A 72089-nucleotide genomic window follows, 5' to 3' on the forward strand; every position below is an offset into this window, starting at 1 on the left:
GGATGGCAAATAATTATTTTATTAGACCATTATTTTATTAAACATATTGAAGATAATGAGTTAGATAGAAGTGGACAAATTGTTGGGTGTGATGGGATTAAATTATAATAATGGCATTGTCTGGAATCCATTGTTTCCAGCTTTCACTTTCGGCTATTATCCGCCAAAGCCACATACATTATAGTAGATGAGTTTGCAAACAGGTTCAAACATTTACATGTTGGAGTGAGGTTAGAGAAAGAGATCTTAGTGCCTTTCGACAAGTCAAGAGACCATAGAGCAGCATTGGCCTTCAAAAAAAAAATACTTGGTCTCCAAAATGGAACTTCTTAAGGCCTGTTGGGACAAAGAGTGTCTATTGATAAAGAGGAATTCGTTTATTTATGTTTTCAAGTTGGTCCAGATTATCATCATGGTAATCATTACTTCCACAGTGTTTTTGAGGACTGAATTACACACTAGGAACGAGCAAGATGCTGCAATCTATGTCGGTGCACTTCTGTTCGGAATGATCATCAACATGTTCAATGGTTTCTCCGAGCTCTCCATGATGATCAGTAGGCTTCCAGTGTTTTACAAGCAAAGAGACCTTCTATTCAATCCTGTCAGGACCTTCACTCTACCAACGTTTCTACTCCGGGTTCCAATATCTATTCTAGAATCCACTGTTTGGATGGTCGTAACATATTACACTACGGGATTTGCACCTGAGGCCCGCAGGTTTTTCAAGACATTCCTGTTGTTGTTTTTAGAACAACAAATGATAGCCGGGCTCTTTAGACTTATTGCTGGAATATGCAGAACAATGATCATAGATAACACTGGTGGGGCTCTCACTCTTCTCCTTGTGTTCTTGATCGAAGGCTTCATCATTCCAATTATGAGTTTTTTCTTTTTAAAATCACAAGTTTAAATATCATTTAAAAATTTGAAATTTTATTTTTATATTTCAACAACTAATAAGTGAATTAAATTAAACTAAGCATGGATCGAGCAGCATTGATTAAAATTTTGGTCTCGGTCGCGTTTTCGGTCATGTCTCGTTTACCGCGATTGTGGCCATAGCGGGCGCTATTGCGTCCATAGCGGGTATATCGGAAAGCAGTGCTATCATTATTTCACAGGCACTATCGCGGTCGCGAATCGAAATTTAAAACCCTCCCGAGGAGAGTGTTGGGGGAAGGTGCACCCCTGAAAATTATATATTCTCATATAAGTATTTTCTTTCAATTTTCTATTAATAATTTAAACTTACACCTCCTAAATTTCTATAAATTTGTATCCTTAATTTTCTAATATAATTTACTAAAATTTTACATCCCTAGCATTAAATTTTAGGTTTATCTCTAAATTAAATGATTAAAAAAATATCTTATTTACTGGTTCATGCAAATTATAATATACAATTTAATATTATAAATTTATATTTTAATTTAATGAAGAGTAAAGTTACACCTGAAATACCTTACAGCTTACACAGTACACAAAATATTAGAAAAATATAAAGACAAAAACTGCATGTAATATATAATTTATATAAATTAAATCACTATTATAATAAATATTATGATATAGATCTAGACTTTTGTCATTCTTATTTTTTTTAAGGAATATAATATTAAATTTATTATCATGGTTTATTTTTAAAGGAATTTGAAAGGTTCTAGATATGTTTGTAGAGTTTGGGCATTTTCCAATGAAACAGACATTGGATTCGAGTTTATAAAGTTAAAAATGAGTGAATTACAAATTTTAGTGTTTAGCGACCGTCAACGATGGCAATCGGTAGCAGTGGAGGATCTAGAAATTTAGAAATAAGGGTCCAAAAATTAGTACTCTTTTTTCAATATAATGGGTATGTAAAATTTCTTAATTTTTTTCTTCTTCCATTAATATATTGAACTATATTTAATATCTAATCTAAAATAATGGGTATGTAAAATTTCTTAATTTTTTTCTTCTTCCATTAATATATTGAACTATATTTAATATCTAATCTAAAATAATGCGTATGCATTTGACCCCTTATGGGACCATATGCATTCGCCTCTGATCGGTGATGAGAACCGACAATTATCGACAACAGTGATGAGTGACAAATGGTGACAGAGACTTTGATTGAATTTAGAGATCAAATTGATACTTTATCTAAAGATCAAATATTAAATTAATATTTTATCTAAAGTTTAAGAGTGAAATTAATATTTTATTTAAAATTTAAGATTAAATTAATATTCTACCGAAAATTTAGAAATCAAATTAAAATTTAATCAATTTTATTAACATGGTACATCATCAAACTAACAAAAATAAATAAATAAATAAAGTCTAATAACCAAAATATAATGAATCAATAACATAAATAATCAAATCATTACTTTTTCAAAACCAATAACTAAAGTAAGATAGGTCAAAAACAATACGGATCGTTAGTACTTGTATATTTTTACCCCTTGGATACTATGTTAAAAAGATTTACCGAAATGGCATTATATTTGGAGTAAATTCCAATTAGCATACCTTTAGAAGAGGATTATCAGGAGCTAGTGCTTCGGCGACAAACTGCGGGCCCAGCGCAGAACCTCCAATCCCAACTGATAGTATCTGAGTAAAACGACCCTCAGGCGAAGGAGGAGGCTTAATCTATAATTAAGCTAATTGATTACAAATTAATCCGGATTAAACAATGATGACCAGTTAGTTTGTTGACGAGGGTTAAGTAGGGGTGTGCAAAAAATCCAATCCGATCCGTTGATCCGATCCGAAAATTCGGATATCCGATCCGTTTTTCAATTTTCAGATAGTTCGGATCGGGTATCTGGAATTTTTTTCGGATTTTCGGATCGGATACGGATCGGTCAAAATCCAATTTTGGATTATCCGAAAACCCGAAAAAATTGGACTATATTATTAGCCTAGAGCTGTTTGGGCTTGTTCTGCCATTTCCTTTTACTTCTCGCCCAAAATTTCGCTTATTGTTTCAAAGGAATTCAAACCCTAATTTCATTTATGTGTTTCTCGTCGTCCCATACCGCCCTTCCCCTGATTATTTCTCATTTTTTGTTGCTTCTTGCTACCAATTCATAAAGGTGCGTTTCCCGATCAAAATCTATTTACTTAAAATGCTTGTTTCCATCTTTTAAGAATTGTCGAGTGTTTGAATGAAATCGAGCTTTTCCTAATATGTTTATGCGCATCGTTTGATTAAACATGAAACATGCTTCACTTTTTTAATTATTGGGTCAGCAAACGTTTGAATTTTTAAAAAATTTCCATTTTAGGTAATTCTAGATTAGAGATATTTTAGTACTTACGAGCAGGATTTTATTCAGGTTTAGCGAAGTTTTTTGACTTTCGATTAGTAGCGAGTTGAAGATTTTAGAAAATGGAGAAGTTGATAGGATTTTAAAGCGTCAATTCATTCATTATTTATTTTGAAGGAGCTTATTGAATTTACAATTAAGGACTCCATGTTGTTAGTGATTGATTTTTGTTTCATCATTTATGTAAACTTATGGTTGGAGAATTTCATAAAGTTGAGTTAAAAGTTGTATGGATTCAACATATTTTTCACACAAGGCCAAAATTACTGAGAATGTGATATTCGATACTGTGATGGATAATTCTAAGCTATTTCAGTTCCCAGAAATTCATTCTTTAACTAAGAGCGCTTATTTTCTAGGATTTTATCGTAAATCGAAGTTTAATTTATGGTTGATTGTAAGGTAATTGTTAGCATCAGAAAAAAGTTTCATGTGGTTTGAATTGACACATTGAATCATCATTATTTTCTAACAGCACATGTGCTAATATACTGTCAGTGGAGGCTGCAACAAATCTTAATTTGGTTTCAGTTTAACTAATTGTGTTAGAAATCTTTTATATTAAATTTTGTAATTTATTTTATTGCTTGTTTACAGAATATGTCATCTTTTGATGATAATGGAGATTTTAATTCCGTATTTGTTGACTCGATGATGGATTCTGATGAGGAGGGAAGACAAAATTCAGCAGCAAAAAAAGCTTCTCTCGATAAAAATACCGGAAAGAGGAAGAGAAAGTCCAAGTGGTGGAGTCATTTTTCAGTTGATGAGGAGGATCCCACTTTTGCTTCCTGTAAGTATTGTCAGAAACTTATTGGTTGTAAAACCAAAAATGGCACTACACCTTTAGCAAATCACATTAGTAGGTGCAAAACATATCCTCCAAATTTGGATAAGAAACAAAAATTGATTGATTTTGAAAGTGAAACGTTGGTAAATGAAGATGGAAGTACTGAAATAGTTAGCGTTCCAAAATGCTGGAAATTTGATCATGATTTGTGTAGGAAGAAGCTTGCTAAAATGCTTATTGTGGATGAATTGCCTTTTGCTTTTGTCGAACGTGAAGGTTTCATTGAATTCTGCAAGGCTTTAAATCCTCTCTTTAAGCTTCCTTCTCGTACAACTGCCACTAGAGATTGTTATTTACTTTTTATTGAACAAAGAAATGAGTTGAAAAAGACTTTTAAGAACTTACATTCTAGGGTTTGTCTAACCACAGACACTTGGACATCGGGTCAAAATTTAAGCTATATGTGTTTGACAGCCCATTTTATTGATGATGAATGGAATTTGCATAAGAGTATAATTAATTTTTATCCAATTGCTGGTCATTTCGGACAACTTATTGGCAGAGCTGTTGAAATTTTTTTTTATTAAATGGGGTTTGAAAAACATTATGACTATAACTGTAGACAATGCTAGCTCAAATGATTTAGCAATTGAATACTTGAGAAGAAGACTTACCATTTGGGAGTCTAGTTTATTGGAGGGTCAATATTTACATATGATATGTGCGTCCTATATTTTGAATTTGATTATGAAAGAGGGTTTGAAAGAACTTGATTTTTCCATTATGAAAGTTCGAGCTCTTGTGAGATATGTTAGATCTTCTCCCGCTAGACTTCAAAAATTTAAAACTTGCATAGAAGAGGAGAAAGAGGATAGCAAAAGTCTTGTTACTTTAGATGTTGAAACTAGATGGAATTCAACTTTCCTAATGCTCGAATCTGCTATCAAGTTTAAAAAGGCATTTGCTAGTTTATACAAGAAAGAATCCTCTTGTTTCAAGGAGCTTAAAAAGGTTGGTGGTGGTCCCATTGAAGATGATTGGAAGAGGGTGAGTAGTTTTTTTACCTTTCTTGAGCATTTTTTATGATGCAACATTGAGGTTATCTGGTTCTCGTTATGTTACTTGTAACCATTATGCACACGAGATTTACGGGACTAGATTAATGATTTCCAACATAAGTGATGTTGATGAGGGTATTAAGAAAATGGCAGCCCAAATGATGTCTAAGTATGATAAGTATTATGGGAACATTGATAATATCAATATTATGATGTTTGTGGCTGTGATCCTTGACCCTAGGCACAAGTTGAATTATGTTAATTGGATTGTGCATTATTCTTATGATGAAACACAAGCCACTCTTTTGTTCCTCAAAATTAAGATGGTTTTGCAATCTTTATTTGACTCATATGCTTCTTCAATGCCTCCTTCAAAGACAAGTGATATGTCTTCCTCCACGTCTACTTCTTTATCTAATTTCACTCAAGGTGGGACTCAAAGTGGAGGTAAGATTGATCTTCAACAACTTATGGCTTCAACATTTCAAAGGGATACGGTTGTTTGTTAACTAGTGCCAATAAAAATGAGTTGGAGAAGTATTTAGAAGATGCTTGTGAGTCTCATGTTTCAAATTTTGATATCCTACAATGGTGGAAAGATCAACCAAAAAGATACCCGATTCTTAATAGGAGGGCTAAAGATGTACTTTCCATACCTATCTCGACTGTAGCTTCTGAGTCGGATTTTAGTACGGGAGTCATGTCCTTGATTCTTTTCGAACTTCATTGACTCCAAAAATGGTTGAAGCACTTGTTTGCACTCAAGATTGGTTACGCACCTTTCGGTCACCTATTATAATAGAAGAACGTTTAATTGAATTGGAAGAGTTGGAGGAAGGTAAGTTTATTTTTATGTTTGATTGCTTTTTTTATTCAATATTTAAAGTTTAAACATAAATTTATATTTTAATCTTTTTATTTTATTTCGTGTGATGTAGGCATGAAGGATCTAACTTTAGAGCAACCGGAGATCATAATTGACGAGACAATTAATACTTTGGATGATTTGTAAAATTTGTACTTTGAAACTTTGAAGTACTTAGCGATCCTACTATCTCTATTTTAATGTTATTAAGACTTGATACTCTTGTGTGGTATTTTATTTTGAATATCTTGTGTTGATTTGATTGTGTTGTTGAGATTTGATACTCTTGTGTGTTAATTTTAATATGAACATCTTGTGAAGATCGGTTCTATTGTTTTTATGTTCCAACTCTTTTTAATTTCATGGTTCACAAATATTATTATTTTAATATGCACCGAGTCCTCATTGTTCATGACCTTAGGTTGCTTCACAAATCAAAATATAATGCAGTCCTCAAATACATTTTAAGTGGAGCTGTTTAATATCATGGTTTACACAGAATGTTCCAACTCCTTTTTTTTCAAGTTGGTTGTAGTTGTCTTTTATTGTTGTCTTAAGAGTGAAGTGGAGCAATAATTTTATGCTTATGAAATGGGCTAGCCGATAGAAGTGAGCAGAAGGCATTCAAATATACTGGAATTACTTGCTTTAATCCAGGTTCATTCTCAGACGATAACACATATGTTGCATATAGGCCTTGCAACCAGGAAGTTGAGTTTTCAGCCTTGTGAATATCTAAAGTTTATGGCTTCCATATCCTTTAGCATGCTGGAACAAAGAAATGCCATTATTTTCAGTTGTCAATTGAGAAATTGTTATGATTAAATTATTAGTGTGATAGCATTTGTAAATTTGCTGTGTTGTAAAGTATCTCACCAGTTTTGCTTGAAGATTATGAATAACAATGGGATAATTTACGCGTTTAGTATCTAAATTATCAGTTTTAGTACTTAAACTTTTAATTTTATGTTAATTAATGCTTTTATTATATTGATATTTTTTAATTTTTTGTAAAAAAAAATTCGGATCCGGATATTCGGATATCCGAATTTTTCGGATCGGATACGGATCATTACTTTAGGTATCCGAAAATTTTGGATATCCGAAAATTCAGATCGGATACTATCCGATATCCGATAATGCACACCCCTAGAGTTAAGAGCGGAATCGGCAAAGCTAACCTTACCGCTGATGATGTCATCAGCAAAATTAGAAATGGCTGCTAGAGTGTTGTCGATCTGTACTTGCAGAAATGAACTCGGCTCGAGTTTAGCGTTCCTCAGCCAATAGTGGCCCACCATCCGCACTTCATCGGGATTGGCGATGGCGCCTTTCTCCAATCCATCCATGGCTTTAAAGTCGGCTTGTAATTGGGGCTCTATTTCAAAAACGAACTCATTCGATAAACCAATCCGACTGACATCGAGGTACAACCCGAGCTCCTTATGCTGGTACAACCAGTCAACGTATCTCTTCAACAGAGCTTTAGGATCTTTCTCGAGTCCACCTTGTTTGGCGACGTCGTTGGTTTTGGAAAAATCGATAGATACCTCAGGAGCGACGGAGAGTTTAGAGCCGGAGTTGGAACGAGTGGAAAACGGGAGTGTGTACTTCAGAACTGAAGGATTGAGTTCGGCGATCGGGTTAGGCTTAAGCTTCAAAGAAGGAAAAGAAGAGAAGAGGCTTGAGAGAGAGGCCATTGAAAGAACAGATTCAAATGAAATCAACGCGATCGGGGGGTCTGCATTGAATAATAATTTATTATGAGCTGAGCCTGAATTGTTCACTTTTGTTTACTGGAATTGAGCTGAGCTGAGCTGAGCTGGGAATGGTGGTTTTTGTTAGAGTATGCTCAAAGACCAATTATATGACGATTGTAATAATAATTTTATTTACCGATTTTATTGAATAAAGACATTACCGCTATTATTTTCATTTATATATATGTGTTTAACATAAACTAGAAGATAATAAAGTTCATATGACATAATTGTTATTATTAAAAGATCTCTAGTCAAGTATTATTATGGGCATGGACAATAATAATACGCTTAAGACTAACATGTTATTTATTGATGACAATGAGTTGTCATTGACATAGAGATATCAAAATTGATACATGATTATATTGTTAGAGAACAATGTATTGGATTGACCGACCATGAGCATATGTCTTGGATTATTATGTGAAAGTCAAAACATTGCTCATGGTAATGACTATATGTATGATCCTCAGACTTGAGATCAATATTATCCCAACATATATTGTTGTATGTTTTGATGCAGCTAAACAAGCTCCGTAACTGGTTGCTCTATAAAGACTGTTATTGAATATATCTCAATATATGTAGTGGGTGTGTATGATTAAGATAGGATTTGTCCTTCCTATAAAATATAAAATATATCACAGGCCACTTGATTGAGTAAGACTAGAAATGCATGGCTATGCTCGAATAAGTTGATATGAGATATCATAAACTATTCGTTAATTAAAGTATACTCTAGATATCAAGAAATAATAGATGGGTTATACAAGTGTGACTATTCCAAGACTTGTGCCTATTCTAGATATAAAGGACATAAGGATGTCATACATAAAAGAGTAATCACCAAGATGATATGTCGAATCATATTTTCTTGTAACTTAGGTGAGAATGATATATTGCTAGATGTCACTCATTGTATGTAATATTAGAATATTTCTAATAATTACTGCTAACGTTACAAGAACCTACAAGGTCATACCCTAGGATTGAAATGAGCAAAGATGTACAATTTGTTGTATGTTACTAAAATATATGTTTTAATAATCCCGAATATTTAATTTCAATTAATTAATTAAATATAGATTTAATTAATTTAAAATAATAAAATCCCTAATATGATTAGGGTAACTTGGATATAAGAGGATTATTAAATTCCAATTAATTAAATATAGATTTAATTAATTTGAAAAAATAAAACCCTAATATGATTAGGATAACTTGGCTATAAAAGGGAGTGTTAGGTCTAACAGTCGTTTTTGCAACAAGCACACAAACCCTTCAGCCATTTTCTCTCAAAATAGTTTTGGGGAAAACAAATATTTCTCTCAATCGGGTGAACTGAGTAGAGGCCGAGACGTGATTTCGTGGAGGCTTTCAATTTGAATCGATCTACACCACCGTATTCACTGCTGTTCTTGCTGTTTTCAAGGAACCCATTGTAAGTATTTGCATCTCTTCCTCCCGATTTCGATTTTTCGTACTTGGATCGCTGGTAAGATAGTCGAGTTTTGTTTCCGCTGCGCCATGGGGTACGCCGACGGTCCCAACAGTGGTATCAGAGCCACTTGTACGATCTGATTTTAGGTTCAATTTTTGGTTGATGCGATATGTATGAGATGCATGTTCTAGTTTTATCGATTTCGGTAAATATGTTGATATCATTGTTCGAATCGATACCCGCAATGATTAATATGTTAATTTGTTAATATGTTTTTCAATCGATTTGTTACTGGATGATCTATGGGAGTGCGATAGCATATCGCGTTTAGCAGTGGAACAATGGTTTTTTCGATGTAGAAAACCATCGGGGTTGAAAATCCCAAAAGAACGATTTTGTTAATAATTGTTATCAAAGCGTGAAGTTTTTCATGGAAACAGAAGTACTATTTTTCAAAAAAAATCCTACCAGCCGCCCCTTGACCCCTTATCAACATTACAAATTGAAGGCCCATATTAATATTTTTAACAAAGGCATAACAATGTGTATATATATATGATATGTTTGTTTTGCATGGTGTTTGATATGCATGGTTATAACCCTTGTTCAATTCACAATGGTTTATTTTGAAATACGGTCTGCGAGCCGGGCCTTTTTATATCTCTGTTGTATTTCTTTGATCATCTTACTCCCTCGTATGTAAAACGAGTTTCTTTTAAAATTGTAAATCTATGAAGATTTACAAGGAGCAGAAGAATGGCGAGAAGATGCCTAGAGAGCAGTCTTAGGCTTTAGGGTTATTGGTTCTCCCATTGGCTTGGGATGGGCCACCTTAGTCATTGGTTTGGGATATAACCATTGCTTTTTATTGTTAGAGTATGCTCAAAGACCAATCATATGATGATTGTAATAATAATTTTATTTACCGATTTTATTGAATAAAGGAATTGTCGCTATTAGTTTCATATATGTGTTTAACATAAACTGGAAGATAATAAAGTCCATATAATGACATAATTGTTATTATTAAAAGATCCCTAGTCAAGTATTATTATGGGCATGGACAATAATAATACGCTTAAGACTAACATGTTATTGATTGATGACAATGAATTGTCATTGACATAGAGATGTCAGAATTGATACATGATTATATTGTTAGAGAACAATGTATTGGATTGACCGACCATGAGCATATGTCTTGGATTATTATGTGACAGTCATAACATTGCTCATGGTGATGAATATATGAATGATCCTCAGACTTGAGATCAATACTATCCCAACATATATTGTTGTATATTTTGATGCAGCTAAACAAGCTCTGTAACTGGTTGCTCTATAAAGACTGCTATTGAATATATCTCAATATATGTAGTGGGTGTGTATGATTAAGATAGGATTTGTCCTTCCTACATAATAGGAAATATATCACAGGCCACTTAATTAAGTAAGACTAGAAATGCGTGGACATGCTCGAATAAGTTGATATAAGATATCATAAAGTATTCGTTAATTAAAGTTTACTCTATATATCAAGAAACAATAGATGGGCTATACAAGTGTGACTATTCCAAGACTTGTGCCTATTCTAGATATAAAGGACATAAGGATGTAATACATAAAAGAGTAATCACCAAGATGATACGTCGAATTATATTTTCTTGTAACTTAGGTGACAATGATATATTGCTAGATGTCACTCATTGTATGTAATATTAGAATTGTTCTAATAATTACTGCTAACGTTACAAGAACCTACAAGGTCACACCCTATGATTGAAATGAGCAAAGATGTACAATTTGTTGTACGTTACTAAAATATATGTTTTAATAATCCCGAATATTTAATTTCAATTAATTAATTAAATATAGATTTAATTAATTTGAAATAATAAAATCCCCAATATGATTAGGGTAACTTGGATATAAGAGGATTATTAAATTCCAATTAATTAAATATAGATTTAATTAATTTGAAATAATAAAACCCTAATATGATTAGGGTAACTTGGCTATAAAAAGGTGTGTTAGGTCTAGCAGCCGTTTTTGCAACAAACACACAAACCCTTAAGCCTTTTTCTCTCAAAATAGTTTTGGGGAAAACAAATATTGCTCTCAATCGGGTGAACTGAGTAGAGGCCGAGACGTGATTTAGTGGAGGCTTTCGATTCGAATCGATCTACACCACCGTATTCACTGTTGTTCTTGTTGTTTTCAAGGAACCCACTGCAAGTATTTGCATCTCTTCCTCCCGATTTTGGTTTTTTGTACTTGGATCGCTGGTGAGACCGTCGAGTTTTGTTTCCACTGCACCATGGGGTGCGCCGATGATCCCAACAGTGGCATCAGAGCCACTTGTACGATCTGATTTTGGGTTAAATTTTTGGTTGATGCGATATGTATGAGATGCATGTTCTAGTTTTATCGATTTCGGTAAATATGTTGATATCATTGTTCGAATCGATACCCGTAATGATTAATATGTTAATTTGTTAATATGTTTTCAATCGATTTGTTACTGGATGATCTATAGGAGTGCGATAACAGATCGCGTTTAGCAGTGGAACAATGGTTGTTCTGATGCAGAAAACTTTCATGATTGAAAATCCCAAAAGAACGATTCTGTTGATAATTGTTATCAAATCGTGAAGTTTTTCATGGAAACAGAAGTACTGTTTTTGTACAAATTGAAGGCCCATATTAATTGAAGGCCCCTTGACCCCTTATTAACAGTACAAATTGAAGGCCCATATTAATATTTGTTAACAAAGGCGTAACAACGTGTGTGTATATATATATATGATATGTTTGTTTTGCACAGTGTTTGATATGCATGGTTATAGCCCTTGTTCAATTCACAATGGTTTATTTTGAAATACGGTCTGCGAGCCATGCCTTTCTATATCTATGTTGTATTTCTTTTCTCATCTTACTCACTCGTATGTAAAATGAGTTTCTTTTAAAATTGTAATTCTATGAAGATTCACAAGGAGCAGAAGAATGGCGAGAAGATGCCTAGAGAGTAGTCTTAGGCTTTAGGGTTCTTAGTTCTCCCATTGGCTTGGGATGGGCTACCTTAGTCATTAGATTGTGCTATAACCATTGCATCTTATTTATTTCTATATTTGTTATGTATGCAATGCATCAAATGATATAATAAGAATAAATATTGATGAGATCAATAAGGGCCTAATATTAAAACGAACAATGATGAGATAATTACGCAAATCCCTCTTTATAATCTAAGTTAACTTAACCGTTTAATATTTACCCTCGTTAAGGCTTTGATCGATATTGTCCGGGCCTTGCCAAAGCATTGGCACATAAATCTATCTTGGTTAAACGTGAAGAATAAGCAAGTGATATTCACCGGTTGAAATATTGGTAATAACTTAGCTAGGTTATTCTAATAGGATTAGAAACCTAGAGGTTAAATATTTGGATAAGTCATAAGATGACTTGAACAAAAGTTGTTCACCAAAATGAGGAGTTACAAGAGATGTAACTAGTCAAGTGTTACTTACCTAAATAATCACTATCCTAAAAGAAAAGCTAAAGCTGATTTAGGAAATTGATGTATTATGGATCCTCACCCACTAGAAAAATTTTGTTGAATTTTTCTGAAATTAAAACAAAGAGGGTTTTTAATTTTGAATAAAATAGTGGGAGTAATTTGTAAATAAAGTCCTATTTATAAATTTTAATTCGGTAAATTTACTTACTTTAATATTTCTATTGTTGTAGATTTAATGGCAAACAACACTTTATCACTGCGATCACTCCTTGAGAATGATAAACTTAATGGCATAAACTTCCTTGACTGGTTTCATAATTTGAGAATTGTTATCAAACAGGAAAGGAAGGAATATGTCATTGAGGAACCTGTTCCTGATGAACCGGCAGCTAATACTTCAAAAGCTGACAAAGACAAGTTCAAGAAACATATGGATGATATGTTAGATGTTGGATGTCTAATGCTTGCCACCATGACTCCTGAGCTTCATAAGCAACATGAGGACATGGTTGCATATGAGATGATTCAAAATCTCAAAGAAATATATGAAGGGCAAGCACGTCAAGAGAGATATGAGACCTCTAAAGCTCTATTTCAATGTAAAATGACATAGGGAACTCCTGTAGGAGCTCATGTCATCAAGATGATGGGCTACATCCAAACGTTGGAAAAGCTGGAATTTCCTCTCAAAGATGAATTGGCTACCGATGTTATCCTGCAATCGTTGCCAGATAGCTTTAGCCAATTTGTCCTTAATTTCAATATGAATAAAATTAACAAAACTTTTCCATAGTTACTTGGCATGTTACTAACTGCTGAAAGTAACATGAAAAAGGTTGGACCTAAGCCCATTCTGATGGTCCACAAGGACAAAGGAAAAGGAAAGAAAAAGGTAGTGGCAAAGTCTATGGGAAATGGTAAGACCAAACCAATAGGGAAAAATGCATTGAAACCCAAAGGGGGAGTTAGCAAAGAATGAAAAATGTTTCCATTGCGATAAGACCAGACACTGGAAGAGAAACTGCCTTGTTTACCTTGAAGAGGTCAAGAAGGCAAAAGAAATCGGAACGTTTGTTTCAGGTATTTATGTTATTGATGTTAATTTGTCAACATCTACTTCTTGGGTATTAGATACCGGTTGTGGTTCTCATATTTGTACTTTTGTATAGGGAGTGAAAAAGAGAAGGATCTGGCTAAAGGAGACGTGGACCTACGAGTGGAAAATGGAGCAAGAGTTGTTGCATTATCTATAGGGACATATGTTTTATCTTTGCCTAGTGGACTTGATTTAAATTTAGAGGATTGTTATTATGTGCCTAGTTTGACTAAGAACATTATTTCTATTTCTTGTTTGGACAAGATTGGCTTTGAGATTATTATTAAGAACAATTGTTGTTCTTTTTATCTCGATAATGTTTTTTATGGTTCGGCACAATTGGTTAATGGTCTTTATATTTTGGATCAAGATAACGCCATTTATAACATAAATACTAAGAGATCAAAAAACAAATGACTTGAATCAAACTTATCTTTAGCATTGTCGTTTAGGCCATATAAGTGAGAAACGCATATCAAAACTTCATAAAGATGGATTCTTAGATTCATTTGTTTTCGAACAATATGATGTATGCGAATCTTGCTTGTTGGGGAAAATGACTAAAGCTCCTTTTAATAGTAAATGTGAGCGAGCAAATAATTTATTGGGGTTAATTCATAGTGATGTATGTGAACCAATGATTCTATTACTTCATTACTTTTACCGATGACTTTAGTCGGTATGGGTATATTTATCTTATGCGCCATAAATCTAAAGTCCTTAAAAAGTTTAAGGAATTTAAAAATGAAGTACAAAATCAACTAGGAAAGAGTATTAAGGAACTTCGATCAGATCGAGGTGGAGAATACTTAAGCATAGAGTTTGATGAACTCCTAAAAGAATGTGGGATTGTCTCACAGCTTACACCACCTGGTACACCACAGTGGAACAGAGTTTCTGAAATAATGAATCGAACACTGTTAGACATGGTTCGATCGATGATGAGTCATAGTGATCTTTCGACTTCTTTTTGGGGACATGCACTTGAAACAGATGCTTTCACACTAAATCGTGTTCCATCTAAATCGGTTCAAAAGACACCATACGAGATATGGACTGGGAAACGTCCCAGTATGTCTTTCATGAAGATTTAGGGTTGTGAAGCTTATATAAAACATCAGATGTCTACAAAGCTCGAACGTAAATCTCATAAGTGTATATTCGTTGGATATCCTAAAGAAACTAAGGGATACTATTTCTTCAACCCTAACGAGAACAAAGTGTTTGTTGCTCGAACATGAGTTTTTCTCGAAAGAGAATTTCCCTTAAAGAAAGGGAAGGGTAGAAATATTGAACTTGGAGAAGTTCAATAACCTGAAGATGAGCTTGTTTCACAAGTTGTTGAGGAGCATTCAATAAATTTTAAAACACAATCACTGCGTAGATCTTCAAGAGAACATCATATACCTGAGAGATTTGGATTTCTCGTTACGACACATGGAGACGTTCTTCTTATTGATCAAGATGAGTCCAAGACTTATCAAGATGTAGTGTCTAGTCCAGACTCTGAGAAATGGCTTGAAGCCATGAGATCTGAGATGGATTTCATGTCAATAAACCAAGTATGGACTTTGGTTGAACCACCTGAAGGGGTCAAACCTATAGGGTATAAATGGGTTTTCAAGAAGAAAATCGATATAGATGGTAATGTACAAACATACAAGGGACGATTAGTCGCTAAAGGTTTTCGACAAGTTCATGGTGTACACTATGACGAAACATTCTCCCCTGTAGCTATGTTTAAGTCCATCCGGATCCTGCTCGCAATAGCTACATTCCATGATTATGAAATCTGGAAAATGGATATCAAACTGCCTTCCTTAATGGAAAACTTGAAGAGGATGTGTATATGACACAACCAGAAGGTTTTGTCTTTCCAGGAAATACTGGAAAGGTTTATAAGCTACAGAGGTCTATTTATGGACTAAAGCAAGCTTCTCGAAGCTGGAATCTTCATTTCAATGATGCAATCAAAGAGTTTGGTTTTATCAGAAATGAAAATGAGCCTTGTGTTTATAAGAAGGCTAGTAGGAGCATTGTTTCTTTCCTAATCTTATATGTAGACGATATACTCATCATAGGAAATGATATACCTACTTTACAGTCTGTTAAGACTTGGTTAAGTAATTGTTTTTCTATGAAAGATTTAGGTGAGGCAGCGTATATCTTAGGAGTTAAGATCTATAGAGACAAATCAATACGACTTCTAGGTCTGAGTCAAAGTACATATATAGACAAAGTGCTGAAAAGGTTCAGTATGGAAGAATCCAAGAAAGGATTTTTACCTATGAGACATGGCATTTCTCTTTCTAAGGAAATGTGTCCTTCAACTCCACTAGAAAGAGAACAGATGAATAAGATTCCATATGCTTCGGCTATTGGTTCTATATGTATGCCATGATATGTACTCGACCAGATGTATCGTATGCTCTAAGCACGACGAGTCGGTATCAAGCAAACCCTGGTGAAAATCACTGGGTTGCGGTTAAAAATATCCATAAGTACTTAAGAAGAACTAAGGATAAATTTCTTGTCTATGGAGGGGATGAAGAGCTTAGTATAAAAGGTTATATTGATGCCAGCTTCCAAACTGACAAGGATGACTCACGATCGCAATCGGGTTTGTGTTTGTCTTAATGGAGGTGCTGTGAGCTGGAAAAGTTCGAAGCAAGACACAGTAGCTGATTCTACAACAGTGGCTGAATATATTCCAGCTAGTGAAGCAGTAATAGAGGATATTTGGATCAAGAAGTTCATATCGGAATTAGGGGTTGTTCCCAGCATATCAGATGTTGTAGAACTCCGTTGTGACAATAATAGAGCCATTGCACAAGCAAAGGAACCAAGATCTCATCAACGATCCAAACATATTCTTAGGCGTTTTCATCTCATTCGAGAGATCATTGATCGAGGAGATGTGGAAATATGTAGAGTACACACGGATGACAATATTGTTGATCCCTTGACAAAGCCTCTTACACAGCAGAGGCAAGATCGTCACACTGAGTCACTCGGTATTAGATATGTGATTGATTAGTCTTAGTGCTAGTGGGAGATTGTTAGAGTATGCTCAAAGACCAATCATATGATGATTGTAGTAATAATTTTATTTACCGATTTTATTGAATAAAGGCATTGCCGCTATTATTTTCATATATGTGTTTAACATAAACTGAAATATAATATAGTCCATATAATGACATAATTGTTATTATTGAAAGATCCCTAGTCAAGTATTATTATGGGCATGGACAATAATAATACGCTTAAGACTAACATGTTATTGATTGATGACAATGAGTTGTCATTGACATAGAGATGTCAGAATTGATACATGATTATATTGTTAGAGAACAATGTACTAGATTGACTGACCATGAGCATTTGTCTTGGATTATTATGTGACAGTCATAACATTGCTCATGGTGATGACTATATGTATGATCCTCATACTTGAGATCAATACTATCCCAACATATATTATTGTATGTTTTGATGCAGCTAAACAAGCTCCGTGACTGGTTGCTCTATAAAGACTATTATTGAATATATCTCAATATATGTAGTGGGTGTGTATGATTAAGATAGGATTTGTCCTTCCTACATAATATAAAATATATCACAGGCCACTTGATTGAGTAAGACTAGAAATGCATGGCTATGCTCGAATAAGTTGGTATGAGATATCATAAACTATTCGTTAATTAAAGTCTACTCTAGATATCAAGAAATAATAGATGGGTTATACAAGCGTGACTATTCCAAGACTTGTGCCTATTCTAGATATAAAGGACATAAGGATGTCATACATAAAAGAGTAATCACCAAGATGATATGTCGAATCATATTTTCTTGTAACTTAGGTGAGAATGATATATTGCTAGATGTCACTCATTGTATGTAATATTAGAATTGTTCTAATAATTACTGCTAACGTTACAAGAACCTACAAGGTAATATCCTAGGATTGAAATGAGCAAAGATGTACAATTTGTTGTATGTTACTAAAATATATGTTTTAATAATCCCGAATATTTAATTTCAATTAATTAATTAAATATAGATTTAATTAATTTGAAATAATAAAATCCCCAATATGATTAGGGTAACTTGGATATAAGAGGATTATTAAATTCCAATTAATTAAATATAGATTTAATTAATTTGAAATAATAAAACCCTAATATGATTAGGATAACTTGGCTATAAAAGGGAGTGTTAGGTCTTGCAGTCAGTCGTTTTTGCAACAAACACACAAACCCTTCAGCCATTTTCTCTCAAAATAGTTTTTGGGAAAACAAATATTGCTCTCAATCGGGTGAACTGAGTAGAAGCCGAGACGTGATTTCGTGGAGGATTTCGATTCGAATCGATCTACACCACCGTATTCACTGTTGTTCTTGGTGTTTTCAAGGAACCCACTGTAAGTATTCGCATCTCTTCCTCCCGATTTCAGTTTTTCGTACTTGGATCGCTGGTGAGACCGTCGAGTTTTGTTTCCGCTTTCCCAACAGTTTTGTCTTTTCCTTTGTTGGTTGGTTGAAATGTAATTACATTGGTTTTGATCTCCGCTGACCAATGAAAGCAGAATCCTGTTTTTCTACTTCGGAAAATCCGTTGCATTCTTTTCGATTTGGATTTACTAACGAAAATAAGCAAAAACATATAATCTACTCATAATTATATTCTATGAAATTAATTTCATTTTCTTTTTTATAAATATTTCCCAAAATTATTTACATTGGGATTTTGAGGACATTGGCAGTTTTACATCATGGCGAAAGGTGCCTCACCATTAGGCCTGTAAACGAACAGAACACACACGAACGAAGGTATGCTCATATTCGTTCATTTAATAAATAAACGAACATAAGCGAACAAAATTTTTTTGTTCATGTTCATTTATTAAGGAATATAACTTGTTCATGTTCATTCATTTAATAAATAAACGAACATAAACAAACACGAAAATAAACAAATACGAACATAAACAAACACGAACATAAACGTTGGAGACCCTACCTAGGGGTGTAAACGAGCCGAGTCAAGCTCGAGTATTGCTGAGCTCGACTCGAACTCGAAAAAACTTTCAAAGTCAGCTCGACTCAAAAACTCGCGAGCTTAAAATATCAAGTTCAACTCGAGCTCGAAATATAATATTGAAACTTGACTCAAACTCGAAAAGGCTCGAACTCAAAAAAAATTTAAGAGCTCGATTAAAACTCAAGAATCGAGCTCGATTGAAGCTCGATTCTAAGATCGATTCAAGCTCGATTCTGAGCTCGATTCAAGCTCAATTCAAGCTAGACATTTCCCCAAGCGCAAAGATGCTTAAACTTTTTCTCCCCCATCTTCTTTTATATAGGTTACCAACCCCGAGCTGCTTGTTTGCTACTGATGTGGGATTGCATAACGTTCCTCCACTTTCTTTCTTCCTCTATCCTTCAACAACAGTCGAGATGAACACAGATTGTGTTTCATGTGATTGCGGACCTTAATCCTTGGGGATCAAACAAACATGTCCTTAATTTCGTGCTATGTACAAGTTGAAAATTGGGATTCCACTTTGTTCATCGGATAACCTACTGGTGTCGCAGTCATATAGGGTTCCGGCACAGTGGATGTTGATGGTGTTGGGTATGCAGCTTATGAATCGTTCAAAAAGAACTAATCCATGTTAATATTGTTGGGTTTTCCAAATAAAATTGGGTTAATTATGGAGTTGCTCATCAGAATATCAGATTAATTAATATTTTTAAGATACTTACAAATTGGTCACCAAAATTGATTTAAGAAGATTGGGTTAAACATAAATGAATGAACATAAACGAACATAACCAAACGAACATAACTGAACGTTCACGAACGTAAATGAACGAATGAGACCTATGTTAATGTTCATTCATTTAATAAATAAACGCACATAAACGAACTTCCCGCCGCACGATTTATGAACGGTTTGGTGAACGTTCAGTTCATTTACAGGCCAACTCACCATGTCCAATAGTGGATTTGAAGCCTTAAACCTAACCTCATCTCGATTTATGATCGCCGTGGATGAGACTAAAACCTTGGCCAATAGTGGATTGAAGTCTTAATATTTAGTTAATCGATTGACGGAATAGGCCAAGAGGGGGGTGAATTGGCAATTAGAAAAATTTGTGGAAGCTTTTGCAGAAAATTGAAAGTAATTGCACAGTGATTTAGAGTGGTTCGACTTTATCAACCAAAGTCTATGTCCACAACCTTAGCTATCCACACTAAGGATTTTCTAACAAATTCACTAATTTGTTCTTTCTTTTGAGGCCAAAGAGATAACCTTACACCTCCCTCAAAAATATACCCCAATTCTTGAGAACACTCTTTTCTCAAAGAGAAGATTACAAATTTGCAAACATACAAGAAAAACCTCACAAGGCAAATATGTTTGCACAATTCTAGAACAAAAAAAGAACACTCAAGAATAAATACGATTGAGCATAATAAGTGTTCTTGAAAGCAAAATGAATATTGAATGAAAAATAGGCTTGCAATGCTCAAACTTGAGGTTTGATGCTTTCTCTTTGATTCTCTCTTGATTTTAGTTTCTTGATGTTTCTTGTTATTGGTCAATGGCTTCTAAGCTTGTTTAAATACACCTTGAATCACTTCTGAACGTTGGGGATGATTAGTGGAGTCAATAGAGCCGTTTAAGTGTGAAAATAATTAATTAAAACAGTTGGGAGCGTCAGTGCATCGATGCATACCCATGCTGTATCAGTGCATCAATGTAAGATTCAAATATTTTGATCATTGGACCCTTAGTGCATCGGTGCACTAAGAGTGCATCGATGCATCAAGTGCATTCGATGTTTCAAAATAGCCAGAGTGCATCGATGCATGGTTGGTGCATCGATGCATCAAATACATTCGATGTTTTTATAAAATCCTTAGTTCATCGGTGCATGGTAAGTGCATCGATGCATGAAATGCATTCAATGTTCAATTTAATTCATGGTGCATTGATGCATGGATTGGTGCATCGATGCATCACTCTGAAAAATTGATTTTAGGCTTGATTTTGATTCAAAATACATTGTGAAAATTGTTTTAAAAAATTTATTAAGTATAAAACATAATTTTACACATTTAGTAAGGTTTGAAATTGATCTTAAAAAACTTGGAGTAATAATTTGATATTCGATTAATTGAATCGAATATATTTAGAAAATTATTTGTAAAATCTTAAAATTAATTTAAACTAATTTTGTAATATCGAAATACAAAAATGTTTTCAACAATCTCCTCCTTTTGATATAACAAAACATTTGTGTTAATTTAAGATTTTCTAAAATTTGAAATCAATTTTGAAAAATTACTCCCCCTTACTATAACACTTTTCCCTTAAAACATAACATTTCCTTAAAACATAACATTTCTCCCCCTTTTTGTTAAATCAAAAAAGACTTAAAATCGATTTATACAAGGTTTTGAAAAAATAGCCAATTGATATATATATATATTATATATATATATATAGTTTAAGCTGCTAAGATCACAATCAAAAGAAAGATTAGCCATTAGTTTCATAATCAATATTCATAATAAAATGTTAAATGGTAAATTGGTCATATTTCAACTAAAAGGTAAATGATGCATATATTGAAACAAACCAAAATATATATATGAAATAAAGGTTCAAATATCCATCAAACAGTCATCCAACAATCAAAGAAAGACAATCCAAAATGTTTTAACAATTTAAATTCAAGTTCAACCCAAAAACAATCAAAGTAAAACAAGTCTATTCATCCATAGAAGGATCGGCGGGAGGAGGAGGGTAACGAGCTCTCATCTCAAGCGTGAGTGCATCCAAACGATCATTCATATCTTGTTGTTGAGATCCCAAGGTAGAGAGCTGAGACTCAATGAATGTGAAGCGTGAATCCATGGACGCATACCGTAAATCAAATGTCTCCAAAAACGAACGAAAATATGGAGGCATTTGATCTTCTTGTGGAGCTGGTTCCAGTGCGGGCTCATCATCAGGTACGTGATCATCGATGTCTTGCATAAGTTTTTGAAATTCAGGATCATCGTTAGAAGCTGGAGGAGGAGGAGGAACACGAGAGGAGCTCGGAACAGCCTGTGAGGAACTAGCTCCCGGAGTTTATTTTTCGGGTCTAAAAACCCATTGACCGGTTACCCCGTCTTGTTTCCAATCTGCTTTCTTCAAGGATGTGAGATTGATTTGATTTTGGATTGGGATAGGATTGTCGAGAGACTTCTAGACCAAGTTTGATAAAGAGATTACTAAGAGAATCCATAAATCAATGTTTCAACATGTTTTGAAGGAACAATGTTTACGATGTCCACTAGTGGACTGAAAATAATGTGGGGCATATTTATTTTGATTTTATTTTTAATACAATACATCCACCATAAATCCTTAGCATGAAGTATGGAGTACCTACCTCCGGATGGTCTAAACCACCAAGAGATCATCAAATGGAGAAAACGATCATGATGAGATCGTAGAGTACTAACACTGGAGTTTGGAACATAGGGATATTCCACATTTTCATTCCCATTTATACACCACTATCTAACCCAAATCGGAAAGCTATAGTCTCGGGGTCAATATTAATATATTGGCCTAAAAGATAGGATCTAATGGCTATAGTTCCACATTGAGTTTCATTTTGAATACACACCACATTGGAATAGAAAATGCGGACCAATTGTTGATAGACGATAGGTTTAAGCTTAAATAATTTATCAAACTTCCAAGCTTTAAGAGTCGGAAGGTATTCGAAGTCAATGTCAACCATGGTTTGAAGCGAAGGAATACGCTCTTTGCGAATTCTATAAGTTTGGAAAGAATTTCTATACCTTGAGTACAATTTGTCTCTACGACGCTCAGGCATGTTAAAACAAGATCCTAATAGAGTTGAAGGTGGAGGAGAAATGGGATTAGGAGGTTGGTTTGAACGAGAACGACTTGACGAAGTCCTAGGGCATTTGGGATTAGACATTGTTTAGGAATCGAAAAACGGAATATAACCTGCAAATTTAAACACATGTATGCACAATAATCAATCCCAAAACTCAATTGAGTCCTCAATAATTCAAGGTTATCTAAACCGAATCCTAATGGGCAAGGTTTTGAAAACTATAAAATAATATTTGTAAAATCATAATATGTATAGTTTTCATAAAAACAACATAATTAAATAAAAATTTATTTCAGATTTTTGATTTTTTTTTATTTCAAAAATTTACAAATTTATTTAAAATTTATGAGTTTTTGATGAAATTAGTTGTAAAAACTAGTTTGTAATCATCAAACTATCAATGCCCGATATAATCTTCATCCTAGAACTAATTAAAACTAGTCCTAAGATCAAAAATTAATAAAATAGGGTTTTTGAAATATTACCTTGAAAATTTCGGATTTGAGAGGAATTGATGTTGTTTGCACGATTGATGATAAATGCAGGATTGGGAGTTGAAAAAACTCGAGGATTCCAACAATATTTTGTTGATTTTAAGCAAAATGAGATTTTAGAGAGAGAGGAGAGGGCGAACGGCATGAGTGTTTTAGAGTTAGGTTTTGAGAGATGAAGAAAAAGGGGTTTTATCTAAAAACCCGACAGATGCATCGATGCTAACCCCGTACATCGATGCACATTCAAGGCGTGCATCGGTGCATCATCATGATGAATCGATGAACATTCAAAGGGATGCATCGATGCATTGTTAAGTGTATCGATGCATGAAACACAGAAATGTCAAAAATCCGTTTTAAACACTTAAAATGCTAAATTAATTTGTTCTAGTGGTATTGGCAACTCATATATTGAAAATTAATCATGTTCAATCAATCAAATTAATCTTTAAGCAATATTTGAACATAAAATTAATTTTCACCAAATATAAACTCCCCTAACTAATAGCAAAGAATGCAATAAAAAATTACCATTATAAGCATTTTTCATTTATTCTTAAAAGTGCTAAATTATTTTAACTACTAAGTGAAGATAGGTCAATTAAACCTAATTCTCTCCTAAGTGTCCAAAATATTTCCTTGTCTAAAGGTTTTGTAAAGATATCCGCTAATTGATGCAAAGTATCAACAAATTCTAGAACTACATTTTCCTTACTGACATGGTCTCTAATGAAGTGATGTCTTATTTCAATGTGCTTAGTTCTAGTGTTGGATGGATTTTTAGTGAGACAAATAGCACTAGTATTGTCATACTTGATAGGAATGGTACCTACTTCAATTCCATAATCAAAAAGTTGTTGTTTCATCCATAAAACTTGTGCACAAAAACTATCGGCTGAAATGTATTCCGCTTCAGTGGTAGATAATGCAACACAATTTTGTTTCTTTGAAAACCAAGAAATCAACATATTTCCAAGGAATTGGCAAGTACCGGAGGTGCTTTTCCTATCTAATTTGCATCGCATGCTAAAGCTAGAGTCTCTATGATACCAAAGTCCTAAACTAGGAGTGTCCTTAAGGTATCTAAAGATTCTCTTAACAGCTAGTAAATGTGATTCCTTAGGACATGATTGAAATCTAGCACATAAGCAAACACTAAACATAATGTCTGGTCTACTTACAGTTAGATAAAGTAAAGAGCCAATCATTGACCTATATAATTTAACATCTAAGTCCTAAACTAGGAGTGTCCTTAAGGTATCTAAAGATTCTCTTAACAGCTAGTAAATGTGATTCCTTAGGACATGATTGAAATCTAGCACATAAGCAAACACTAAACATAATGTCTGGTCTACTTACAGTTAGATAAAGTAAAGAGCCAATCATTGACCTATATAATTTAACATCTACATATTTACCTCCTTCATCTAAGTCAAGCTTTGTTGAAGAGCTCATTGGAGTGTCATGAGGTTTGCCATTTCCAGTCCAACTTCTTGAGCATATCTTGACGTACTTATCTGATTGATGAAGATACCATCTTTCTTTGTTTGATTTGGAGTCCCAAGAAAAATGAGAGCTCCCCTATCAGCTCATCTCAACTCACTTTGCATTAGCTTAGAAAATTCTTGGCAAAGAACATCATTAGTAGACCAAATATTATATCATCAACATAAATTTGAGCTACTAATAAATCTTTACCTTTATGCTTTAAAAACAATGTAGTGTCAACCTTCCCTTTTGAAAAACCTTTTTCAATTAAAAAGTTTGACAATCTTTCATACCAAGCTCTAGGAGCTTGTTTTAAACCATAAAGTTCTTTTGTCAATTTAAGAACATGATCCGGAAATTTTGAATCTTCAAAACCTGGAGGTTGTTCCACATACACTTATTCTTTTATAAAACCATTTAAAAATTCACTTTTAACATCCATTTGATATAATTTAAATTTATGAAAACATGCAAATGCTAATAACATTCTAATTTCTTCCATCCTAGCTACGGGAGCATATGTTTCATCATACTCTATGCCCTCTTCTTGAGTATACCCTTGAGCAACAAGTCTAGCCTTGTTTCTCACTATATTACCACTCTCATCAAGCTTATTCCTAAATACCCATCTAGTACCTACAGTAGATTTATTACTAGGCCTTTCAACTAATGTCCATACTTTACTTCTCTCAAACTTATTTAATTCTTCTTGCATAGCCATAATCCAATGTTCATCATTTAATGCTTCTGTAATATTATTAGGCTCTATGCATGAAATAAAGGCAACAAAATTACAAATATTTATAAGAGAAGATCGAGTTATTACCCCTTTTGATGGATCACCTATAATCTCACCATCCTTGACATAGTTGTACTCTCTTGGATAAGATACTTCAATTTCTTCAATGGTTGGATTCTCAAGAGGATCATGAGTTTCTTCATCTTTCGTCTCTTCCTTTGATGATGATTCTCCAAAGTCGTATTTAACGTCATTTGTATTTATAATACCTACATCATCATTCATACAAGAATCCTTCCTCGGAAGGGGATTATCATCGAAAACAACAAACTCTTCTACAACTAAGTTCTTTTATTAAATACTCGATAAGCTTTAGAATTTAAGGAATAACCTAGAAAAATTCCTTCATCACTTTTAGCATCAAATTTGGCAAGGTTTTCTTTACCGTGTTCAAAAACAAATTCACATCCAAAAGGATGAAAATAACTAATGTTAGGCTTTTTATTTTGAAAATTTCATATGGAGTTTTTTTTAAAATTGGCCTATCATTACTCGATTTACAACATAACAAGCGGTATTTGTGGCTTTCCGCCCAAAAATTTTTGGCAAATTATTTCACAAAGCATAGTTCTAGCCATTTATTCTAAAGTTTGATTTTTCCTCTCAACACTCCATTTTGTTGAGGGGTTCTAGGTGCTGAAAAATTATGGCTAATACCATTAGAATTACAAAACTCAATAAACCCCATTTTGGATTATTTTGAAAATGTAATGAAATATTCTAATGCTTCATCTTTAGTACTTAAAAATAGAACCCAAGTATATCTAGAATTGTCATCTACCAAGACAAATGCATATTGTTTTTCACCCAAGCTAGTAGTTCTAGTTGGCCCAAAAAGATCTATATAGATCAATTGTAATACTCTACTAGTTGATACGTCATTAATGGATTTAAAAGAAACTCACTTTTATTTTCCTTTAGCACAAGCATCACAGATTTTATCATTTTCAAATTTAAGTTTAGGCAGCCCTCGAACCAATTCTCCTTGAACTAACCGTTGCAAAACACTCATGCTAGCATGTCCTATTCTCCTATGCCATAACCAACTATCATGCTCATCCTTTGCAACTAGGCATAAATTAGTCATTTCTATAGAGTCTAAATGCACCATGTATATGTTTCCTATTCTATGACCAACAAGCATAATCCTATTAGATACAATGTCAATGACTTTACAACCATTAGTTTCAAATATGACATTGAATCCCTTATCACATAATTGACTAATACTCAAGAGATTATGCTTTAATCCATTCACATATAACATATTTTAAATTTGTATGGAAGAGGTATTACCTATTATACCTATACCTTCAATGTGACCTTTAGAATCATCACTAAAAGTCACTGCTCCTCCATTTTTGGCGTTAATCTCTATGAACCGGTTTTTGTCCCCGGTCATGTGTCTCGAGCGTCCACTATCAAGGTACCATGAATTTAGATTTGTTTCTCGTGCCTTGTAGCAATGCTCCTTTTCCTACAAACATAGATTAATTTTTGATTTTTGGTTCCCAAATTCTTTTGGGTCCATATTCATTAGTTTCCAAAATCCTAGTCCCCTTAGGTATCCATTTGTGTAGGTTATCATTATCTTTAGTAGTAATGAGCTCTTTAGGAACCCATATACTTCTAATAATTTTTCCATTAGAGGTTCTTTGGGGACCTCTATGATTGTAGTTTTTAAAACTTTTTCTAACAAAGTTGGATTTTGAATTTTCTCCATTTTCAAAATATTTTGTTCCAACTTTATCAAAAGAAGCTTTAAGATCATCAATTTTCTTTTGATGATCATCATTGACCTTTGAAAGTAAATTTTGCAAATCCAAAATTTTCTTTTTCAAACTCTTCTAGTTTGATTTGCAAATCTTTGATTTTACTTTCAAGATCGTTGTTGGTTTTGGATATGAGTTTATTTTCATTTTTATATTTTAAAAAAAATTCTCAAAATCCGAAGCAAACCCATTATATTCCTCTAATAACTCGTCATAGGATAAATCATCAAAATCAGATGAGTTAGAGGTTACCTTAGAATCATCCTCGAATTCCATTAAGCACAAGTTTGCTACTTCTTGTTCCTTTTCATCAGAACCTTCTTCATCGCTCCATGTAGCCACATGAGCCTTGTGCTTATTCTTTGATTGACCATTTCTCTTCAATTGTGGGCAATCATATTTGACATGCCCCGGCTTTTTGCATTCATAGAAAATGATTGAGTCATTCTCTTTTGGTTCATTTTTAGGCCTTCATTTAGTTTGAATTTTCTTCCTCGGTAAGGTCTCATCATTTTTCTGAACCGTTTGGCAAACAATGCCATTTCCTCGTCATTGTCATCTTCATCTGAATCACTCTCATTTTTTGTGGATTTGAGAGTAACTCCAATGTTTTTCTTATTCTCCTTCTCCTTTGGTGTCTCTTCAATCTTATCGAGGTCCACCTCATCTTCAAGCATCATTTCATGAGTGAGGAGTGAACCGATTAGCTCTTCAAGAGTTAAGGACGTTAGGTCCTTAGAACTCGATGATTGCCGTTTTCTTTGATTGCCATGATTTTGGAAGGGGGTAAACTAACTTCCTCACAAGCTTTTCAATTGAAATGATCTCTCCATATGATTTGAGACCATTGACAATCGTTGAGAATCTATCTGTCATAGCTTTGATATCTTCATTTGGTTTCATCCTGAAATTTTCATAGCTATGCGTTAGAATACTAATTTTAGATTTCTTTACCTCATCGGTACCTTCATGAGTGACTTGGAGTTTGTCCAATATTTCTTTGGCGGTTGTACAAGATGAAACTCTTCCGTATTCATCTGGTCCAAGAGCACAAAATATGATATGATGGCTTTGGAGTTGAGCTGGACATTTTTGTCTCTCCTTCACTCCACAATCTTGGATGAGTGAGAGGCTTGATGTATCCTTCTTCTACGACATCCATGCTCCCATGTCACTTGCTTGAATAAATACATCATCCTATTTTTCCAATAGGCATAGTTAGCCCCATTGAGAAGGAGGCTTGTTGACGGCATCGAATCGATACCGGAGTCGAAGTTTGAAGTAGAGGCCATTGATGACTTTAATTATCGATGTAACTCTTCCCGAATCGACTCAAGAGGTGATTAAACCTTCAAATGAGTTAGGCTCTGATACCAATTGTTGAGTTAATCGATTGACAAAATCGGCCAAGAGGGGTGTGAATTGGCAAATGGAAAAATTTGTGGAAACTTTTGCAGAAAATTGAAAGTAATTGCACAATGATTTAGAGTGGTTCGACTTTATCAACCAAAGTCTACGTCAACTACCTTAGCTATCCACACTAAGGATTTTCCAATAAATTCACTAATTTGTTCTTTCTTTTGAGGCCAAAGAGATAACCTTACAACTCCCTCAAGAATATACCCCAATTCTTGAGAACACTCTTTTCTCAAAGAGAATATTACAAATTTGCAAACTTACAAGAAAAACATCACAAGGTAAATATGTTTGCACAATTCTAGAACAAAGAAAGAACACTCAAGAATAAATACGATTGAGCACAATAAGTTCTTGAAAGAAAAATGAATATTGAATGAAAAATAGGCTTGAAATGCTCAACTTGAGGTTTGATGCTTTCTCTTTGATTGTTGAAATGCTCAAACTTGAGGTTTGATGCTTTCTCTTTGATTGTCTCTTGATTCTAGTTGCTTGATGTTTCTTGTTATTGATCAATGGCTTCTAAGCTTGTTTAAATACACCTTGAATCACTTCTGAATGTTGGGGATGATTAGTGGAGTCAATAGAGCCGTTTAAGTGTGAAAACAATTAATTAAGAGCGTCAGTGCATCGATGCATACCCATGGTGCATCGGTGCATCAGTGTAAAATTCAAATATTTTGACCGTTAGCCCCTTAATGCTTTGGTGCACTAAAAGTGCATCAAGTGCATTCGATGTTTCAAAATAGCCAGAGTGCATCGATGCATCAAATGCATTCGATGTTTTCATAAAATCCTTAGTGCATCGGTGCATGGTAAGTGCATCGATGCATGAAATGCATTCGATGTTCAATTTAATTCATGGTGCATCGATGCATGGATTGGTGCATCGGTGCATCTCTCTGAAAATTGATTTTAGGCTTGATTTTGATTCAAAATACTTTGTGAAAATTGTTTTAAAAAATATATTAAGTATAAAACACAATTTTACACATTTAGTAAGGTTTGAAATTGATCTTAAAAGACTTGGAGTAATAATTTGATATTCGATTAATTGAATTGAATATATTTGGAAAGTCATTTGTAAAATCTTAAAATTCATTTAAACTAATTTTGTTATATCTAAATACAAAAATGTTTTCAACACTTAAAGCTAACATCATTTCTATTTATGATCGCAATGGATGACAGTGGCGGATCCAAAAACTAAAAAATATGGTTTAAAAGTTTAATTTTTTTCCTTAAAAATAATGGGTATATAAAATTTTAATTTTTTTCTTTTTTCTTTGACACATTAAGTTAAATTTAACCACTTTTCCAAAATAATTGTAACACCCATAACCCGTATACAAATTATAGATGTAACTCGAATTTCTAAAACCATTTTATCATTTTAAAAGTGATTTAAAATTTATTTCTTAAATTGGTAACTGATATCATAAAAATATTATATCATATGAATTATGCTTCATTTCAACAAATTTAATTCAACAGTTTTTATGAATAGTACCGTGAATAGTGAACAGTGAGGGTATCGGTACCTGTAGCAAGGTATCGGTACGTATCAATACCCCTGAAGCATTATGAAAAATTTTAAACATTGGTACTGTTCACTGCTACAATAAACGCTACAGTTACTATTCACTCTTACAACAAAATACAAATATAAAACTCATAAAAACTTAACCTATCATCACTATAAAATTTCCATTTTGTTTCCAAATTTGTTCAACAAAACAAATAGAACATTAATAAATACATGTCACTAATAAAGTCAAGAATACATCATAGGATGTCTTACTGATATTGAAATATACTTCTTGATGCTTGATGCCACTTTGACCTCTTTATTCCACTACTGCTTTTTACCTACGCGTGAAAATCATCACACGCTAAGTATAAACTTAGTGAGGCAATTAACACAATAAACAGTGCAATACAATTCATGCATGAATTACAATGTCAAAATCAAATGCCATAAAATCATGTTACCAACATATTCAATATTTTACCATGATCAAAATAATATAACTGAGTATAAAATTTCTCACCAATATACTTGAAACTCATTTTCGACCAAAATATTTAACACTTAATAATTCCTTTTAACATGAGCACCAACTTTTCCAATTTACACAAAATGGTCCTTCACTATTTTATCACTTAGTTTCTTAATACCAAAAATTCCAGCATTAAATATTATTACCATTCAAATACTTTCACAAAAGCATAATTACATTTAAGTACCCCAACTATGAAAATGTTGTACTTAAATCACTAATCTTTTCAAACTTCCAAAATAATCATATTTCACATCTAAACACTCATTTCAATTCCTCAAACAATTTCCAGCATAATACATCAATTATATAAGACTTACACAACAACCCATCAATTTTCCAAAGTTGTCTAATTGATTCCCAACTTTTCAAAATTTACAAAATGGTCCTAAAATTTTTTAAGGCTTGTAGAATATTTCCTTCATCATTTCTAACCCCATATATAATTTTCTATACTTTTCTCACTCAAACCATCCATGGCCGAAACTTAAAGAACAAGTTCTAGAAAGATTAAACATGTTCTAATCATCATACACGCTTGAATATGAATCTACTACCTCACAAACATCAAGATCCATCATCAATTTCATGATCCCTTTTATGAACACAAACTATAGAATTTGGAATCTTTACACACCAACAAGATTATCATGCAATATTAGTACCAAATGATAGCATTTTCGCATATAACTATTTTCTATTTACATCATACTCAAAATCCTAAGGAAATTGCTTTAAAATTGAGTTGAAGCTTTCTCTCACCTTTGGAGAAAACCCACGCAGCTTGGATGAAGAAAATGAGCAATTTGGATGAAATGTTGGTGCATTTCATCTTTAAAAAAAATAGCTGACCATATTCTCATATGTAATGGGGTAAGGGGGAGATATGATAGTAGGCTGCCCCCAACGCCAGGTTGAGAGCAGCTTCCGTGGGAGACCTTCGGCAGTCAGAATTAGGATAAGACCAAAATACCCTTAATGAATATTCTTATTCACCATAAAATCATGACAACTCATCGTTATCATCTTTCAAAGTCAAATATTAATTATTTTGACTTTGATTTACAAAACTTCCCATGAATTTTCAAAAATTACGTTTTAGTCACTAAATTCCATTGTTTCAGTTAAATCTGAAAAATTGCACAATTCTAAACCAAATTTCTCTAATCTAAATTATTAAAATAATATTTCCCACCATTTTATAACATCCTCAAATTTTTTGTAAAATTCCAATTCGATCTGAATTACCGATTTCTTACTGAACTTTAACCATTTCTCATTTTTCTTTACTAAAATTCCAAATCCAAAAATATGATTTCCATAAAAACCCTACTCTCAAGAGTTAACTATCTATTTATGGAATAAAATTCTTTTTAGGAACTTTATCACTTAATTCCCTAAATTTTTCAAGTTTATACTTTGACCATCAAACTTTCAAAAGTTATATTTTGGTCACTAACCAAAATTTGGGGTATTACAATAATGGGATGCACTTGGCCCATATGGGGCTTAGCGCATCCGCCACTCGTGGATGAGACTAAAACCTAATAAAGATATAAAAAAGTGATTAGTATGGGATGACTATAAAGTAGTATATATTCATAATTTATTTTAACTATTGACAATGCACATATCTTATATTTATTATTAGATCTGAAATATTTAGTGATAAACATGGGTCTAATCAAATTTTCAATCAATTTATTCAAACCAAGTATTATATCCCTCCGCATGTCATTTGATTTAGCTTAAAAAAATTATCCAACTTAAAACTTAACTCAATATTTAGATAAAACCTATATATATTTGGATCACTTCACAAAAATGTCTATCAAGTAAAACAGTAGTCCTGAAGACATAAAGAATGCTTTTCATACTCTGTCAGACCTACATGAAGAAAACCATTTTTCTTCAGTGGTGTAACATTTCTTCCCACTTAGGCGAGACAGGATAAAGCTTGGATATAGAGCTATGATATGCAATAATTCTATTTATATTCAAATAAGGAAAACTTGTAACTAGAGAGAAAATCTTCTCCAATTTTTTTTATAAATTAATTGATCATAAATTAAATAAACGCGAACTCAAATTTTCCAAATTTAAAATCAGGGTATTGACTTGTGACTCAACTTTTTTTAAACAAAGCTCTGCAACGGAGTCGTCGAGCAGTCGTAACGACTTTTGGGGCTGAGACCCACGAGGTTTTAGAAAATATTTGTGAAAAGATTGGAGTCGACATCAATAATTTTTAAGGTGAGATTTGAACACCTAAAATATGATAATTTTAATAAAATATTTTATTTTATAAAAAATACCAAAATTTTGGTATGCGAACCAATAAAACGGGCTTGAGAGTCAGTTACATGTGGTGAAGGATTAGCACCCACACAATGCCAAAAATTGATATATGGTCAATTACCCTATGTTTTAAAATCAGATATTTTGAGCTCGAAGTTTTATTTTAATTTAAATCCATTATGTATGCAAATTAAAAAAGGGTATCAATTTATTAGGATCAATTACAAATACCCTCAAACACAAGAAGAAGCTTCATTATTAATCCCAATAAATAAACATTTTCTTAATAATTTTAAAATCATGCTGCGTAACTTTGAAAAGAATGTTAATTTACTTCAGGAATCAATAGTGGTCACCCCGACATAATGCGAAAAATATACTATTAACCCCTAATAAATGAACATTGCTTTGTTTTGAAATCAAATTATGCAATCAAACAATCAATTATTAAACTTAATTATGCTAGGTGAGTTAATTAAGGAAACCCTCTAACAAAGTGTCAAATTATGAAATTTATAGAACTTAAAAGATTAAACCTAAAATGTAGGATCTAATATTAACCTTATCAATTTTAGCAATTTATTGGATCGAATAATTAAAATGGAACAACGGGCATAAATGAGGACCAAATAAAAAATCCACCTAAATTAAAGGACTAAAGTGAAATTAAACTAAAATTCAGGATCTAATTATTAATGCTAATCAATTTTAACAAATTATCGGATCTTATAATTAATATGGAACTTCGAGCATAAATGTGAGGACCAAATAAAATATTTACCTGAATTAAAGGACTAAAGTGAAATTAAACTAAAATGGAGTCTCTAATTATTTATCCTAACCAATTTTATCAATTTATTGGATCGAATAATTAATATGAAACCTTGTGTATAAATGCAAGGACCAAATAAAAAATTCATCTAAATTAAAAAGATTAGGGACTAAGTTAAAATGAAACTAAATTTAAGGATTTAGCCTGAAACCTATGTAATCAAAATAGGACTAAAATAAAAGAAATTCAAAATTGGACTAAATTAGAACACTAAAAGGACTAAATTGAAGCAATTCAAAATAAAAGGCTGAAATTGAAACACATCAAATAAAAGGACTTAAATGAAAGAAATAAAAAATACAACTAAAATTGTAAAAATACTAAAAAATAAATACTAGAATTTAAGGGACTAAAATGAAAATGCTGGAAATTAAAGGATAAAATTAAAAGTAATATAAATTAATGGACTAAAATTTAAAATAGCATACATGTAAATTGTAATACCCTAGACTTGTACGACACAGAGTTGACCGGTTAGAATGTCACATGGAACCATCGGAGTGGCTGACAAAATTTTTTATTTTAATTTCTTTATAAAAAACGATCATTTGTAAATACTCATGCTAAGATCAATCAACCACAAATTTACAAATATGCATGCCCTCTAAGATGAACTTGAGACGTATTCTGCACTAGTTTGGTCTGGATCATTTATGGAAAAAAGGTCCTTTGACTGCTTCTCGACCTAACCTACGTAAGGAAACAAATTCCAAACGATGAGCTAACTAGCCCAATGCCACACTAACAACTAAGCCATACTAAAAGTGTTCATGTCACGCATAAGCTAACTGATAATACTGAAATAGTGACTATACTCATATACTGCACTCTCTACTCTATGATAAACATCATGGTGCAGCTAAGGATTCTGCATCTCGGAGCTCACACACCCCTCTAGTTTACCAACGATGAGGCCTGGGATCTCTACACGGACACAACACCCTCGACTAACCCACCCCTCACGAGTGTCGGGTCTCGACCCTAGTTAGTCGATTTAAAGTGCCTCGTACACTACCTAAGGATATCATGACTGATTCTATACTTCGACACCATTATCTTACTAAAGGAGCTCGGGTGTCCTGATCGTTTCCCGAGCATCAATCAAGGCTAGTTTTATGTCGCCCTAATTTTTCTTGTTTCTAATTGTATTTAGCAATATTTCATTCTCGCTTATTGTTTTATTAAAAAGTATTCAAATTAGAAGCATATTATAAGTCCACAGCCATATGTGTACCTTTTTGGCCTATTTGGCCAAAACCAGTCAAAGGTTTCAAAACCTACTGTAGAGGTTTAGAAACCTTAACATAATTTTTTAAGGTCTAGGCAAGGGGTTTCGAAATCTACTATAGAGGTTTCAAAGCCTTTGCCTGAAATTACATTATGGACAAAAGGTTTCGAAACCAACCATAGGCGGTTTTGAAACCTCTTCTACAACTTCAAATTTTTACATGTTTAAACACTTTCAAACCCTTACAAAATCATTTCAATATTTTCAATTGACCAACATAAGTTTATACATGATAAAATGGATTATAAAGGAGGTTTAAATAAGTTAAATAACACCATAAGCTAGAGTCTACCATGGATGATCATACATGCTTCAATCTCAACTTTCTAGTTATCATGCATTTTCTAGTGACCCACAAATTGTATGAGATAGTTGTAAATGTGTTACCTTACTTCTTTGATGGCTAGAACTCTCCCAACTCACCCAATGTTCAACTTTTCTTTGCCACTTTCTCTTGAGTTTTCTCCCATCTCTTTCACTAAACAAAAGTGAGCAAATGGATTACTAATCCATCTAGGGGTTGGATAATCTAAATAAACTCTCTATAACTCAAATCCACCCAAATAATAAGCTAAAAACTATATATTCTCATAAACCTCTCAATACCCATTTTTGAAAACTAATTCTAAAACTTGCAATGTAGAGCTTAATTTGAAGCTTGAAGGGTGGGGAGAAATAATCTTACCTTGGTTTAAAGTAAACTAGCTTGAATCCTTAAATTTTCACTTGGAAGAGAAAAAAGAAAAGAGAAATGATGAAGAAGAAGAGGATGAGTGTTTGGTGAGAAAATGGGGAAGACAGTTCACGTAAATCATATAAAATGAAGGGTTTTTAGCTTTCTATTTGAACTATGTGTAAACTACACTTTTAGTCCCTTTACTTTCTATTTCGTAAAATTCTTAGCACTAAACATTAAAACTCTTGAGCCCAACCAAGCCCATTAACACTAAACTTGGTCCAACAATTGTATAAGGTCTTTTGGGGTCAAATTTTGGGTTTCGGGTTGAGCCAAATTACTAACTCGGAATTCGGGACGTTACATAAATTACATAAATTTAAAGGTTAAGGAGTTCGTTTTAATAATTTTACCTGGACCATAATAACGCGGGTCGTAACTCGAAATAGGTGATGACTATAGTGTGTTGTTTTTTGAGTTTACCAACTATTAAAAATTATGAAATGATTACTTAACTATAAGACATTGCTTTATTTAGTCCCCCGAATAATAAAAGTTATACAATGGTCACTCGATTATTCATATGTTCCAAACTCGTCATTTTTCATTAAAAATGATTGCAATTTGAGCTGGACGTTAACATATTTACTGTGATATGATTTCTTTTAAACAATATTAATTATGTCAAAATAATATATGTAGATCAAACTTTTTTCTTGTTAATAGGTTAACGTCCAACTCAAACTATCATCAATTTTTAATGAAAAAGGACAAGTTTGGAACATTTGAATAGTCGAATGACCATTTTGTAACTTTCAATAGTCAAATGTCACAACAAAGCAACGCTCTATAGTTAAAGGAATATTTTGTAACTTTTAATAGTTGATAAACTCAACAAAACATCACCTTATAATCGAGGGACCATATGTGTATTACCCAAATATAAAACTAAATTTTTAATTAAATTAAAATGATTACAAAGTAGTATCTATTCTAAATATTTTTAATCATTTGATAATAAACATTCAATCACCCTGCTGCAGTCGTTGGTATTGAACCCGTGATCTCTAGAAACAACAACAATTCATTTAACTATTAAGATAAGTTGATTCATGTCAAATATAAAATTAATTATGTCAAAATAATACGTACGGATCAAATTTCGTATTTCAACGTAATATAGGCACCGAAATTAAAACTTGACCTCAAGTAAACTGAAAATATTTGTTCATTGAAACGACTTAATACATTAAATCCATGTGCTGGAATCCTATCAACCACCGAGGAAGAAAAATTTTCACTTTAAACGCTCTTTTATTAGGAAAGTTTATGCTTGGTGAAAAGACCAGAAAGGGCAGAGTTTCCTGTCTAATAAACTTAAAACTATATGTAATTAATTAAAAGGACAACACCATTTACGTCCAATACGAACTTGGAAATTCCAACATAAACTGAACAAGTCGAGAAACCCTATCCTTCGTTTTTCTTATCATCCAAACAGACGATTAAGAAAATGGAGGAAAATGGCAGTAGAGCTGAAGCCCTACGCCTTCTAGGGATGGCCGAGAAGCTTCTCCAAAACCGTGATTTCAACGGCTCAAGGGACTTCGCAATCTTAGCCCAAGAGACCGAACCCTTATTGGAAGGTTCGGATCGGATCCTAGCGGTCGCCGACGTCCTCCTAGCCGCCGAGAAAAAAATAAACAACCACCACGAGTGGTACTCTATATTGCAACTGGATCGCCGGTCTGAAGAAAACGATTTCATCAAGAAACAGTATCGTCACCTAGCTCTCCTTCTCCACCCCGACAAAAACAAGTTCCCTTTTGCCGATCACGCGTTTAAGATCGTAGCCGATGCATGGGCCGTTTTATCGAACGCCTCGAAAAAATCTCAATGCGATAAAAATTTTGGATTTTTCACGAGGATTGACTTCAGCAGCTCCGGCGATCCTTCAAATCAGTCAGGGAAATTACCGGTCACCAGAAGAGGACAAAATCATGACGGTATGCAACGGCGGTTGACGGGTTCTACGATCCATAATGAAACTTAGATGCAGAAACCGTCAACATTTTGGACAGCTTGTCCGTACTGTCACAGGTTGTTTGAGTATCCAGGGTTTTACGAAGGTTGTTGTTTAAGGTGTCAGAATTGCGAGAGGTCTTTTCATGCATTTTCGATTCCGACACTACCACCGCTGTGCTGAAAAAAAAATTAGCTAACCCTATTCTCATATGTGATAGAAGTGAGGGAGGTAGGATAGTAGGCTGTCCGAACGTCACGTTGAGAGTAACTTCCGTTGGGGTAAATCTAGTTGGATGCCTTCTATGATTCCCGGAGGCCAGTCGGAGAGTGAAAGAAATGGAGGCAATGTGCCCAGGGTATCAAATAGCGTTTTGAAAACGTTATAGCGGCCGCGATATTGTGGTCGCGTCACCGTTCGAAACCGTTATTCGTGGTTTTTACGGTCTGTCATGGATTCACACCGATTGCGGTCGATGGCGCCCGCAATTAAACGGTAAACGGACGATTGCGTCGATAACGGGACGCAATCGCCGTTATTCCAACTGTTACTGAAAAAAAAATTAAGGAAAGATAGATTTTTTGTGTTCAACGTTACTAAAGCTGTATTTTTTTTTTCTTTCTTTCTAAATTCACGTTTTTTATACATGCATGTTAAGATTCAAAAGGAAAAAGAAAATGGAAAAGTAAAATTGAAGAACGAACATGTTTTGTGGTCTCGTCGGAGTGGAGTTCACTGTAATCGGAGAAAGGAATCTTCGTCGGAACTTAAGATTGTTGAAGAAAAAAAAATCATTCACGCTCTGGATTTAGGGTAGAACATGTTATGGTTTTGGAATTTTTTTGCTTGATTTTGAAATTGAGTGTTGAGAAAAAAAAAATGGCTGTCCCTTGTTTCCATATGTAAGGGGGAGGTAAGATAGTAGACTGCCCCCAACACTAGGTTGAGAACAACTTCCGTAGGAAACCTCCAAATTATGAAATACCCTCCATGGGACTCGATCCCACGACCTCAAGGTTAAGAACCTTGTGCTCTACCAACTGAGCTGGATGGAGGAGAGCATAAAGAAATGAGGAAGAAAGGAGAGACTGGAGAAGGAGAACGTGCGGGGTGGGTGGGGGGAGGGATATAGTTTAGGATTAAAATATTTTAGGGTTATTAGGTTTAAAACAAAACATTTTGCGCCCATGTTTTTAAAGTAAATTATAAAATATATCTTTAAGGAATATATTAATTTTTCATCCTTTCACTTTTTAAAATTTATAATTTAATATATAATTTAGAATGTAAACTTTAATTTTTGTTTAATTTAATCCTAATTTCAGTAATTTAAATAATAATGTGTTCACAATGTTATCATGAATTAATTATCTTATCCTATTATCGGAATTTTAAAATTTTTTATATGGTTAAACTATATTATATATGTCATTTTAGCTTAGAAAACATTCTAAAAATCATTAAAAATGACTCCTTATAATTATAATTATAATTATTATGTTTTATGATAAGTTGTATGAAATTTAAAATAATTCACGACCGCTGCACCCGCAGTGACCGCGATAGCATCCGTTATGTCCGCAACCGCGATAAACGCGACGCGACAGAAAACCCGGCCGCAAACGCTATTTAAATCCCTGAATGTGCCAACTCCAGCGCCGCCGCCACCACCACCACGAGCAGCTGCTGCTCCCGTTAAGAAGGTGGTGCAAAATAGGGACAATGCTCCCAATTCCACCCCAAGGAAGAGAGGGAGGCCAAGGAAGAATCCGATTTGAGGTTTGGGTTGGCAATGATATATAGCTTCGATTTAAAAGAACCTGACCGGATGGCAGGAGTGTTTCCGAGACAAAGACGGATGATTTTGCCGAATGGAGAAGGATAAGGCTGAGGATGAAACTCTGCTATGTTGGAAGGAAATTGTAGGTATTGCTGTAGTTTTGTTTTGTTTTGTTTGTAGATTGTTGATTGTTTTCATGTACTGACTAGCACAGATAATTATGTAACATTATGATATATGCAGCTATCACAATTCAGCGACTTCTTTAGTAGTCTCTGTTGTTGTGGTCGTCATCTTCAAATGTCTTGTAGGAAAAACTTGGTTGGATGCAGTTAACCGATATTGACACAAACCTTTTTCCTGCATTTCCCATGATTTGAATGGCCTAACTGCAAATGAATGCTAATGATGATAGCAGGGGTTGAATATAGGCAAGGAATCCTGTGTGTACAAGTATTGTTTAGTTGACTGATAGAGAGATTGAAGCTCAGATGGAAGATTAAGACTGTAAATTGCGCAGGCTATTCAGCAGTGGGTTAATTTGTGGATGTCTGTGCGTCGGGCGTTGATTTCAGTTTTGGTACTAAATCCCTTGAGCTTTGTTAATCGGATTAACCATTTACATTGCAGTGCTCTTTAGGTTTTGAACTTCTGTTATTTGCTGAAGCTCTTTTTTGTGCCTTGACATAGCAACGAGAGAATGATCCCAGTTCATCGAGACTTTTTCTTTTCCCTGATTCGATTCAAACGAGTCTCTCTTTTTCCTGATTCGATTCAAATGTCAATGGCGTCAAGAATTACCTCGTTTTTTTATATATTATGGTTTATCAATTGAAAATCAAAAATGATTGGTCCTTAACAAAGCACGATGAGCAAGTGAATGTTAAGTGAATGTGCAACAGGGAGTTGTGAATTTTCACATATGGGGAATTTGCAACAGTCGCCCGTGTCTCGTTAAACAATAATCCGATCAACTTGATGTCCTTATCGGATATGTTTAGCTCACTTGGTGATCATACACTTCTAAATTAACCCAATCCCCTCAACTATACAGCATCATATGCTTTGTTAGATCAGAGCCGAGCCGAGCAAGAAATCTCAGCAACACTACCAAAAACTAGTTGAGAAAACTAGAATGTTGGGGAAGACAAGACTTCACATTTGATATAGCTCTATACTTTTCTGTTTGCATCGTTACTACAGTGAAATTATGCGTTAAAATAATCAATTATTAAAGCTAGAGAATTTTTTTTCCTTTTTTATTTTAACAATTTCATGTTGCAGACTGCTTCGTACCGAGTGATACAGTTTATAATTTAATGCTTTATTATTAAAATTTGCCATTTTTATAAATGTTTGTAAATATAATATCCCTAAAAAAATTTAACGAAAATGACACTCATTTTTGCTGAGTAAGATAAAAGTGTTTCTTGTCAAATAGAGCCCACTGCTTAAGGATGATGATTGTGGGTAAAAGGAGACAAATATTGCTGCAAATCATAAAGGGGTGTGCAAATTAAAAAGCTTAATACCTTGAGCTACACCTGTTCAATGATTGTACTATACTCAGGTTTCATAACCTGTATGAGCAGGATATCTGCATATGTACCATAAAAGTTCTATAGAAGACGATATCTAATTGTACTAGATTCTCTAAACAAGCACCGATAATATACAAACCAGATAAATTTCTATAGATGGTAAAACTTGAATCTATGGGGTAGTTCAACAAAACGTATTATATGGTGAAGAAAAATAAGAGTTGCCATCCGCAAGACAACAAATATGAACCATATTGGAGGGGGAGGGAAGGGGGAAGGAGATTTCACCTATCATATTCGAGCAACATATGAATTGGCCTGAGTAACATATCTCACCCATCGATATGGATTATATGAATTAGATTTCTTTGCAATCTGCAAGTATTTCACCTGCAACGTCAGAACAATTATCAACATTAGTAACTGTAACTTAATTAGGATTTAGAAATATTGCTGACACTTGAACCCTTATCCACTGTACTATCAAACCGATTGCGAGTTGGCTTTTACTAATAGCCCACACGTTGTTAACTCGAAATCAACAAAGCATTCAAGATCAAAAGAATAAAGACTAGATATGTGATAGAGCTTTGCAACAGAGTTATGATCACTGGTAAAAGTAGCCAAATTAATGAAGATCCTTTAAATACCCATCAAGAAGACAGGTGCTGATCAGACTAAAACTGTAGAAAATATTTCTAAACCAGAAGTTGCAGAAGTGGTATTGGCAATCAGATTTCACAGAATAAACATAATATAAAACGAAATAACAACCGCCAATTCCAAATTAGAGCCTGTGTCTTCATTCTAAGCCTCTTCCATCCCAGACTTTATCATAGATCTCATTAAAACTTAGGCTTTGATTAGCTAGAAAAATCCTAAAGGAAATAGCGGAAGATAGTATTATTACCTTAAGCCTCGAAGCATTATACATTGGTATTGTGAACGTCATGCTAACTGGTCCGGCTTCCTTTGTGATATTTCCTGAATTAAGCCATAATTATTTCATCAATGAGAAATAAGTTTAGAACATTCACAAATGAAATTATCACATTGAGAGAATTTAAAAAAAAAAAATCAAAATAGAACTTTGGTTGATGCATACCATGTGATTCCTGGGAAAAGGTCAGCTTTGCACGCAATGTATGTTCAAATCCACCTACAATCTGTCAAAATTACAAAATGATTACATAAAAAGGAAATATGATACCATATAGTTGAAGCATTTGATCCTTAAACCTTCTTCAAAGGACCTTCAAAACATATTTACCTTTTTTAAATCCCATTCAAGTTTCTTGTTTGCTTCTTTGAAATCTGTTCTTTGACCAGTAGCTCCAGGTTCCAACTCAAAAGTAGCTCTATAAATACCATGTACAAAACATATAATCCACAGAAATATATACATAAAAATATATCCCACCAAAAACATTAGTGACAAAGGAAGAGAGAAAATACCTGGTAGTGTATTTAGGAAGAGGCATCTCTACAACAACTGTGTTTGCAGTAATGTTTGAGGGGAACTCTGCGCTTATTTTAAGAACCACTTCAGCCTAAAATGTCAATAGCAAAGCAAAAATAACTGGATCAGGAATAAATCCCTCTACTGTAGAACTAAATGAATTATTTATAAATGAAATAAGTTCATTTAACTTATCATCATTAGGGAGACATTACATGATTATGGAATAATTGGGAAAAAAAGCATATAATAAAACCATCACAACGTAAGGTCAAAACAGACCAGCTCACCTTAAGGTGTCCCGCTTCTTCAATTAAACAATTAATACGAAAAGGAGGCTTGAATTCCTGTGTCATTCGGTAGTTCATGACAGGAAATTCACCATCTGGTGGTACCTAAAAGACAATAGTAAAATGAAACATGAGCCCGAATGATGCCAAGATATTTAACAGTCTCTTCAATCTCTCCACAAATTTCAAGCTGTTATATTCTTAATTTCACTCACCAAATCCAGAGTCCTGTCCATATCGAAACTATCAAGACGCACTGATTCATGAAAATTACAATCGTCAAGTATCACGCCCCCCGCACCATATGAACTCCTATAATCTGCCACAACAAACAGACAAGAGAACGGAAAACACAGGACTCAAATTGAGGGTGAATACTAGAAAGACAAAGCAGTTTAAACTGTATTGCCAAGAACAGTCATTTCAAATACAATAGTTGCCACTTGTTAAAGTTGAGAAACATGGCTTATATACACTAATCCTCTTGAATGTTGAAGCTAGCAGCAACCTTAAAAAAATAACTTCACCGAGCAAAAACAAATAAATAATTAGAAGCACCACTATAGAACATAATTGTCAACAATAAATGCATAATAAATAGGCACATGAGAAGTCAGTACCATATACCAATCCCCCTCCTCTTCCTATGCTCAAGTCTTCATTAAGAGCTAATCGGATTTCTGGATTTCCTGTCAGATAACTTTTCATTTGAATAGTGCCATCAATCTCGGAAGTTAGTATATATCCCTGTTTGAAACATCATTGAATTAGTTAATAAGTCAATCAAGTAATACACTAGAGCATCTAGGAATGTGTGTGGAATGCAAACTTCTTGTCTAAAAAGAATAATTACCTGCAATAAACAACTAAAGAGAGGAAGTAAATAAGCTTTGAAAATAATGGGTAATGAAAGAACACATGTTAACTACTTTAAAATTATTTTTGCTCAAAAAGAGAAAGAATGACAGAAGCATTTTAGAAAAAAGCTTATCTTTAAACTAATCCGCAAAACTTAATGGTAGCCGGTTGGTTTGACACTAACTCAACCATAGACTCTATGCATCAGTATTAGAATATAAAATGTCCAACAAGTAGAATTTTAAACACTTCAAAATATTGAATCCAATAAAAAAGATGCACTTACTCACACTAGAGCTAAATGTAACACTGATTTTCTCGATTATATCCACAAAAATTTCCTCTCTCTTCCGACCTCCAAACTCATTTGCTAGAACAGATTTTGTAATTGCTGTCCCAGGCATCTTTTTATTTCCTTGCTGAAAGCATCCAAATTTAATTAATTAACTTCCCAAATGCATGTTGATAAAAGTACAGAGTACCATTTATGAGGGTTCATAATCAAGCAACCTCATCATACCATAAAGATGGCCGTAGGGCCAAGAGGTTGCAAACGTGCAGCATCAACCACAATTGGTTCATTAAAGAGATGTAGGACTTCAAAACTTCAGTAGATGTTGTTTGCACATAACCAAAGTCCTATATGGAGGAAAAAAACATATAAATAGTAGCAGTATCCGTTTAAATCTTTTCAGAAGAGCAATGCAAAATTAATAGTAAACATTTCACCAAAGAAAGGCCTACATATTTCATCAGAGAAAAATGTTAATGTTAAGTTTTCTAATGTATAGAGATATTAAAAAATGTTGCCTAATCATATATTCATAATCACTCTTGAGCTATGCCATGATGCGCTAATCCCTTGGTAGTTGGTTAACAGCATCAAGCCATCTAGAATAAATAGAAAGAATATACCACTACAATGTTTGGAATGAAAATAACTTACAATGACTTCATCAAGCAACTCATATACAAGTACAAAGTTTTTCCGAAATGAGTCTTCACTTAAAACCCCTAAATAATCCTTAATAACACGAGCAACCCTTTGCAGAAGTTCCAGGACAAGAGATGGGGCTGCATTAACCCTTGTGGTAGCAACAAAGAACAGCCCAGCAACCTTCACGTGGAAGTAGTTCACACCATCCACATTCTATCAATTCAAAAAAAAAATTCATATAAAGCTATTAGGGCACTGCAGCAGCTCAGTTACTGAATAACCAAGTAATATATGCATTGGACTACAATGGCCTTTGAGACCAAAAATAGGATTGAAAACTAATCAATCTTAAATCTGAACATATCGTTTGTTCAGCCAGTGAAAAGGTATACTGTCTGACAGAACTGCCTTCAGTAAGATAACACTTACAAAGACAGGGGGCGCCTCCTCTTGTCCATCCTCTTTCCAAAACTTGACTTTTCGGAAGAATATCTCTGCACTTCCTTTCGGTACTTCACCACGATCTTGCGGTAACAATTATTTATCAGTCTTTGAGTCTTGGGCTAAACAAATTTTTTTTTTCATTCAACAGAATCAAATTTAAATAGGAAACCAATCCTGTAAATAATTTGCAATAAACGTACATGCTTAAGTACAAATCATGAAAATTCAAATGAATGTCAAGAAATTTCTAAAGGAATTATTTCATTATTAAGAAATTCCTTCATATTTTAGCAGGTCAGTTATTCCTATTAGTTTTACATAAATTTAACATGCAAAATCAATTCAAGACTTAAATCGCTCTTTATCAGTAAAAGAACGTCGACGCTGATCACAGGGGATTTGAAATTGAAGATATGAAAAAAAAAATAAAGACAAAATTGAGAGCTAAATAAGCATCAATTATATATCCAGATACAGCCAAGAAGAACTACGGAAGGATCGAATATGAAATAAATCAATTACCTCACAGCTTATAGAGTAAAATCAATCTAAAGGATCAAAATAAAGTCCTATAGGCGAAATTTCAAAGAAAAAAGATTGAAAACCAAACGAGGTGTGAAGTTTAGATGGGAAGAGAAAATAAGAGGAAGAGGGAAGTAAGAGAACTGACAATCGCGAAAAACTATGTTATCGCCTCGCTGAGAGAGCACGAAGAACTGTGAGATCATGATTTCAGCTTTCCTTTTTTGATTCGTCTCCCCTCTTTTCTTCTCTCTGAAATTTCAGCTCCAATTTTTTGACTTTGTTATGTTTTTCTGCAGTTCTGATGGTGAAGGTTTGCCTTTGTGGCTTACACATTTTCTTATCGGACCACTTCCTATTTATATTTATACATATTTACTCATTAAATTATAATAGTTACGTTTTGGATACTTATATTATCAATTATGAATAAAATAGTTAAAAGAGATTAATTTTAAATTTATTTATTAAACATTAGATAAAATATTATTTTGATTTTAAACTTAAATGAAATATCGTTTCGAAAGTTAAAATTTAAATAAAAAATTATTTTTAACACTTAAATTTTAGATAAAATATCAATTTGAACTATAAATTTAACTAAAGCCTCTTGTCATTAGATGTCACTTATCACTTTCATCATCAGTCGCCATCTATTCTCATTGTCGAGGATCGTTGGACCCTAAAATTTACAAACAATTTATTTTTGACCTCATAAACACGATTATGATATGTGTTTCATCAAAAAATGTCTCAACCTTAATAATTCTAGTTTAAAATCATATATCTTCCTTTAAAATTAAATCATAATAATATATTTATCGTTAATATTCTTTTAAAAATAAGGAAACCAAAAAATTAATCTATTTCGTGATCAAATCTATAAACTATTCATTTATATTATTATTATGTTATATTTTTTTATGTTTATGATATTTACTATAATTTTTTAATATTCATAAATATTAAAGATGTGATAAATTTTAGTATTATATATATTTTAAAGTATAAATTTCATATAATTGTATAATATTTATATTTTAATATGTATGTAAATAAATAATTATTGTAAAAATAAAACTACAATTTTATAAATTTTATGATATTATTATCAATAATATTTATAATATTAAAATAAATTAATATAAAATTAAAAATAATTTTTAGAAACAACGATGAACTTTAAATCAAATTCATATTAATCACAAAATATTGCATTTGATAGATATAGTCGGAGTAAGATTGATTTTGTGACTACTAAAGTCAAATCATTGGAGTCGAAGTTTTTAATTTATTTTTTATTTTTACCAATACATTGAGCAATTGCATCGATAGTATTTAACGAAAGATATAACGAAAAATTTATAAAAAATTAAATGATATGGTTAGTTTAAAGATTATAAATTTTGTTATAAAATAATATTTTACAAATTTTTAATATTTATAAATATGACAAATTTTAATGTTATATATAGGCATAAATGCACAATCACTATACATTTTGTATCGAGTTGCCCCTAAAGTATCTCTTTTGGACGTTATATCATGTGACGTTTAAATCGTTATCTCATTTGCTCCAAATTATTCATTCCGTTAAAAAGAAAATGGGTAAATTATATATTTAGTCACTCAACTACTCTTGCAGTTATGTTTTGGTCACTCAACTACTCTTGTAGTTATTTTTTGGTCACTTAACTACTCTTTTTTTAAAATCATCACTAAATTTAAGTTTCTGTTCTATTTTAGTCATCTAATTCGGTTTGATTTATTTTTTAAATTTGTATATATGATAATTCATTTATATCATATTTTTTAATCAACATATAAATTGCCACTCTCTGATTGGATTAAAAAAATTATTAAACTAAATAATTAAAAAAAACAAATCTCCAGTCAGATGGCGACATGTCTCATCATTTGTTTAGACGATTAAATTTATTGAATTAAATTAAAACTAGGACTAAAATGATAACATGTGTAAATATTAATGATTGAATATGTAATTATATTAAAACTTGTAAATGTCACATCATCTTCTCTATTAAATGTTAATGGTTAGTGGTTTGATTGAAGTATTTAAATAGTTAAGTGGTTTGATTGACGAAATTGAAACATTGATAGTCAAAGTAAAAGAGGGTAATAGTTAAGTTGTCACCCTTATAGTTTACCCTAAATTAAAATATCATAAATAATTTAAAAATAAAGTATGAACGGATAATTATTCATTTATAAATAAATGTGCCTTATATATATCATATAATTTAAAAATAAAATATGAACAAATAATTATTCATTTAAGTTGTCACATCACTCTAACGTTTTAACTTTTGTCAAAATAGATCCTGTTGGATGGAAATTGTTAATTGTCTAATGGTTAATGCATGTTGCTAAAGTGACACATACCAAAATATCATTTTTTTATGATTTGGCATGTACCATAACATTATTTTGGTGACATGACATGTGCCTTAAATATATCATATAATTGTACAATATTTATATATTACAGTATAATATCTAAAAATTAAAGCTTGATAAATTAATAATCTCTCTAAAATAATAATTTTCACGGTCCTAACTTGGGCTCAAGGTTTAAATTAATAATTTTGATAAATTAATAAGATAATAATTATTCGAAAGACCCTTATAAATGAATAATTCTATAAAATTAAAAATATAACTAATACAACTTAGTAAATTATGATTCTGTTGTTGTTTACTTCTTCTTAAAATTTAAATCTAGTTTTATTTCATCTCTAATTTCCTTACATCATCCAAAAGTTTTGGTGTTGTGTTCTCATACTACAAAAAAAATAATGAAGAACTGTCTTCGCTATGAGTGCTTCATTCAGCGCAATTTGTTGCAAAGGCATTGTATCATTTGCAGTTTCATCTATAATAGGATTTTCAATAACACTAGTTACAATTTCTTCTAAACTTTGGACTTTTAATAATTACATTATTATATGAACTTTATTATCTTTCAGTTTATGTTAAACACATATATATAACTGAAAATAATAGTGGCAATGCCTTTATTCAATAAAATCGATAAATAAAATGTATCATTACAATCATCATATGATTGGTCTTTGGGCATACTCTAACAATTGTAAGATAGGGATGCAAAAGAATTGTTAAAGGTAGTAGATATATGGGCGTAGGGTAGGCTTTAATTTGGTAAACTAAAATGATGAAGAAATGGGTTTGTTTTTGGAAGATGGCTATGTCATGATGTTTGTATGAATGATGAAGATGATGTTATTGGTGTTTAGAAGAGTGTAGGATGATGATAGAATAAAACAAAGAACAAGGAATAACTTTTGCTATAAAAAACATAAACCCATACCTTATAAGTTCTATGCTCATATAGAAATAAGGACTTGGATTCTTTAGCTATAAGAACTAAGAACCATAAATATCAAGATGAAAAGATGACGCCACAAGCACAAGGCTTGATAAGTCGATATAGTTTAATAAAGAACAAAAAAAGAGAAATTCTCATAAAGATAAGTTATATTGAATGTAAGGAGATGGTTTACAAATGTCAAATGTTTTGCCTTATATAGGGAACAAAGGGGTGTTGCTATATATTCAGCTAGGTGTGAACACACTTGGTGACTTTATGAAGTCACGACCTTTTAAATTGAAAGATCATATCCCTTAGGTTGGGCGCCAACCTTTTCGTCTACTTGGTGCTTGAATAATGCCTTTCTTTTGATGGAACTCTTCTTATAATGATGTTTGAATAAAAAGGTACTTCATGGAGAGTCATAATCCTTGGTGAATGGGGACCTTTCATGAAGAGGCATGAGTAGAAATAGTGTCTTTTGGGCAGCAACTCATCAAGAAAAATGCCTAACACTTAGAATTGAGAACTCTAGATGAATGGCCATGATGTTGATGGTGACCTTTTGTAATATCCCAAATTTTGGTCAGTTACCAAAACATAAATTTTGAAAGTTCGACAACCAAAGTATAAAATTGGGAAAACTTTATGAACTAAAGTGATAATTTTCCCAAAAATAATTTTTATTTCATAAATGAATTGTTCACCCCCAAGAATGCCGTTTTGGTGATAATCACATTTTTTATATGGAATTTGTGTTAAAAGCTAAAATGTGTTAAAGTTTGGTGAAAATTCAATAAATCGGATAGAGTAGAAATTCTGAAAAAATTTGAAGGATGATAAATTAAGCTTAAAAAAATATTATTTTCACATTTTAAAATGATGGAAAATAATATAGATCATTGGATTTGAGAATTTATTTCCATATTCAATTTGGACCGTTGGATGAATGACAAGATTGAAGTTTTTGGAAAAGAGCATGAGTAAAGTTGTAAAGGGTAAATTATTTTGTTTACCTTTGACTTTGGGAAGATGATAAGTTTTATGTGGCTTGATATGAAGGTAATTATCAAGTTTCATTAATGGTAAAATTGTCATTTCCCATCAAATGCATTTTAAATTCATTTAAGCTTAACAAATTACAAATTAGCATGAAATTAACTAAATATTTCATGAAAATAAGCCCTTCTTCAAGCTCCATTTCGTGCTCCTTCATACCCTAGGGATTATGTTCATGTTAGGGTTTAAGGAGATGTTGATGGATTTTGATGTTGTAAAATCATTTCAAAGCTTGATTGATGATTAAAACCACCTATACATGCTTATAGTAGGTTCGACCTAAACCCTAGTTTTGGGGAAAGTTATAATTTGATGAAATTAAGTTAGGGATTTTATTGTAGAGAATTGGAAATGTTGAATAGAGGATGATTTCATGCTTGAATCAAGTGAAAATCATGGAATCCCAACCCCTAGAGCATTCGATCATGAAGAAAGAAATAGGGAAAAAGTGTGAAAATTTTCCCATGGCATAGAAATGATATTTGGAAGGTTTTACAAGCCTTAGAAAAATTTTGGGACCATTTTGTAATTTTAAAAAAGTTGGGGAAGCTATTGGTAATTTTTAAAAAGTTGTGGGTAAATGTGTAATTACTTAATAGTTGATGTTCATTGTTGAAATTTTATTTTAAAAGTCTGAAATTGATGTTAGAATGTGAAATTGGGCTATTTTGGGATGTTAGAAAAGTTTAAGCATCAAATGGTAAATATTGAGAACGTTAGTGACTTAAGTAGTAATAATGCCATTGTTGAGGTATTGGGCTGGAAACTAAATGCTGGAATTTTATTTGACCTATTTGGGACTTGAAATGAAGAAATAATGGCAAGGGACCATTATGAGTAAAAAGAAAAGTTAAGATAAATTCTAGAAGAATTCAAAAAATAGTAGTACTTTTGACTATTATTATTGTACTTAAAATGTTAGTAAGAATACTAACATGTATTTATATTTGTATATGCTATGCCTTGATGCATGTGTAGATCATGATCAAACTCATGATACAAGCAAATCGAAAGGCAAGTAAAAAGTCCAAGAATAATCGGATATCGATAGTAAGGCATAATAGTGAGACATACCATGTGAATGCATTTTATTATGTACTTAAATGATATGAGGAAGATTTGCGATGATTCAACCTCGAGTGTTTTACTAAGCATGCTTTCAACACATTTTCAAATATTTTTCATAAAAAATTTATGAAAAATGATTTTTATTGAATGATTTTAGGGTATAGATTTCCCTAAAACAAATGGATGTGTTTCACACTATTTATCATTTATTGATGTTTTGGAATAAATGTTTAATATGTGATTTGGATATAATAGCCTATTGTATGTACAATGAGATTCATAGGTGCAATTGTAATACCTTGAATAAGGTGGTTATCGATCAATTTTGTTTAATGAATTATTGCGTTCTTGTAGTAGTACGTTTGTTGTACTATGACACTATGTGTGCAAGGATGGTATTCATAATGAATTACCACTCTGGAATTGTTAGTATAGTGTCACTGTGTACTACAATACCTATATGTCATTATACCACTTATGTGCTAATTGTGTACCTTGCATTCTCATTTGTTATACGTTGGGTTGTGAATGGATTTTCGAATACACTGATTGATAAGTATGCTATGTATATGAAAATAATATTTCACATGTTATGTGATAGAAACATGGTTTATCATGTTAGTTTTATGCATTTATGTATTCTATACAAATTAAATCATATTTTAATCTTTAATGATTACTTATGTTTTTTAAATGACTTACTTAATTTACTATACCTCACCAAGTGAATACTTAGCGTGTGATTGTTTCACGTGAAGGTTTTAGCTTACGATCGGAGTGAGGAGTGCAACTGATATTATCTGTCAAGGGTTACCTCATCAATAGCAGTATGACATCTCTAGATGTTCTTTTGATATTACTAGTTGGCATGTACTTAGTTATATTATGATACTCTGGTAGCATATTTGATATCTGGTTTGTAATATTATATTATGTTTGAACTTAAACTACTATGTGATCGACTTAAACGTCATTTTATAGATTAGAAGTCAAAGAACATTTTATATATTATATTATTAAACAATATTATTTAAAGAATAAAAATTTTACTATTTTTTAAAACTATTTTTAAAGCATGTGATATCTCTGACTTATGTTCGGGGATGGATACGGGAAAGGGGTGTTACACCTTTGACGAAGAGACAAGACTCTTGGTGAAAAGGTATGACTTTAGGTGAATGATCAGGACTTGAAATAATATCCTTTGGTGAAGAGATATGCCTTGAAATGACACCTATTGGTGAAGAGACACATCGTTTGGTGAAGTAATATATGGTAAAGAGGCATGACTCATGGAGAGACACCTTTTGGTGAAGAGTCGCAACCTTTGGTGATGCTCCTCTTAGTGAATAGTCATGACCTTTCATGAACAAATATGTCCAATGTTGAAGCACTACATCCCTTGATCTTATAGCTTTCCTTAGCATGTGCAAACGAATCATTCGCCTTTAGTATCCTTAGCCTTTCTTCATACAAAACTAAGTATAGCATATAAGTAAACTATATGTATAAATAAAACATATATTATAAGATATACGTAATGCATGGCTAAGTAAAAATGAAATGAAAACGTATAACATATTAATAAGATGTATAACCTAAGACATTTCATCCATACTAAACATGCTATAAACTTGACATATGGTTAAAAATAAATATGCATACTATAGAATATATGTATAATAATCATATAATATGTAAAGTATAAAGGATTATCCTTGAATTGTTACTACTAAATATTGTTGTGAAATATGTGCAAGTATACATAATCGAACAAGTAATACAGTGATGAGTGAGTATCGTCTCTATAGGGATTGAAGGAAATTTATAAGTTCAATCAAAGAAATTATCTATTTTACCTAAGTATAGATAGTGATGGTATACACAAATGAGAATGTTGTGGCATAATGAAATGGATGTTGGTGGGACTGGAATGATGGTGTAATGTAATGTGGTAACAAATGAAGATGTTGTGGCAAAATAGATAGAAATGTCTTGGCAAAAGTAAATTGAGTGTAGTGAAATCGATTGAAAATGTAAAGGAAAAATGAAATGTAAACAAGGATTTGATTAAAATGACTCTAGACTCTTCACACAACAAGCTACTATGGGAATGAATGATATTAGTCACTTAGGAAACTTAAGGCTAATTTCTCAGGTTGGTCTTACTTCTATGACTTGCTTGACAGAGTTTACTAAAGGTGCCTTATGTTATCTCTAGTTAAGGGACTCGACAAGTTGAAGATGCCTTGGAAATACCTCTCGGCGTTAGAAGGTGCATAATCCTATTGGTTCAGATCAATAAATTATGTCACGACAATGCCATTCAGTGTTAACATTAGCATCTAGCCTCTCAACCGAGCACAACTCCTTTTAGTCGATTATCCTAGCCTTATGTCTAAGGTTGGATTCGACCTAGTTACTATCTAGAACACATTTCTTATTTGGATCATCCCTAGTTTCTCTCGAAAACTAAATATATGTTACTTAGTCATCCTCTCGAACACTAAGCATTCTATTAAGGAATAGCTACTCTCATAACTCCTACGACCTTAAGCCATTAAGCATCATAAGCAAAACAAATAACATCATACAAAAACAACAATCCATTCAAATAAAAACTTAAGAATCCATAATGAACTCCCACCAGATAAGACTAGTTTATGGTGTGGTTCGAATATTCCAAGCAACAAGGCATGAAATTAATCCGTTCCATACAACCCAACTAAGATAAATGAAAGAAAATTGATGGATGAAAATCCTTCAACGTGCACTGCTTATTCTCCCCTCAGCCACCATGAATTGTTCTAGCTCGCTAGATCCTCTCGGATGCCTAGCTTGCCACTCCCTCTAGCTTGTTAATGGAGGAATGCCACGACAAAAATGATTGATGAGAAAAATGAGAGACCTTTTCTTTTTTTAAACTAAGCTCAAAATGACGTAAAAAAAAATTCTCTAAGTATGGTGACTTCCTCTACTATTTATAGTGGGAAATAAACCAAGAAATTCGTGTTAAAATTCATAGGATACTCTGAGCTGGTTTCCTTCACGTGAGGGGTGCAACAGAGCTGGAAATGGTCCCCTCCTGGGCAGTTGGGCGTGGTCCATTCTGGGAGGCTTGCAGCTGCATGTATGTCCCGACAGGATCAGCCAACGTAGGTGGCATACAACAATTCTCCTTGCTTATCCTTGCTTCTAGATCCTGCACATCATCAGACAAAGCACTTTCCCCATAACGCAACACCGTTCACAAAATAAAATGCCACAACAAAATATATTTCCACTATATGCAACTATATGCTCTTAAATGCATCTATATGATCCTATATGAGCTCTTAGACAATCAATAACTTAAGTTAAAAGGACCTAAATATGACCTTTTTACGGAGTTATCACACCTCCAAACTTAAGCTATTGCTTATCCTCAAGCAATAGATAGTAGTAAGAAAAATAAAATACAATGGCAAGTTGAGTTTCAAGCTAGTCATATGGGATATAATTTTAGCCCTCAGAACAGTTGACTTTAACAGCTAGACTAATTTGAGAAATCAAGTACTGTCCCCTAGAGCAATATCCTTTGTGAGTGTGTGCGTGATTGTATCAAGTCCACTCATAACAAAACTATAAAATTTTTAAGCAAGCTCTTTTATTTTTCCACAACATTTACAAGTTTACTCCCACAATGTTTTCTTCTTCTTCTTCTTCTTTAAAACTGCTACGAGGGGAGTCAACCCATCACACCTACCATCCTACACTCTAGGTGAAAGGGAACATAACTTCAACCCCTGAGCTAGTCAGGTAGAGTCATCCCATGACTACTTTCATTCAATCATATGACGTGGCTGCTATTTATTTAAATGCAACATTCAAACAATGCCATGGCATAGCGGAGTGTCCCTCGACAATTATGTCAAAGCATTTATTCATAATTTTTTATTATTTTCTTTTTGGAACATGTGGGGTTTTCACCATTCAAGGACATTGTCTAAATTTTATGCCAAGGCATACAAGAGTTCTTTTATAAAAAAAATTCTAATTTCCTTAAGCATGGAAAACATACACTCATGTATCAAAAAGTTTCAAAGGAGCAAGTCCTAGAGTTGGTTCTATCATTCTCAATAGTCATGTACATTCAATTCTAGCCTTAAAGAGTTCATCATCATCCGACATCATTAATTTATTCCAGAAAACTAATACGAGCACTTACTAATGTCATGACATATTCATTCTACTAATACTATGATGCAATGATTTGAGATACCACACCTCCCCCAAACTTGAGAAAAGCATTGTCCTCAATGCTAAATAAAAACTAAGTTAAAACTATACTACATGTTATGCAATGCAAGGTACCTTGACTATCTAAGGTGGTGGTGCTGTCGAGCGACGTGGATGGTGGTGCTACCGAGCGACGTTGGTGCTTGTGTAATTGTGTGGGGCTGGAGTGTTCAGAATCTGATGATGGTGTAATAGGAGGTCCTAACGTCTTCAGGGATCGGGGTGAATTTAGGCTTTTCACGCTGACATGCCTTCTTCAAATGGCGTCTACTCCTTTACATATGGATTTACTGTGAGATTTCCGATTTTGCTACCTCAAGTGGCTCAGTGGGTTGCGAAGGTGTTTGTAAGGTTGAGGGCTGGAGCTTGGTCTCTTAGTGTTCGGTCGTTGGCACTGAGTAGAGTGGATCAAGATCTGCTGGCTCCTCATCATTAGCACAGAGGGACTCAAAAGTGTATCATGGAAGACTAGGATATCAAGATTAACATGAGGGAGGATCTCTAGGAAAACATTCACCACAAACTCGTCCCGACGCTTGGTATAGGCAAACAAGGTAGTCAGATTGCTGGTGAGCTGGTCTACATGATCTTTGGTTCTCTTACCGGCCTCCTCTATAGCATCTAGTTTTCCCATGGCATCATAGTTTGTATCAGCACGGGAGGTGCTCTCCTCTTTTTCCATACCCTTGGTTTCCTTGAATCCAAGCAACATAGGCAGCTTGGCTTTTGTAATCCTAGATAACCCAAGCAATATTTTGTCAAATTGTTCCTCTGAAACCTTCTTTTTACGACAGACTGCCATAATGAGGTTTGAAAATACCAAGGTCTGGTGGGCCGCTTCAAACAATTATAAACTTGTTCCATGATTATCTTCCCTATGTCAATGGAGTGCCCACTAAAATAGAGTGCAATAGAAGCATCCACTGCAGTGAGACTATAGTATTGTGGGTAATGGAGAGAAGCTTGTGCTTTATAAAATGATTCCACAACTTAGCCCTCGGTTGTAGCCTCTCGCGATCCACCGATCGTCGACTGGCTTGTTACCCATCCCACTTTGTGTTTGAAAAACATATGTCCTCCAATATGCCATGATAAGTCTCATTATCAGTCTTTCTTGCAAATGAGGTGTGGCTATCAACAATATCCTGCAAGTTAAAGTAACGATTAATAGTTGAAGGGGTAAAGTGAATAGAAATACCATGAACCACCACGATATATTGATTTAGGTTGGATAAGTTGGTATAAAACTCCTTAAAAAGAGAGACATTCACATTCTCCGGATGCCTAGCAAATTTTTGCCACTTGTATTGGTGAAAAACATCCATGACATCGCCTCCAAGGTCAGCACCTTCATCGTCGGAGAAGATGAAGCCTAACTAAAAAACCCAACGATTTTTGAGCCCTTGAAACCATTCTTGCGCCACTTCATCGATGAAACGCGGTGGAGATGATGGAGCCATGCTTGAAGGACACGAGCGCACCATAGTTTGGTTGACAAAAGAAAGAAAAGATGAAAAAGCTTGAAGCTTTTTGGCTATGGCGTGAGGATTGAAGGAGTGAAGAACAAGATAAGACGAAGATTAAGTGAGAGAGTAAAAAGATAAAAATAAGATAAAAAGGTAAAAGGGGGTTATGATAACGGGTGAATAAGGTGTGGGTTGGGAAAAAAAACAAAAAAATTATATGAAAAAGTAAACCCTTAAAAATTCAGAAAGTCAAAAGTATAATGTTTTCATCCTCTTTTTTGTCTTGGTGTTGCACACTCCTATGCCGTACGATCATCACATGCATGTTGCATGGGTCCTTAAAAATTCAAAATATCTTAATTTACTAAAAAATAACTGAATATAAAGTAAAAAAATAAAATAAACATTTATTTGTGAACATGAGTAAATCCAAAATGTCATGGAATCTAAAATATCTTGATAAGCCTTCATATGCTGACCGTTAACTTTGAAAATTGTCCCATCATCTTTCTTCTTGATATCAACAATTCCATGAGGGTAGACACGGTGTACTTTAAAGGGTCCAGACCATCGTGACTTTAGTTTGACAAAAAGAGCTTTAGCTTCGAGTTGAAGAGAAGCATCTGCTATCCAGTATGAAAATGCCTTGGCAGAAGAATTCGATCATGCCACTTCTAGGGTTTTTTTATGTAAATATTGGTATTTTCATATGTTTGTGCTCTAAATTCTTATATTTCGTTCAGATCAAGTAATTGCTGCTCCCCAGCTAATTGCACATCAAAGTTAAGCTTCTTAATAGCCTAATATGCCTTATGCTATAACTCCACAAGTAGGTGGCATGCTTTCCCATATACCATCTGGAACGGTGACATTCCAAAAGGCATTTTGAATGCCGTTCAATAAGCCCAGAGCGTTTCGTCAAGCTTCAGGGACCAGTCATTCCTTCTAGGATTCACCATCTTCTCTAGGATTTGTTTAATCTCCCGGTTATACACTTCAGCTTGTCCATTGGTTTGTGGGTGATATGCCGTGGAAATTTTGTGTCGTACTCCATATCTTTGTAATACCTTGGTATTTAGGTTGTTATAAAAATGAGTTCCTTCATCAATGATGATGACTCTAGGTGCTCCAAATCAGGTGAAGATGTTTTTGTGAAGGAACTTGAGCACAATCTTAGAGTCATTTTTCGGTGTTGCAATTGTTTGAACCCACTTAGATACATAGTCTAAAGAAAACAAGATGTATAAGTCTCTAAAAAAGATGGGAATGGTCCCATAAAGTCAATGCCCCAAACATCAAAGAGCTCGATCTCCAGAATGTTTTGCAATGGCATTTCAAATCGTTTGGAAATGTTCCCAGTGCGCTGGCATCTATCACACGCTTTACAAAACTCATGGGCATCTTTGAATAGTGAAGGACAATAAAAGCCTGATTGGAGGACCTTAGTAGTGCACATGGACACATGATCGAATTATTTGATCGGCGTATTGTTTGAATAAGTATGACTCGTCTAAGAAGTATAACTTGGAATTATGCTTGAACTTCTTCATGCCCTGGCTTTTTAATTCGTAAGGCAAAATACCACTAACAAGTAAATTGACTAGGTCAGCATACCACAGAATTATCATGGCATAAAAAATTTGCTCATTAGGGAATTCTTCTTGAATATCTAAAATGTCATGACATTCAGAATTGTTCTCTATCCTAGATAAATGATCTGCAACCTGGTTCTCAGTACCTTTTTAATCGATCACCTCTAAGTCAAATTCTTGCAATAGTAATATCCACCTAATATGTCTAGGCTTGGCATCTTTCTTGTTCACTAAGTATTTTAGAGTTTAGTGATCAGTGTGAATAATAACTTTGGTGCCTATCAAGTATGACCTAAACTTGTCAAATGCAAATACCACAACAAGTAATTCATTCTCAGTGGTTGTGTAATTCATTTGTTCTTCATTCAAGGTACAACTAGCATAATATATAACATGAAAGATTTTACCTCGGCGTTGCACAAGTAAAGCTCCCATGGTAAAATCACTGACATCACACATTAGCTTGAATGGTGACCTCCAATCAGGGGGAACCATGATGGGTGCAGAGATAAGTATTTGTTTCAGCTTAGTGAATGTGCTATGGCAATTTTTATCGAATAGAAGGCTGATTTTGTTGAAGCAGTGTGCACAAGGGCTTGGATACCATAGAGAAGTCCTTGATGAATCTTCTATAGAGCCCAACATGTCCAAGGAAAATCTTAATGCCCTTGACATATGTTGGTGGGGGTAGCTTCTTGGCCACCTCGATTTTGGCTTTATCCACTTCAATGCCATTATGAGAGATCTTATGGCCTAGCACAATGATTTCAGTTACCATGAAGTGAAACTTTTCCCAATTCAGCATGATGTCATCCTCCTCACATCGCTTGAGTACCTTTGCCAAATTGCCGAGGCATTTTTCAAAGTTATCTCTATAAAATGAGAATTCATCCATAAAGATTTCTATGAAGTCCTCAACCATGTCAGAAAAGATAGCTTGCATACAGCGCTGAAAAGTTGTCGGGGCATTACAGAGTCCAAAAGGCATCCTCTGAAAAGTATAAGTGCCATAGGGACACGTGAACGTAGTCTTCTCCTGGTCCTCTGGTGCGATGGCAATTTGATTATACCCTGAGTATCTGTCCAAGAAGTAGTAAAATGGCTTGCCAGCCAATCGATCCAGCATTTGATCGATGAAGGGCAAAGGGAAGTGGTCCTTTTTGGTGGCCTTGTTTAGCTTGCGGTAGTCCATATATATTCACACCTGGTAACAGTGCGTGTTAGTAGCAAGTCATTATCCTTGCTTGTCATGACGGTCGTGTCTCCCTTCTTTGGTACATATTGGACGGGAATCACCCATGAACTATTAGATATGGGGTAAATTACTCCAGTGTCAAGCCATTTGAGATTTTCTTTCATCATGAGTTTCTTCATGATTGGGTTTAATATTCTTTGTGGCTCTATGGATTTGCCATGGTATTTGTCCAGAAGGATCTTGTTCATGAAAATAGTAGGACTTATTCCCTTCAGATCCGCCATAGTTCATCCTAACGCTTTCTTATACTATGAAAAAACACCTAACAAGCTACATTCTTGGTTAGGAGTAAAGGCAGAGGAAATAATAACAGGTAAAGTTTCATTACTACCTAGGTAATCATATTTAAGATATTGTGGCAAATTCTTTAACTATAAGGCAGGTGCATGCTGTAATGAAGGCTTAGGAGGAACAAACTCATCGAAATCAAGAGGTTCAAAGCGTGTACCTGAGCTAGCTATGAGAAAACCAGCCTGATGGACCTCCAAAGAAAATTCATTGGGCTCCTCGACACTTTCTTCTTCAATAAGGCTCTCATAATTTTCCAGATAAATGAAATTGTCATGACAAAATTGATCAGCTTCTCATTCTATCAATGAATCCACTTCAAAAATGCTCTAACATTTTTTAGATTCATCCATGTACTTAAGAGTTCGGAAAGTATTAACGGTGACACATTGGTCGGCCACTCTCATGGTGAGTTCACCCTTTTCAAACTCGATAAGAATACACCCAGTAGCTAGGAAGGGTCTCCCCAAGATTATGGGTGTTGTGGCATCAACCTCACAATCCAATATAAGGAAGTCTACTAGAAACATTAATTTGTCCACCTTTACAATGACATTCTCGACTTGCCCTTCTGGACAAACATAGGAACGATCGTTTTGTTGCAAGATAAAAGAGGTGGGTATTGCATTTCCTATTTTGATCTTCACAAAGATTGACTTAGGCATTAAGTTCACACTTGAGCCAAGCTCACATAGTGCCTTCCCAACATAATTTTATCCTATCGAACATGGAATGATAAAACTACCTGAATATTATCTTTTTGGTGACAACTTGCTTAAGGCAGAGCAGTATGCTTTTGCCGTGGCAACATTCTCGTACTTCACAACTTTTTTTTGTTGGTAACAATCTCTTTGAGGAATTTAGCATTTGTCAGCATTTGTTCTATAGCTTCAAGAAAAGGAACATTGATGTGGAGTTGGTCCAGAATATCGACAAACTTCTTGAATTGAATGTCATAATTATGTTTCTTCAGTGTCTTTGTGGGAAATGAGGTGGGGGTTTGACTTACTCTAATGAAGGGACGGGAACTACATTTACCGTGGTATTTTTATTTGCTCACTTAGTTTCTTTACAAGATGAACTTTCATCCTTATCCTCTTCCACTTGTGTCTCTTCTAACACTTCATTCTCAGCTGGCATAGTGATAAGGGGTAAATCATTCATCTTTCTTCCCCAAACTTGTCTTGTACATTGATTTGGGTGCCACTCCACAGTGTGAGTACTCTGCATTGCTCTTTTCCATGAGGTTTAGTGACTTCAGTGTCACTCGACAAATGACCTAGTTGACGTTCTTTTAATAACATGAAAATTTGACTAACCTGACTCTCCAACGCCCTTAGAGACGAACTGTGGCTTTGAAGCAAATCTCCTTGGTTTTTTATGGAGGTCACATTGTCTTGCAGTATGATATTCATGGTTGATATAAAATCTTGCATTATAGCCTCCAAATAACTTGTGTTGGATGAAGATGGTACTCCGTTGTTTGAATTATGCCATGTCATATTCGTTTGAAAACCTTGGGAGTCATTAAAATTATGCTACCCAACAGGCTGATTAGTATTGATGTTTCCTTGATTTCCCCACGAGAAGTATTGATGTTGACACCATCCAGGATTATAGGTGTTAGAATAGGGGTTATTATTGCCTTGATTGTAGTTTCCTACATAATTGATGGATTTCTGATTGGTCGGGCACTCGCTCTCATGTGATTGCCATGACATAATAAACATCCTGAATTGGCTACATTCACTCCCTTTACCTCACTTGGCCTTTACAAATTCTTCAACATATTGGTGATAGCAGCAAGTTAGGTGGACACAGAATCCTTAGTTTCTAATTCGAATGCCCCATGTTATTTTTGCCCAATTCCGAGCCTTGTAGACGAGAATTGATAATCATTGTTGGCAATCCTATCTAGAATGTTGAATGCCTCTGCATGTGATTTATCGAGCAATGTCCCTTTTGCCGAGACATCTAGTATTATCCTCGTGGGCGCATTTACTCCATTATAGAACATTACCACTTAAATCTAATCTTGAAAACCATGATTTGAGCATTTGCGAAGCAATCCTTTATACCAATCCTAGTATTACTACATTGATTTGTCATCAACTTGACAAAAATAAGCGACGTCTTTACTTAGTTGGGTGTTCATGTTCGATGAATTATACCGCAACAAAAAACTTTTGCACAAATCAGTCCAAGCAACCAACCCTTGCTTGGTCATACAGAGAATATGGAAATAACTTTAACTTTAATACATCTTCGTGCACTCCTTGTTATCATAAAGAATCGTACACCTCCATGAAGTTGTGAATATGTTGCATGTCATCTTCATTTGGCATGCCCCCAAATTGCCCTATGGAATTTAGCATATTGAGCATGACATGTTTGAGTTCAAAATGGGCTACCTGAATCTTGGTTGCCACAATTCCTAGATTTAAGTAGTCCAAGATAGGATTTAAGTGATCAAAAATGGCACGAGGTCTAGTTACATTCCCAACATTCGAAATTGCCTCGGCATTATGATTTTCTTCATGACCAATACCTTGATTTCCAATTTGATACATGTTTACATGTTGAGCACGTATTCTTTTCCAAAATAACATCTTGATCTCAGGTTCAATTGGTTCTAATGGGTCGTCAGAGTATCGTCTGGTCATACACCAAGAAAAACATGAAAAAGAAAAGGAAAATAACAAGTAAAACTAAAAAAATGAAAAAGTAAAACTAAAATGCTTTAACAAAACTAATTAACTTCTAGTTGTTAATCATTGGTAACGGCGCCAAAAAATTGACCGTGAATTACGACTACTAAATATGGTCTGAAATATGTGCAAGTATACACAGTCGAACAAGTAATACATTGATGAGTGAGTATCGTCTCCACAGGAATTAGGGGAATTTATAAGTTCAATCAAAGCAATTATCTATTTTACCTAAGTATGGTTAGTGATGGTATGTACAAATGAGAATGTTGTGGCAAAATGAAATGGATGTTGGTGGGACAAGAATGATTGTGTAATGTAATGTGGCAGCAAATGGATAAATTATGGAAAAATGGATAGAAATGTCTTGGCAAAAGTAAATTGAGTGTAGTGAAATCAATTAAAAATGTAAAGGCAAAACGAAATGTAAACACATGATTTGATTAAAATGACTCTAGACTCCTCACACAACAAGCTACTATGGGAATGAATGATAGGAGTCACTTAGGACACTTAAGCCTAATTTCTCAGGTTGGTCTTACATCCATGCCTTACTTGCCCGATAGAGTTTACTAAAGGTGCCCTATGCTATCTCTAGTTAAGGGACTTGACAGGTTGAAAATGTCTTGGCAATACTTCTCGGCGTTAGCAGGTGCAGAATCCTATTGGTTCAGATCAACATATTATGTCATGGTAATTTCATTCAGCGTTAACACTAGCATCTAACATCTCGACCGAGCACTACTCCTTTTAGTCAATTAAAATCCTAGGCTTATGTATAAGGTTGGATTAGGCCTAATTACTATCTAGAGCCCCTTGCTTATATGGATCCTCCTTAGTTTCTATTGAACACTAAAGTTATGTTACTTAGTCATTCTCTCGAACACTTAGCATTCTCCTAAGGAATGGATATTCTTATAGTTCCTACAAACTTAAGGCATTAAGCATCATAAGCAAAACAAATAACATTATAAAAAACAACCATCCATTAAAATAAAACTTAAGTATCCATAATGAGCTCCCACCAAATAAGACTAGTTAATGGTGGGGTTCAAATATCCAAGCAACATGGCATGAAATTAATCTATTCCATACAACCCAACTAAGATAAATGAAAGAAAATATCAAAGGGATGAAGGAAAAGCCTTCGACGTGCACTGCCTAATCTCTTCTCAGCTACCACGAACTGTCCTAGCTCGCTAGCTCCTCTCGGACGCATAGCTCACTACTTCTTCTAGTTTGTTAATGGAGGAATGCCATGACAAAAATGATTGACGAGAAAAAGGAGAGACCTTTTCTCTTTTTTAAACTGGGCTCAAAACAACGTGAAAAAGAGTCTCTAAGTCTGGTGGCTTCTTCTCCTATTTATAGTGTGGAATAAACTTAGGAATCTGTGTTAAAATTCCTAGCATACCCTAAGATGGTTTTCTTCACGTGAGGGGTGTAGTAGAGCTGGAAGGGGTCCCCTCTTGAGCAGCTCGGCGTGGTCCATTCTGGAAGGCTTGTAACTGCACGTATGTGTCGATTGGATCAGCCGACCCAAGTGGCAGATGTTTCCTCCTAGGTGTCTAGTGGGTGAAGGCACATGAAGACAGTGACAACTGGCTCTTGAAAATATATTCTTTCGTCTTTTTCTCTTTCGAAATATTGTCCGAGTTGGGATTTGCATTCTTCTAAGCATTCTCAGCATGTCACAGCAATTCTTCTCGCTTATCCTTGCATATAGATCCTATACATTATCAGACAAAACACCTTCCTTATAACGCAACACCGTTCACAAAATAAAATGCCACGATAAAATATATTTCCACCACATACAACTATATGCTCCTAAATGAATCTATATGATCCTATATGAGCTCTTAGACAATCAATAACTTAAGTGAAAATGCCCTAAATATGGCATTTTTACGGAGTTATCTAGGATAATGAATTGAAACATATTATGATATCTTAATACATGATGTATGATGCAAAGTATGATCATAACATAAATATGAATGATATGAATGCCATGATAAACTAAGTGATCGCGTGTGTGATGTACTATGCTATGACACATAAATATGTGCAATTATACAAAATCAAACAAGTAATATAATAGTGAGTGAGTATCATCTCCACATGGTTTAGAGGGATTTTTCAAGTAAGTTATAACAATAAAGTGTTACTAAGTAATATATGTATATACAAAATGGTATCGACAAGTGAATAAAATGTTGTGGTAAATGGTATGTGTAAGAAGTATGGAATTGTTGTGTCAAGTATTAGAGTGAAGTGATATGACAAACAATGAAGAATGTTTTGGCAGAAGTTTAATTGAAGTGCTGAAGTAAATTGTAAAAGAATGTTGTAACAAAAGTAAATTGAACTCTAGAAAATGAATAAGACTTGACAACCTCAGACAATCAAGCTTCTATAGGGGTAATTGGTTGTATTCGCTGTGAAAATTAATATTCTATGTTCAGAATAGTCTATGCTTCCTATGAGTATGCTACCCGATAGGATTTGCTAAGAGTGCTCCTAAGCTATCTCTAGTAAGGAACATGATAAAACTAATGCTATGACAATACCTCTCAGCTTGAACTGCAACACTAATATATAAAACACATAATATCCCTTTTAGTCGTTTGAAACTTCTCCGTATCTATAAGGTGAGTTAAAACCTCACAATCCCTATTTAGCTCCCTTGCTCATATAGATCTAGCCTAACTCTATCGAAATTAGGCATCTACACTTAGCACACAACTAATTCTCGAAAGCTCTTACAATACCAAACATTTAAAGTATAAATAATGAGCAAAACAACATTTAAACATAATAACCGTTTAACCATTCATTAACACAAAATAAAAATTATCCAAATCAAATCCAACGCCAAATAAATTAGTTAATAGAGTGGCTAAGTTCATCTATCATCATCAAAGTTAAGTACAAGCCCATATAAAATAAGAAATGAAAGAACAAGGAGAAGAAAACTCTTAAATGAGTTGCTACTGTGACACTTAGAACCACCGTTGTGAACCGCCTTAGCAAGCTATCCTCTCTCAAGGTCCTAGCTACTACCCTTTTAAGCTCAACTATGGAGGAAACCACAAAAAAAGTTGAAGATGGAAGAAAAATAGAAGAATGGTGCATTCTCCTTTTGCTTATTTCTCTTTTAGGTCACATTCCAAAAAAGTTTTTTTAAATGTAGGGTACCTTTAGGTATTTATAATAGGGAATTTTCTAGGGTTTTGGGCCCTAAATACCCTTTATACCCTATGGTGTCACACACTTCACGTGAATGGGAGGTTAGGTTGGCAAGTGGTCCCAAAAAATAACAGCATGCAATGTGTCACGTGTGGCTAGATAGCATGGCAACTTGATATTTTTTCTATTTTGTCTTTTCTATGACCAAATTTATTGTATACAATTGTTACGACATTTCTTTCTCTCAATTAAATTAGCAGTCCTTCAGATCTTCTCCTTATGCTTTCCTTACCTGCAGGCGCCAAAACAACAAGACCTTTAGTGACACCCATAACTCGTAGATGTCTCGAAATACGAGTTAAAGATGTTACATTAATCATATCATACATCCTTTACATAAAAACCTTTAAAATTTCATTTCATTTTAACATTTCAATTTAACAGTCTAAAATTATTTAATTTATTGCGTGCAATCATAAAATAATAATTTATTATCCAAATCAAAATTGATTTTAGGTAGCAACTGAGTAGTTCAATGTTGTTTCATAATCTATATAAAACTGCCTAATTAATACTTAATTTTAAAACCATTTGATTAAACTTTAAAACATAATATCATATATATACTATTCATTCATACTTTCGGATATAACTAATGCCATCCAAAACAAAATTGTCCTAATTTACTATTATAAACCATTTAACTAAATCCATCAAAACAAATAAACAAATATATTGTACTTACAACTAAAAAGTCAAAAGAACATCATATGTGTCTTACTAATACTATCGATAGGTACGATTTCCAAAAGATTCTTGAGAGGCTCCTCAATTCACGTCTTTTTCCCTATCCGAACCTAAACGCGAAAATCATCACGTGCTAAGTAAAACTTAGTGAGGCAATATAACTATTTAAGGTGAGATAAAACATAAAAATATCATAATAATTCAAAATATTAAAATTAAAATTCAAATAAAACAATTGAAAATCTGAATTGACTTATTCAAGTCATTTTTCCTTTTCAGAAACTTGAAAATCATCATCCTATGATTTTATAATATTCACAATAGTCAATAAAAGACAAAAAAAAATCATATTCTTTTTTATTTCATCATATTTTAGAACTTTCACATCCATTTTCATAGCCCAATTTGTATTTAAGAGAATGCAAGCTACGCAAGTAAGATGAGTGTGCACAATAAGCAATCCAGGTGCTTTCATCAGAAACAGAAATATACACTCCAGGTGCAATCATCATGTACAGAAATATGAACTCCAGGTGCAAATAAGATAATGTATATGAATGTACCAGATCAGAATCATAATCACTCTAACTCATCACATGCCAATTATACCTACGACTTTCAATGCAACATACAATGGGCTTTCAGATAACATCATATCCATTTTAAATCAAACGTTTCTAACTCATCACTATCAAAACCATTAATTGGGTAGTTTATACCCTATAATAATTCAAATAACATTTCTAAAATAATTATGAAAATATTCCAAAAATAAAATAAAATCATTCTTTAAAAATTATATGAGGTTGACTTATCACAAGCCTTCCTCAATCAGAATAATTAAATAAATAAACTGCACTCACCTTTGTCTTACTACCGAACCTTATATACAATATGCTTTTATTCGTGTGTTTTTTCTTTCTCTTTCGAATCGATAGGAGCACAAGGTTTGTCGTAGTTTGTACGATACCACATAAATAACACAATATTCAAACTATATGTTAGTATTATACTAACAAAATCTAAACTCAATAATATAAAATTCTATAAAATAAAATCGATACTTAATCAATATAAAACCAATTCACTATTTCATAATATCTAAAACCTTCCCAAAATAACTATTCAATTCCATAAATGTTCATTTTTCATCATCAACCTTTCAACTTTTATAAACTTTGCATTTAAATCACCATTTATGAATTCTCTTTAGAATTCACATCAACTTTTTCATTTAGCTCAAAACGATCCTTCATCATTTTCAGTTATCTCAAATCAAACACTAAAATTTCCAGCATTGTAGTATCATACTCAAATAGTACTTTCACATTTACAAACTTGCAATTAAATCCTCTAACTACCAAGTCTTTTTGAATTCCACCATTGATTTTCACCAAATTTTCATTTTGGTCCCAAATCAACATTCTTAATTAAGATTCACCATTCAACAATTAAATTTCAACATTGAATACCCATAATTGAGCAATTTCTTATCAATGTCTCATAATTTCCAAAACTTGCAAAATACTCCTTTTAATATCTCAAGGTTCCAAATTAATCCAATTTGATCTCCAAAACGTATAGAACTCATATAATATCAATTCTAGACCATAGGAAATTTTTGAACATTTTTCCCATAATATTCTCCCTATGGCCCAACCTATTGAAGCAGTTGGGGTAAGTTTTTCATTCAATTTCAAGCATGAATTCATGCTTCTATGATTAAATTCATGCTATTCCAATCATCATAACATCAAATTCAATCAAAATTCAACCGAACTCTATAAACTCTACCATGGGTGAAACTTATACATGGCTTTATACTTGATTAAATCACTCATGCTTTAAAATTAATCTACAACATCAATAACATAAAAATTATCCATTAACTCTTCAAACTCCAACATGTTCTTTAACCACCCAATTCATGAAACTCATCGCCCGAGCATGATTTTCATGAATTTTTTATACAAAATGATAAAGAATTTCAAGTGGATTAATTCTCTATCTAATAGTTCAATCCAAAAATCAACCATGTAGCTTTAAAAATCAAATTGAAAATTCTTCCTTACCTAGCAATGGAGGATTCAGCTTGAAGATGATGAAGCAATATCTTAATTTTTCTATAATTACCATCTACCATATATGGCTTAATTATAATATAATTGAATTTAAAAGTCAATTAATAAGAAATTCCACTTTTACCATTAATGAATCATGATAATTATAATTTCCCATCATAATATCTTTCATTTTAATATTTCGTAGTCAAAGATGAACTAAATTAATGTTAAATTTCTACTTTAGCCATACAATTCTCGAAAATTGCTATTTTCAAACCTTTATCTATCATCCTTCAAAATTTCGTGAAATTCCGATTTCATTCGATTATCTGATTTCTTACCGGACTATTTTGTAATCTTTAATACAAATCCCGAATCAAAATTCTGATTCCCACAAAAACATTAATCTCATAACAAGCTATTCATTTACGGGACAAAATATATAACTTTTAAAAAATACATTTTATCCCTAAACTTTCATAAATTTTATGCCTTGGCCACTAAACTTTCAAAACTTACATTTTAATCATTAACCGAAATTTGGGTATTATAATTCTCCCCCTTAAATAAATTCATCATCAAATTTTCCGTACATATTTATATACTTGATGTGAAAAGATGAGGAAACTACTTTTTCATATCTTCATTTCGTTCCCAGGTCACTTTTTCAACTTTATGATTCCTCCAAAGAACTTTTACAATTGGAATCATTTTGTTTCTTAGTTCTTTGACATCATAAGTTAAGATCTTTACTGGTTCTTTTTCATATGACAAGTCTGGCTGGATCTCAATTTCCTCTGGTGTAATTACATGCGAAGGATCCGATCGATACTTCCGAAGCATTGATACAAGAAACAAATTATCTATCTTGTCTGTTTCCAGAGGTAATGCTAATAGATAAGCTACTAGACCAACTCTCTTTATAACCTTATACATGCCAATAAATCTCAGACACATGAATCTCATAACCGTTTTCCATGTGATACTTTAAAGAATACCTTATCACCGATTTGATATTCAATCTATTTCCTCTTCAGATCTAAGTAAGATTTTTATCGGTCAACAGCTATTTTGAGATTATCTAGAATAATCTTTACTTTGTCTTCCACTTCTTTAATCAAATCTTAACCAATTATGTCTCGATATTTCAATTCATACTAATTTAGTGGAGTCTAACATGTTCTTCCACATAGTGCTTCAAAAGAAGCTATCGTAATACTTGATTGATAATTGTTGCTATAAGCAAACTCTGCTAAAGGAAAGTACTTTTCCCATGATCCTTTGAAATCAATAACACATGCCCTTAGCATGTTTTCAAGTATCTAAATAGTTCGCTCAAACTATCCATTAGTTTATTGATGAAAAGTTATGATGAAATTAAATAGAGTTCCCAAGGCTTTGTGTAAAGACTTTTAAAATCTCAAAGTAAACCTCGGGTTCCTGTCAGAAACTATTGAAACAGGTACTCCATGAAGCCACATGATCTCTCTGATATATAATTCAACATACTTATCCTTCGAGTAATCTGCTCAAATTGGAATAAAGTGTGCAATCTTGGTTAATCTATCTATAATCACCAAAATCGAGTCTTTCTTATTGGGTGTAAAAGTAAACCTGTCACAAAATCGATAGTAAATATTTCCCATTCCCAATGAGGAATGAAAATAGGTTGCAACAAACCAGCTGGCACGTGGTGATATACTTTTACTTGTTTATAGGTCAAACATTTGGATACAAACTCGGTTATATCCCTTTTCATGTATGCCTACCAATAACGACTCCTCAGATCTTGGTACATTTTATTTCCTCCTGGATGCATGGTCAATGGACTATAATGAGCTTCAGAAATAAGATATTTCTTTAATTCTTCATCATCGGGAATACAAACTTGTCCTTGATAATACAAACATCCATCAAATTTAACTTCAAAGTCTTTAGTTTGACCTTTAATCACTTGTTGAATCCTCATCAAACACTTTTCATCTTTACTTTGAAATCTTTTATCTGATCTAACAATACAGGCCTCAACTTTACTTCTGCAATGAGTGCACCATTTATTTCCATTGATAATTGAGCATCCAAAGCTCTCAAAGCAGAATATGTCTTTCGACTAAGTGTATCAGTTACTACATTATCCTTTCTCGGATAAAAATGTATAATCACATCATAATCTTTCAAGAGCTCAATCTATCTCATTTGTCTCAGATTCAATTCCTTATAAGTTAACAGATACTTTAGACTTTTATGATCCGTGTAAATATAACACCGTTCATCATACAAATAGTGGTGCCAAATCTTTAAAGCGAATACCACAACTGCTAACTTTTTCATGTTCTTTTAACTGTCTCGAAGAATAAGCTATCACATTGCCTTCTTGTATAAATACACATCCCAAGCCATTATAAGATGTATCGTTGTAGATTACATAGTCTTTACATGATTCTGGTTGCACTAGAACTGGTGCCTCTGTTAGAATCTTCTTAAGCATATCAAAGCTTTCTTGGCACTTTTCATTCCATACAAATGGCTCATCTTTTCTTAACAACTTGGTGAGTGAAGAAGGAATCATCAAGATATTCTTCATGAATCTTCCATAATAACCAACAAATCCTAAGAAACTTCTAACTTCAATGCCATTTTTTTGAGTTTCCACTCTATTATTGCTTGTACTTTCCTGGGATCGACTATGATTCCTTCTACTAAAATTACATGGCCAAGGAAAGAAACTTCCGGCAACCAGAATTCACATTTTGACAACTTGGCATAAAGCTTTTTCATCCTATTATATCTGAAGTACAATACGAAGATGTGTATCATGTTCTTATTTAGTCTCGGAATAAACCAAAATATCATCAAGAAAAATGACTACAAATTGATTCAAGTACGACTGAAACACCCAATTCATCAAATCTCTGAATGCTGTAGGGGCATTAGTCAATCCAAATGGCATCATTATGAATTCATAGTGACCATATCGGGTTGTAAGAGTTGTCTTCGGAACAACTTCCTCTTTAATGTTTAACTGATGATACCCAGATCGAAGACCATTCTTTGAAAATAATGAAGCACCTTTAATTTGATCAAAAAATATCGATCCTCAGAAGAGGGCACTTATTCTTCACCGTCACTTTATTAAGCTAACGGTAATATATGCATAATCTCATAGATCATTCTTTCATTTTAACAAAAAGTACTGATGCACCCCACGATGATACACTTAATCTAATAAGACCCATATGAAGCAACTCTTCTAATTGCACC

At 33.5% G+C, this 72089-nt stretch overlaps 2 protein-coding genes, 1 long non-coding RNA gene and 1 pseudogene across 3 annotated transcripts; 2 read left to right on the forward strand and 2 right to left on the reverse strand.

Moving 5' to 3' along the window:
* Positions 1 to 2511: 2511 nt before the first annotated feature.
* Positions 2512 to 7736, reverse strand: LOC120210924 (glucose-6-phosphate isomerase 1, chloroplastic-like). Its single transcript, XM_039209566.1, has 2 exons — positions 7218 to 7736; positions 2512 to 2643 (listed from the first exon to the last, which is right to left on the reverse strand). Exons 1-2 carry the CDS (start codon positions 7734 to 7736, stop codon positions 2512 to 2514), a joined length of 651 nt encoding a protein of 216 aa, XP_039065497.1.
* A 5831-nt stretch (positions 7737 to 13567) lies between these two features.
* Positions 13568 to 38269, forward strand: LOC120210949. Its single transcript, XR_005524544.1, has 3 exons — positions 13568 to 13578; positions 22124 to 22128; positions 37963 to 38269. It is a non-coding gene; the product is annotated as an uncharacterized LOC120210949 (long non-coding RNA).
* LOC120210948 (uncharacterized J domain-containing protein C17A3.05c-like) lies at positions 37375 to 37970 on the forward strand. The gene has a single exon (XM_039209590.1). It carries the CDS (start codon positions 37423 to 37425, stop codon positions 37960 to 37962), a length of 540 nt encoding a protein of 179 aa, XP_039065521.1. The 5' UTR covers positions 37375 to 37422; the 3' UTR covers positions 37963 to 37970.
* Positions 38270 to 41197: 2928 nt separating the features above from the next.
* Positions 41198 to 46098, reverse strand: LOC120210947 (annotated as a pseudogene).
* Between the last annotated feature and the right edge of the window lie 25991 nt (positions 46099 to 72089).

Source organism: Hibiscus syriacus, unplaced genomic scaffold, assembly GCF_006381635.1.
Source record: "Hibiscus syriacus cultivar Baekdansim isolate YM2019G1 unplaced genomic scaffold, ASM638163v2 tig00109945_pilon, whole genome shotgun sequence".
NCBI lineage: Eukaryota > Viridiplantae > Streptophyta > Magnoliopsida > Malvales > Malvaceae > Hibiscus > Hibiscus syriacus.

Bases quoted from the DNA above. Each gene is read 5' to 3' on its own strand.
- LOC120210948 (XM_039209590.1), top strand. From the start codon at position 37,423: ATGGAGGAAAATGGCAGTAGAGCTGAAGCCCTACGCCTTCTAGGGATG.
- LOC120210924 (XM_039209566.1), bottom strand. From the start codon at position 7,736: ATGGCCTCTCTCTCAAGCCTCTTCTCTTCTTTTCCTTCTTTGAAGCTT. The intron at 2,644-7,217 runs GTTAGCTTTGCC...GCTTAATTATAG, and splicing joins ATGACATCATCAGCGGTAAG to ATTAAGCCTCCTCCTTCGCC.